The 72,089-nt window shown below is 48.8% G+C and overlaps 2 protein-coding genes across 3 annotated transcripts; both read left to right on the top strand.

Moving 5' to 3' along the window:
• The first annotated feature begins 16,104 nt into the window (after window positions 1-16,104).
• On the top strand, window positions 16,105-24,569 carry LOC144735932 (uncharacterized). 2 transcript variants are annotated; one of them, XM_078618512.1, is made up of 2 exons: window positions 16,105-16,193; window positions 21,341-24,569. In XM_078618512.1, the coding sequence occupies exon 2, from the start codon at window positions 21,350-21,352 to the stop codon at window positions 22,646-22,648; it is 1,299 nt and encodes a 432-aa protein (XP_078474638.1). In that variant the 5' UTR covers window positions 16,105-16,193; window positions 21,341-21,349; the 3' UTR covers window positions 22,649-24,569. The 2 variants fall into 2 exon arrangements, with proteins under 2 accessions (XP_078474638.1, XP_078474639.1); XM_078618513.1 differs by having other exon boundaries at window positions 16,113-16,234.
• An 8,487-nt stretch (window positions 24,570-33,056) lies between these two features.
• LOC144735920 (uncharacterized) lies at window positions 33,057-63,754 on the top strand (the record flags this gene model as incomplete). The annotated part of the gene is made up of 2 exons (XM_078618496.1): window positions 33,057-37,001; window positions 63,177-63,754. Coding segments are annotated over exons 1-2 (1,063 nt in total), but the record flags the coding sequence as incomplete, so codon positions are not given.
• Window positions 63,755-72,089: the final 8,335 nt, after the last annotated feature.

The raw sequence follows: 72,089 nt of genomic DNA, 5'->3' as shown, positions 1-72,089 counted from the left end.
ACAAAAAACGAGTGGAGACAGAAAAAAAACACTAAATACACAGGCAGAGAGAGAAAACAAAAAACCCAGAGAGAGAGAAAAAGATAAACTTGAAATTTCCCCGTAGAAAACCAAGAATAAGTCTACATTTGCGACTGCCAGTACGCTCACTCAGGTTAAGGACCAGGCTACAGTCTACATTATACACTGCCAGTACACTCAGTTTAATAACCATTGCTACAGTCTACATCATCCACTGCCAATACGCTCACCAGCGTAAAAACCAGGCTACAGTCTACATTGTAGACTGCCAGTATGCTCACCGAGGTTAAGAACCAGGCTACAGTCTACATTATAGACTGCCATTACACTCAATCCGATTAAGAACCAGGCTACAGTCGACATTAGTGTTTTTTCTTGGTTATTATTATTTTTATTCACTTTATGTTTTATTATTTTTCTTTCAATGTGACTTTACAGAAAGAACCAAAGAATAAAAAACCATCCAAGTGTAATTTTGTACAGCGCTCAGTTACATATTTGAGACGTGGTCAGCGGTAAAGGGGTAGTAACTGACCCTGCCGTAACAAATTGGCCAACACCCACTTCTGTACAGGAGGTGCCGCGATTCCTAGGATTTGTTTCCTACTATCAGCGATTTGTATCCCGGTTCGCTACAGTAGTGAAACCCTTGCACGCCCTCACACCAAAAGGGGTGCGATTCTGGTGGGCGGAGGAAGAGGAAGCTGCAATTAAAGCGCTTTTTTCAAGGTTAACTGATGTTCCACCACTAACATATCCAAATTTCTTGCCACCATTCATCCTTAATACAGATGCTAGTGATGTCGGTATAGGTGTGGTCCTGTCACAAATACAGGGGAAAACAACAGAAGTTGTAATTGTGTGGTGGTGGTGGTGGTGGTATTGATGCACACACACGCCAAATCGGCCGACTTGCAATACTTACCGGTGTGGGTGATCGTGTCTCTGGCCAGGTTTCCTGAGGGGAGGGGGCTGTGGGACGCGTGTGATCCCACAGAGCCCTATTTCTCTGTGGGAAGCGGTACAAACCTGTTCTGGGCGGTCGTGTGATGTACGCCCAGGGCCTCCTGAGGGGAGGGGGCTGGGAGGCCTGTGTGATCCCACAGAAACCCGCCCCTCGGTGGGAAATCGTATATAAGGTGGGACCCGGAGAGCAGAGAGGCAGTTCGACCCAGCCAAGACGAAGATCCAGTGAAGACTGAAGGCCAGCTAGCTAGACCCTGGGACTCCTCTGACCCGCTGCCTTTTTGAAGGCCGGGCAGAGCAAGCCAGTGGTTGCGACCCCAGAGCCGCGAGGGCCAATGTCCTTCTAAGGGCCGGACTCGTGTGGCTGGTGGTCGGAACCTGTGCCGAAGCTGGGCCAGGTTAGCTAGCTTCCTCAGGAGGGAGGTCTAGAGTAGCGGAAGTAGGTTGTTAACGTGAGGCATTAGCTGGGGAACACTTCCCCCAATAAAACGGGTGAAGAGGCCGTTCCCTCTTCGAGTGTCAGGGTCGCTAATCTGCTGTAATTGAAGTTACCTGTAATAAATACGTGTTGCCTCCATCAACCTTCTCCGTCGTCTTATTAGGCCACTACAATTGCATTCGGGAGTTGCATCCTTTCCTCTGCTGAACAATGCTATTGCATCACTCGTAGAAAACTCTTGGCAGTAGTTAATTTTGTCAGATTATTTCGGCCCTACATATATGGTTGCTGGTTTACCATGCGGATCGATCATATGGCATACAATTCTCACTTAAAATGGATAAACCCTGGGGACAAATGGCGAAAAACTCCAGGAGTACTCTTACGATGTGACACATAGGAAGGATACTCGTCATTGTAATGCTGACGCCTTGTCAAGATTGCCATGCAAAGACCCAAGTGCATGTGCTACGGGAGCAGCACGGTGTAAAGCGACTCTCCCTGACTCGCCAAGACAGGTGACGTCGATAAATGCAGCAAAAATAGAAAAGCATCTACTGTACGCATATCATGACCTCGGGCTGATAAGGACTGAATGGATCCGATTGCAAAAAGAAGATGAAACTACAGTCCTTCGCTGCACAAGCAGCTGAATGTGCTCAAATGATGAAAAGGGGGCTCCATTTATCACATGGGGAGGACTTCTGATGAGGTGGAACGCGAAGATGCAGCATCATTGCCTAGTGATGTCGAAACCCTTGCGGCAACAGTTGCTACGTGAAGTGCAAGCGGAACAACTAATGCACTTGGGACACCGAAAAACATTGCTCACGCTGCAGGCTCGATATTATCAGCCAGGGATGTCGAAGGATGTACGCGAGTGGGTAAATTGTTGTCAGGAGTGTGCGAAAAGGAAACCTCCCCAACCCATACAGCCTCTACGGCAGTCGATCGCAGTGTAGAGTTTAAACGAGCTAGTAGCATTGGATATCCTGGATCCATTTCCGAAAACAGCAATGGGAAATAAATGTTTGCACGTGGGGACGGAGTATTGCATACGCTGGCCCGTAGCATGGCCGATACCAGACCAAACGGCTGCGACCATAGCAGAAACCTTTCTCCATTAGCTATGTATTGAACAAGGGCCCCCCAGGGGTCTGAATTGTTTGGCTAAACTGTTGCGAAATGTCTGTGATATCATGGGCATTAAGAAAATTCGAATGTCACCATACCACCCGCAGTGTGATGGACAAGTCCAGAGGCTTAACCGCACGCTGTCCGCAATGTTGTGCCATTTTGTAAATGATGATCAGACGGACTGGGACTTGCACATCCCGGGGTTCCTAGGGGCATATCGCTAGGCACCACATGCATCGACCGGGCTGTCCCCCTTCTTTGTGATGTACGCGAGAGACCCTGAGCCACTTATTGAGGACCAAGTGGTGGCTCTCCTTGCTAAAGCTGTTTCGTGCTCGGCCTCCCTCAGGCTTGCACTAGAAAGGCTTCGTGAAGCTCGCGAAGCCGCGATAGCAGAGTCGGGCTATTATTCCCCACAAACTTTGCTTTTGTGACCAGGACAGTGATATTTTGAAATGTACCTATTTTCCAGAACATTCCAGATATGTTCAGTGCTGAGTAAATTTGGAGTAACTTCTAGAACATTCTATAACTTTCCAGTATAATATAAATAGTAGTATAAATACAGGGGCCTTACACCCACCAGTTCAGTTTAGTTCCAGCTGCCTAAGTGGATACATATCGATATTTTTTTGAGATGGCATCCGGCAGATGCATTTTGCTATGTCTGCGGCCAATTTATCAAGACAAGAACGAAAAAGGACTCTGTGGAAGCATCTGATAAGATGTGTGAGGCCTACAAGGAATATTTCGGCATGCCTGTCGGGGATCAAGACAAACCCTGAGCACCTAATTTCAGCTGCGAGCAATGCAAAACAACTTTGGAAGGTAAGATGGACAATTGTTACTCGGAATTTTATGTTATAAAATTTGTTCAATTTTTTTAAGTTGTAAAAGTTTTTAATTTTCAAATGTTTTACAATTTTCAATGTTATTAAAAAATATATATCATATATGAAAAATGTTGCGAGAATTTCTTACACATTAGTCATAGGTGAAATAAATGTATTTTTGTAGGATGGTACAGAGGGGAAAAGAAAGCCATGAAGTTCGCTATCTCAAGAATTTGGCGGGAACCCACTGACCACTCCATCAACTACTACTTCTGCATGGTGGACCCTTCCAAACGTCGGACTGGCAAAAATGCACCTTCTATCACGTATCCGGACCTTCCTTCATCCATTGCCCGGATGCCACACTGCCATGAGCTACCCATACCCACTCCTCCGGAGAGAGAGCAGCCGTCTTTAGAAGAGAGCGATGAAGACGTATATGCAGATGACAATTTCAGAGGTACAGCTGAGGAGAGAAACCCATACTACCCCAACCAAAAATACCTCAACGACTTTATCAGAGATCTTGGTCTCACCAAGTCTAATGCCAAGCTTTTGACGTCCAGGCTCAAGCAGTGGAACTTGTTGGATGAAAGTGTGCAAGTCGCAAATCAGAGGAAGCGTCACCAACCTTTTTGCAGCTTCTTGACCCGTCAAGATGGGCTCTGCTTCTGCCACAATGTGACCAGTCTGTTCGAGGCAATCGGAATCGTCTGTAACCAGAATGAGTGGCGCCTCTTAATTGACAGTTCATCCAGGAGCATCAAAGCCATGCTGCTCCATAATGGTAACAAGTACCCGTCTCTTCCCCTGCCTCACTCGGTGCACCTCAAAGAGGATTACAACAGGATCAAGACCTTGCTGGACGCCTTAAAGTATGATGAGTACGGCTGGGAGGTCATCGGAGACTTCAAAATGGTGGCATTCCTAATGGGTTTCCAAGGCGGTTTTACCAAGTTTCCCTGCTATCTTTGCCTTTGGGACAGCAGGGACACCAAGGTGCACTACCACAGGCAGGACTGACTACAATAGACTGAGTTCTCTGTGGGGAGGAACAACATCAAGTGGAAGCCACTGGTGGACCCCCAGAAGGTGCTGATGCCACCACTGCAATTTGTCAGAGCTGTAGAGAAGGAGTCGGCAGCCTTCAAATACCTTCAAGACTTCTTTTCTAAGCTGTCTGAGGCAAAGGTCAAAGCCGGTGTCTTCGTCGGACCTCAGATAAAGAAGATCCTGGAGTGCAGTTAATTCCCCAAGAAGCTCATTAGTCAGGAGAAAGCGGCTTGGAACAGCTTTGTCGCAGTGGTTCGTGGCTTCCTGGGCAATCACAAGGTCGAAAACTATGTGGAGCTCGTTGAGACTCTGGTGTAGAACTATGGCACAATGGGCTGTAGGATCTTGATTTAAAGCTTTCGGGACTGCAGAAATTTATATTTTTGGGTCTTTCGGTAAAGTCACGTAGATTGGTTCAAATAAAATAACAAAAAATAACAAAACCTATGACGTTTTGATCGCAACACAAGCATTCATCATCAGGAAGAACAAAGAGGGGGGCAGCTGCTGAGGCAGTATTTTTTCTTCCTGATGACGAACGCTTGTGTTGTGATTGAAACGTCGTAGTTTTTGTTATTTTTGTTATTTTCTTTGAACCTATCTACGTGACTTTACCGAAAGACCCAAGGGCTGTAGGATGTCCCTCAAAGTCCATATCCTTGATGCTCATGTTGATAAATTCAAGGAGAACATGGAAGCGGACTCGGAGGAGCAAGGCGAGCGCTTCCACCAGGATATACTGGACTTTGAATGCTGCTACCAAGGACAGTATAACGAGAACATGATGGGAGACTACATTTGGGGGCTGATTCGTGAAAGTGATTTACAGTATAATCGTAAATTTCGAAAAAGTACTCGCTTCTCAAATTTTTGTCGTAATTTTATATTACTTTAGTATAAACTAGCGGTAAGTACCGCTCGCCCGGGCGAAAAAGGCAGACACACACGTGGACTTACACATAGACATCGACCCACAAACATAGAAACACATCGACTTAGATGCACACACACACATATGGTTAAACCCAGGATGGATCGTTAGCAGGCCAGCCTAAATGTTTCTAACCGGCGAAGATGTTCCATTAGGGGGGTGCACGTTTGCAAGCGTAGAGAAGGGAGGAAATTACCGTGGCCGAGAAGACCTGGAGCTTCATGTGGAGCGAGAGACCAGGTAGCTTCCCCACAGCATAACGCAGCCGATGAATAATGGTGCTCGACTGATTTGGAGTGAGACCTCTGCTGTTAAACCAGAACCGGTCATGAGCACACTGGCCAAGTATTGGAATCTCTCCAATCTCTCCACAACTGCCGCATCACCAATTGTGATTTGTGGGGGTGCATTGTCCGATAGGGCAAAATACTCAGGCAGGTGCTTAGTTTTTATGGGGCTGATGGTAAGGCCCCACCTCTTAGTGGCACGCTCGAGGTTCAGCAGCAGTGCCTCTAACTCCTCCTCTGAGTGAGCAGAAATCACCAGAGCATCGGCATACATAACATGGTTGAGCAATAGGGAGCCATCCCTTGACCGCACCCTGGCATCGATCAGCCTCCCATTTTATCTGTACCATATGGTAATTCCTCCGGTACAGCCATTGAATGCTTCACGAACTACGTGGTCAAAAGATATGTTAAATAATGTGGTAGCCAAAGGACATCCCTGTCGCAACCCAAGGGGTCAAGGGAATGGCTCTGACTGACGGCCACGTAGTTTGACATGGGGCCGCTCACCATCATATGAAGGTCCTTAAGGATCATGAGCAAAGGGTGAGGGACTCCGAAAACATGAAGAGTGTGCTCCTAATCTCAGCTCGTTACCTGTATAAAAGACACCTGGGAGCCAGACATTTTTCTGATTGAGAGGGGGTCAAATATTTATTTCCCTCGTTAAAATGCAAATCAATTTATAACATTTTTGACATGCGTTTTTCTGGATTTTGTTGTTGTTATTCTCTCTCACTGTTCAAATAAACCTACCATTAAAATTATAGACTGATCATTTCTTTGTCAGTGGGCAAACGTACAAAATCAGCAGGGGATCAAATACTTTTTTCCCTCACTGTATGTACTTACACACACATCTTCTTCTTCTTGTTCGTCCATCAAAGTTGATGATGACCATGGCACGTTTGTCATTTTGTTGGGTTTTGATGAGTGCGCAGATGGCTGAAGAGGCCAATCCGAGCCCGGAATTCTCTGTGGCACACTAGACAGGTCAGGGAGGATGTAGAGCTCTGAGGTGCAGCCACACGTCCTTCCTTGGTAGATTTGCGCTGCTGCCTCTTCAAGATAGCACAGGAGCTTCTCCTACTCTCACAGAGGACTGCACCGTCCTGTACTTTTCTTCTCCAGGCAGGTTGGCCCTGTGCTAGGGATTCCCAGCTTTTCAGGTCGAATCCAAAGCTCTTCAAAGAAGCTTTAAGGGTGTCCTTGTAGCGCTTTTTGGGGCCACCTTGTGCTCGCTTGCCATTCTTCAGCTCACCAAAGAAGACTTGTTTTGGAAGTCTCGCGTAGGGCATTCTGGTCACGTGGCCAGTCCATCTAAGCTGTTCCTTCGCAAGCAAGGTGTAGATGCTGGGGATATTTGCCTTGCTGAGGACTTCCGTGTCAGGGATTCTGTCTTGCCACTTGATCCTCAGCAGTTTCCTCAGATAGCTCAAGTGGAGATGATTCAATTTCTTGGCATGGCGCTGGTAAACTGTCCAGGCTTCGCACCCATACAGAAGAGTTGGTAAGACAACAGCCCGGTAGACCTTCAGTTTTGTCTCCTGCTTGATGCCAGTCCTTTCCCATACCGAGTCACGTAGACGTCCAAAGGCTGCACTGGCCTTGACAATCCTGATGTTAACTTCATCATCTATGTGCACAGCGCGAGACAGTGTACTACCAAGGTAAATAAACTTGTCAACGGCTGACAGCTTTTGCCCATTCACAAGGATGGTTGGCTCAGTGTAGGGTTTCCCAGGAGCAGGTTGGTATAGGACTTCAGTCTTCTTTGTGCTGATTGTTAGGCCGAAGTTGTTGCAAGCTGAGGAGAGGTGGTCCATACTGTCCCGTAGATCTTTATTTGAGCCATCAGCCAGAGCACAGTCATCAGCAAACAAAAGTTCTCGAACAGTGACTTCCTCCACTCTAGTTTTGGCTTGCATCCTCCGCAGTTTGAATAGCCCACCGTCAAAACGGTAGATGAAGTTAATCCCAGTGTTGTGGTTCTGGAATGAGTCTTGCAGCATGGCAGAAAACACCATGCTGAAGAGCGTTGGCGCTAAAACGCAGCCTTGCTTCACCCGTTTGTGATTGGGAACGGATCAGAGAGTTATTGCTGGTCTCTGACGCTGGCCATCATGCCATCATGGAGATTGCGCACGATGCCAATGAACTTGTCTGGACACCCATACTTGGCCATGATTTTCCATAGGCCCTCCCGGCTGACTGTGTCGAATGCTTTTGTTAGATCAACGAAAGCCATATATAGATCAACATTTTGTTCTTGGCATTTCTCCTGTAACTGCCGGGCAGTAAATACCATGTCAGTGGTTCCGCGATCTTTTCTGAAACCACACTGACTCTCAGGTAGCAGACCCTGGTCTAAGTGGACAATTAGGCGGTTCAGAAGGATTCGTGCCAAGATTTTGCCAGCGACTGATAGTATGAAGATGCCTCTATGGTTGTCACAGTCCTGCCGATTGCCTTTCCTTTTATATAGATTGATTATAGTAGTATCCTTGAACTCCTTGGGAACGGCTTCTAATTTCCACAGAGACTGGAAGAGGTCGGTCAGTTTCTCGACTAAGCGAGGCCCTCCAGCCTTGTAGATTTCTGCTGGAATGGCATCGGACCCTGGAGCTTTGCCTGATGAGAGGAGTGTTATGGCTTTGCTGGTTTCCTCAATGGATGGTAGAACCGCCAGGGACTGGTTTATTTCAACTTGAGGCAGTCTCGCAATTGCCTCCTCATTTTTGCATGATGGCCGGTTGAGGACCGTGCTGTAGTGTTCGACCCACCTTGCAAGTATTTTGTCCTTCTCCGTGAGGAGTGTTGTTCCATCTGAATTCAGGAGAGGTGAAGTTCCTGAGTGTTGCGGACCATGGACCTGCTTGAGTGCATAATAGAGGCACTTGGTGTTGTTACTGTCAGCGTAGGATTGAATCTCCTCAGCTTTTGCGCACAGCCAGGCGTCTGCTGGACAATCCTGCGAATGTTGAGGAAGGCAGTTTTCTTTAAACTTGAGCTGCTGTCATTCAGATATGCTTTATGCAGGCGGTGTTTTTCGTCAAGGAGTGCTCGGATTTCTGCATCGTTCTCATCAAACCAATCTTGATGTGTACGTAATGGAACACCAAGTGATTCAAGGGCTGTAGAATGCAGCACGGTCTTGAGAGCAGTCCAGTCTGCCTCAGCGTCTGTATGCTCGAAGCTTAGAGACTCCAGGTGATGGTCTAGAGCCTCAACAAAGGTTAGTCTGGTGTGTTCCTGTTGTAGGCGAGTGATGTTAAGACGCTTGACATGTCTTTTTCCTTGTGGGCGTCTGGGAGGCTTAATCCGGATGTTAAGTTTGGAGATGATGAGACGATGGTCAGTCCAACATTCAGCACCACACATTGCCTTGGTCACCCTGACATCGTGCCGGTCGCTCCTCCTCATGATGACGTAGTCAATCAAGTGCCAGTGGTGTGAACGAGGATGCTTCCATGAAGTTTTCTTGCGCTTTGGTAGTTGGAATATCGTGTTGGTGATGAGCAGGTCAAATTCAGAGCATGTTTTCAGCAGTAGGAGACCGTTGCTGTTACATTTTCCAATGCCATGTGCACCTATGACTCCATTCCATGATTGATGGTCACTTCCAACTCTGGCGTTGAAATCACCCAGTATCAGGAGTTTGTCCGAGCTGGCTGTGGCAGCAATAATGACTTCCAGGTCATTATAAAACTTGGTTTTGATCTCGTCAGAGTTGGTCATGGTAGGGGCATAGGCACTGATGATGGTGGCCGCCTTTTTACCCAATAGGTGGAGCTGTAAGGTCATTAAATGGTCGTTTATCCCCTTGGGTTGGCTTGCCAGTTGGTTGACCAGGTGGTTTTTTACTGCAAAACCAACACCAGCATCACGTCTCTCCTCCTGGCCTCGTCCGCTCCAGAAGAATGTGTAACCTGCACCCACTTCAGTCACTTGTCCAGTATCGGCCAGTCGGGTCTCACTAAGGACAGCAACATCCACATTGTATCTGGCTAGCTCTCTGCCCACGAGGGCAGTGCGTCTCTCAGGTATTTTTGATCCAGATGTGTCCATCAAAGTGCGCACATTCCAGGCGCCAACAGTGAGTGGTATCACTTTGGTCTTTTTCATTTTATTTGTTTTTCTTTTTGTTTTTCGACCGCAAGTATGGGATCCCGCCAGCTGCGGTAGGCTGGCCAGGATATTTTGAAGCAGACTGTTTAGGGTACCTTTTCTAACCCTTTCCTCACTACGGAGGTGAGCAGTGCGATCCTGAATAGGGCTGCTCAGTCACTCAGGGTGCTGCCGGACTTCACTTCTGCTTCGGTCCAGTGAGGGAACGACCAATATCCTGAGCCGCCTGCGTGCAGGTTTGCGGCTACAGCTTCCAGCATATCCGTGCCTGCTTCGTCGCTCACCCATCGCTACAGGACTTGGATAATGACGATGGTAAAAAAGTGCCATGAGTTGCGCAGAGAACTTGGATTTAAGTGAGGGTGATTTGCGCAGCATTCAACCTCACTCTCTCGACCAGCCGCATCTGTACCCAGTGGCAAGACGTAGTCAAGACGACTGGAGATGGTCCTGGTTGCAGTGGAAGGTCCAAAGACCCGTTTTGGTGGAATTTCCTCCACCAGGGGTTCCACACGCCCAGGCTCAGACAAGCTGAGTTTTCCGGGTTAGTTAACTGCCGCCCGGGGTTCGGTGTTGGCAACCTGCTGACTGTACCGACTCACCAGGGATGTTGAGCCTGGTGTGCGCCTACGGTAGCAGCTAGAGGGCCGGGCTAGATGGAGCAAGCCTGAGGCACAACTAGCTGGTCACGCATATCGCCTAAGACACACACACATGGACTTACACACACATATATAGACTGACACACACATTGGCCTACACACACATACACATATGGACTGTGACACACAGACATCTACTTTAGATACACACACATCGATTAACACGCACATATCGACTCACACACACGCATTGATTTACACACACACATCGAGTGACACACATGTATTGACTTACACACACAAGTTAAATAAACCACTGCGACGACGATCTGGGCTTGTGTCTTCATCTTTATTATTTCTTTCCCACAGCTGGACAGCTCTGCTCTCTCTCTCTGACACGGCTGCACTCCGTTCCGCGCGGCTGGGTGGTTACTCGCGCCTGCTCTCTCTCAACCTCTCCCGCTCCCGCGCGCCGCTGACAGGCGGTGCGGTGGGAGGAAGCCCCCAGCCCGCCACGTGGCCGCTGGCGTCCCGGAGGCGAGCAACGTGGTCCCGCTCTCTGACTCCACACACTGACCCCGAGTTATCTTCCGCTTCCCCTTATATCCCCTGGCCTCCGTCACTAATCTCCACCTACAGCCACGCCCCCTCACGAACCTTCGAGATGGTTACTTCCCCAGAGCCTTTTGAGCTCCGCCCCTAACCTCGGCCCATCCCTCTGATTGGGTGATGGCCCAAGCGTTGGTGCCTATCCACTGATCGGCGCTCGTCGGTGAACTCTCATCTTACACATGTGTTGAGGAGTGGAGTGCTGACGTCAGGTCACACTCGCCTCGGTGGAATGCCGTCAGGGTAAAGTGACGTCATTCCCCCCGGGGTATTTGAGGGAAGACCCGTGATGTGGACGGGGGCTTCGCTATGGGTCAGAGGAGTGAGTGTTAGGGAAGTCGGGGGCTCCGGGATAGAGGGTAGAGAGCCAGGCTAAAGGGCTGCTTTACCCGGCTGGCCGAGTTGGCTGAACCCTCGGTCAGTGCTGTGGGAAGAGCCTGATAGCCTGGTAGGGTGTAGGGAACTCTCAGTACCTTTCCCCTGGGGAGATTAGTTAATAACCCTTGTGTTAACCCCTTCCCCCGAATTAGGCGTAAGCCCTGAATAAACAGTTTGGCGTCAGCCTCTACACGACCGGCTTCAGCGTCCTTTTCTACCACACAACACATGTATGGACTGACACACACACATATATGGACTGACACACACATACACATCGACGTACACACACACATCGACTGGCACACATAGACACAAACGCACATTGACTTACACACTCAGATGAAGGCATGCACACACATCGACTAACACACACACATGGATTAACACACACACAGCGACTGATATGCACAAAAATGGACTGACACGCACACTTGTACTGACACACACACAAACACTTCGACGTACACACACACATCGGGCGTTGTCCAATCCAAAAAGACAGACACACACATGGACCTACACGCACATCACTTGGCAGGGTCCGCCCCCCCCACGCAAAAATTGTCGTCAGTTGGTACGGTCGAGCTCGCCCAATAAGTAAATAATTAAAATAATAATGACACTAAATCGCTAATGTAACTAATTTAAAGTTTACGGATGGTGAAACGGAATAGCCTATTCCCACCGCGGGCCTTAGGGCGTGCTGCCCGTCAAACATTTTTCGACTTATAGGCCACCGTTTGAGAGCCAAATCCCTCGCAAGTGCACGCACGCAGAGACTTTAATATATAAGACATGTTAACTTTTATTCATGTTGTTTATATCTGATTTTATGTGAACGAAAAGACACAAATTCGCCAGTTTTCTCATTGAAAATAGGTCAATTTCAAAATATCACTGTCCTGGTCATAAAAGCAAAGTTTGTGGGGAATAATAGCCATTTTCTATACTTTTTAGGCATAATCAATTACTAAATAACACTGACTACCCAGACACTAAAATTGTGTTACATAGTGTTACCATTAGTACTATGAGCCAAGAATGTTTGTGTGAAACGCGCGTGACGTCACTCCACATGCCGCACCCCCCCATCATTAATATTCATGAACGGGTGGATTTTCACACTCACGCAGAAAGTAGAGCGGAAATAATATTTTTTCGAAAATTCGCTTTAAGTTTGATGTTTCTTTATTGAAAGTGAGACAAGCTAAGTCTAATTTATGCTTCTATATTATTACTACTATAATGAGCCATCAATGTCTGTTTGTGTGCAACGCGTGTAACGTCACTCCACATGCCCCCCCCCCCTCTTCTGCGTGAGTGTAAAAATCCACCCGCTCATGAATATTTATGTCAGGGGGGGGGGGGTGCAGCATGTGGAGTGACGTTATGCGCGGTTACAAAATACATTCTTGGCCGATTAGAGTATGGTAAAATAGACATTTCTCGGTGATTTTCCAGATATTGTATCGAATTCCAATGTATTTAAATCCCAGCGACCGAAAGCAGAAAAGAATAAAGTATCAAAGCAGTGAATTTGAACAAATTGAAGGTCAGTTATATACAGTGCTACAGTGACATGAAGTGAGGTGATAATTGTTTTTTTACCCTCTTATCTGGCAACAAAACTAACACCTTTTTTTACGAGGAGTCATGTTTGCATGGACCACAATACTTGCAGTCATAATGCAAACAAAAAACATAACTCTGATAATGTATGCACTGTCCTTGAAGTTGATTGGTCCACACCCGAGACAGCTTTCCTTAGAGCCTAGTCTCACATGGGTTGGACCAGATGACGCTAAAAAGCGCACCACTCAAAGACAATGCATCATCAGAGTATGAAAGCTCGGGGTAAGCGTTTACACTATTGGTACCTCATTTGCCAGTAAAAAATATGAGAATTGTTTTTTTACCCTCTTATCTGGCAACAAAACTGACACCTTTTTTACGAGGAGTCATGTTTGCATAGACCACAATACCTTCAGTGCCATGACCCCCCCTCCCCCAACCCCCATACCGATTACACACTCGCAGGGTGTGTATTCACCAGTCGAGCGTTATTCCGGATTAACAAGGGTGAGTAATTAATTCATTAGTACGGACGGACAATGGGTCGTAGAAGCACCAGCTGTGACGCTCCATGTGTAGAGGTGTTACATAACGGGGAGAAACGGGCAGTTACACTGGGGTGTCTACATCCACGTCCGCAAACGGTTACCACCCTGGAGGGCTGTGTGGAGGAGAGGCTGGGATCCCACACAGCCCCGCCCCTCGAGGGCATGTTGGTATATAAGGCGAGAGAGCTCGTGGCAGTCGTTGGGTACAGATCAAGATGAAGAGCCAGTGAAGACTGAAAGCCAGCTAGCTAGACCTGGAACTACCCTGACTCTGTTGTTCTTGTAAGAGCCGAGCAGGGCAAGCCAGTGGCGACCTCAGAGCAGCGAGGTCTGATGTCCTTGTAAGGGCCACACTCGTGTGGCTGAAGGTCGGAACCTGCGCTGAAGCTGGGCCAGGTTAGCTAGCCTACATATGGGGAAGGTCTGGGATAGAGGGAAGTAGGGAGTTCACGGGGAGCGTTAGCTGGAGAACACTTCCTCTAATAGACTGGGTGAAGAGGCCGATACCTCTTCAAGTGTTAGTCGTTACTCTGCTGTACTGCATTTAATTGTAATAAATACGTGTTGCCTCCATTAACTTCTCCTGCGTCACAGACGCCCGTTATACATGTAAGGGCAAAAAGGGGGGAAAACGGGTTGTAATCACAGGTAGGCGCACGATTGGCCGCGCAGTACAACACGACCCCGGGCTTTTGAAGTCAGGGGGATAAAAGGGGAGCCTGAGGCCATTCGAACGAGATATTCAACATCTTGGCTGCCAAGACTCCCGCTCCCCCCCCCCCCCCCCCACTGCTGTCCTGCCTTCTCGAGCCGTCCGCAGCGTCCGTGCGACGCTACGAGGTACGTGGTAGGGCGTTTGAGTGACTGGGGACTTAGGCAGCAGTAGGCTAGGCTCTTCTCGCAAAATATTTCCCCCGGGTATTGCGTGATTTGCGCCGAGAATAAAAGTTATCACAGAGCATAGGTGTGGTGTCAGTGATTTCTGTGTAGAGCGACTGCGTGGGGGAACGCGCGGCGAGAGTGAACGTGAGGCCGCGGCGTGCGCGTGCGTTAAGAGGTAATCGCTCGCAGGTGTGAGAGCGTTCGTGCCCCCCTGTGTTAGCGATAGCTGGGTGTGCACGGGGCGTGTGGTCTAACTCCGTGTGGCTCCAAAGCCAGGAGCACGAGTATGTCCCTCAGAGTGGGCGTGAGTGCGGGGGACTGGCGGGAGCCAACCGACGCGGTGGAGGAGGGAGCGGAACGGCCAGACGTCGCGCCGCACCTGCCTAGCGAGGGCGGTGGGGTGGACGTCGTGCCCTACAGTAGCATGGTTGAAAATACAGATAGTAAATCGGATGTAAATTACAATTCCATTACAGTTTATTGGAAACTAGTCGGTATCGACCTCGTGAAGAAAATAATTTAATATCAGAGCATAATTCTTTTCAGATATTTAGAAGGAAAATTTGGACAAATAAACTTTTGACTATGGTATATTTAGTAAATCACGAGATTATTTATTTAGGGAGCACCAATTTAGCCAAGCATCATATCTCAACAGGTGTGTCACTGCTCTTTAAGGCAGAATGTTTTCCCTACAAGTGTACCCGATTAAACCAAAATCCAACAATGTGTAAATGATATGTTGAAGGCCGATGTGATTTCACCATCATCCAACCCTTGGGGTCCATTAGTAGTGTTCGATAAAAAGAAAGATGGCAGCACTCGATTTTGCGTAGATTATATGAAGGTTGAATAAAATTTAATTTACCTACCCTATCCCCAGAATTGACGAATATATAAATGCACGCTTTGGAGCTTCATATTTCAGCACATTGGATATTTTTTTCGGATGACTGCCAGGTCCAATAGGACGATGAATCAAAACCAAAATCAGCATGTGACACACACAAGACAAAGATCCCCCATATAGCCTGTAAAAGACTGTTGGGCAAGTGCTGTCTGTGAGCACCTATGAAGGGTGGCACCGCACACGAGGTGGCCACGCCCGGACGCCTTTGTCTCCCTCGTAGCGATGTTTACACATCGCACCAGGTACGTATTTAAGGCTCAATCGACCAAGTAGAGTACCAGGACCTGGTTAGATAATCGCCACTGGTGATGGCCGTGAGCTAGAATCGAACTCAGGTGGCTGGGTTCGTAGCGCATCACACTAAATGCTACACTACCGCTCCCACACAGATACACTTACACACAGGCGCACACATTCCACACACAGTTTAGGCAGTGTACACACAGACCACACACAACACTCAGCTGTGCAATATCCCTTAAGGACCTTGCATTGTGCTTGTTTATTACAATATTCATGTTTTTGTTGCTGCTGAGCTCACGCACCCAACGGAACTCTGTAAAATAAAAGGAGAAATGCGAAAGAAATCGAAATAAACTTCGACTCGAAAAACACAACACAGCATCTTTCTCCTCGCTCTCTGACGTCCCCACTCAGCGTGACGCCATCGGTGCGTGACGTCATGTCAGCTTGCTCACTGCCGATTCCGATTACTGGCAAATTCCTGTGAGCAAAGCCACGCCCATACATGGCGTAAAAATCATTAAAATAATTTATGCGGTAAGAGGGTGTCCTTCACCAGTGACGTCATGTAATCGTTGGCACGCGTTTTCGCGTGACGTCACGAGACTCCAGGAGCCGCAGCGCTTTTCTCGTTACTCGGTTTGATCCGAGGTGAGATGTTGACATCGTGGTTGTTATAGTTGTTTACCCAGGTAAAACTTGGTTTGTTCTTTCTCTCGTAGGGGCATCAATTGAGTAGCAGCTATGGATCGATGTCCAGGTTGTGACATTGCAACAATACGATATGGGGCCTAACCATGCAGGGCTTGCCTCCTGGCGTTGCCTGGTTGATTTGCTTGAATTGTTTAAATTGTCTTAACCTGGCTGACTACCTCACCGAGTCTCGATACTCGAGTTGTGTCTTCTGACAAGTCTTTTTTTTGCAGTCGTGGGTGCGATGTTTTTGCGCGTATTCCCGATTGAGTCACTTTCGGCTAGTTTTTTAGCATTGGAACGTGTGGACAATATACTTTCAGAATAAGATTCAAACGTTTATTTCCCGAGTTTAGTCCATTGAGCTAAGAAGCATTTTTTCAAGGACAGACAACACCAAAGCATCCCATACAATTACAGGTTTTCTAAAAGCAAATGTCAACGTTGTACGGCAAAGGGGGCGAAGACCGTCAAATATAAATTTCAAAGCGATCTTTAACATCCACTTTAAAGCATATGATACATGTTGGTGTGATTAATAAAGCTGCAATATTAATAATACAATAATGTACGTTTGTGAAGTGGCACATTTTATCCGTAGATCCCTCCACTGCGTTTGCAATTTGAACATGTGTTTATTAAAGAGGCGCCACGTTGGCGTGATGTTATCTTCCTCGTCTGGTATGGAGGAGGTCGTGGGTTCGCGCCCGAGCTTGATGTATGCTGTATATTTGGAGTTTCCATGTTCTCGTAGTTGCCTGGATTTTTTGTACGGGTTTTCCCCACCACATTTAGAAACGTGTGTTCAGAGAATAGGTTTTCGTCTTTTTTCTGGCAACAAAACAGGTGTTAAATGAAAACACCAAACTGAAACCTTTTACAAGGAATCATGTTTGCATTAACCACAATACTTGTGGTCAGAATGCAAACAAAATTAGGGGGAAAACCTATTGTCATATATTGGTATTGGCAAAGGAGGTCCCATGATGTAGATGCTCGCCCCGAGCTCCCATTACTCTGATATTGCATTGTCTTTGTGCTGTACGCATTTTGGTGTCGTTTGAGACGAGGCTCAAAAGAAAGCTGTCTCTGGTGTGGACCAATCCGTTTCAAAGACAATGCATATATTATCAGAATATGTATGTTTTTTTGTATTCTGACTACAAGTATTGTGGTTAATGCAGACATGATTCCTTGTAAAAGGTTTCAGTTTGGTGTTTTAACAACTCTTAACACCTGTTTTGTTGCCAGAAATAAAGGGGAAAACCCTATTATCATATTTTGGTACTGGCAAAGGAGGTCCCATGATGCGTTCAGATTATTTTGGCTGCTATCGATTTACACAGGATAGGCCCCTTTATTGAGCTATCAGTTGTCGCCCGATTGCTTCTGAGAAAAAAGCTAATAGCACTCGTATCGTGTTTCTGTATTGTTGTAACTTTCTGACCCATCCCGACTGGGCATCTGTGAAAAAGAACCTTATAGCTCATCGGGTTCTTCCAGTATGAATAATATTCTGATTGCTTGTCGTGTATGCAAAGCACGAAATGCACAGATCCTGCAGGCTAAACGGCCGCAACTAGATGGTGGGGGGAGGTCAAGTTATCCACTCCCCCACCCACTCGCTGACCCACTCACTTTTTCACCCACTCAACCACCTACCTGCTCACCCACTCAACCACTCGCTTACCCACTCGGTCACCCACTCTCTCACCCACTCACCCACCCACTCTCACCCACCTACTTGCTCACCAACCCACTCAACCACTCACCCACTCAATCACTCAACCACCCACTTGCTCACCCACTCACTCACCTACTAGCTCAGAAATAGTCTAAACAGCAAATTTACCTACTGACTCACGCACCAACCCACCCACTCACCCACACACTTGCCAACTCATCTACTCACCCACCCACTCATTTGCTCACACACTCACCCACTCGCTCACCCACTCTCTCACTGACCCACTTTCTCAGAACCAGGCTAAACGGCCAGATCTAGGCGACTCTTATCGTCTTAAAAATTTGAGTGGCTGCAACATTTGATGAGAGTGTACCCTAAATGCTGTGATTAGTGATTTGTACAGCCTTGGGTTCAACCTGCTAAACAGCACGTGGGCAGAACCTGCCCTTGCACTGGGAAAGGAGGCAGATTGACCGATAACTTTCAGAATCAGAATTTTTATTTAGACTTGAAGAATCCTATGATCCGTCTGTACAGATTTCCAGTAGGGGCAGGGCAGAAATTACAACAACAAACACCGATAGGAGTGCAACGTATATGAAAGATAAGTAAGTACATTTCAACAAATCTAAGTACAGCTTGCATAAGTACATCAATTTGTGGCGATTTTTCAACACCAAATGCAGTGTTGGGCAAGCTAGTAAAAGAAAAAGTCCCAGACCAAACCAAGACAACACAGCCCCTCAATGAAAGTGCACATTACAATTGAACTATCAATACATGTGTAGGGGTGTTAGAGAGAGAGCCCGTTATGCATGGCAGCTTATGGCAAACAAACACAGTGGGCGGGGCTACGTGAGTGCACGGGGAGGTGCTCTCTACGACGTCCGCGCCAGGTACCCCGGGGGGGCTGATTCGGAGTTATGATCCCCCGGGGGCCCCACCCCTCAGCGGGGGGTTGGGTATAAAAGGGGATGTAGCGGAGGGCTCGGGGTTCTTGTTAAGCTAACCAGTGAAGACTGAAGACGTCTTAGCTAGAGCCCTGGACTCCCCTGGTTCGCCGTCCTTATCAGGGCTGAACAGGACCGAGCCAGCGGCGTGGTCCCGAGATCCAGAGCCGGTGCTCTTGTCAGCGCTGGTCTGGGACTCAGGGTACCGGGCCCGACTTACCAGTGTCGGGCCAGATAGCCTCCCCTAGCCCGTTAGAGGAGGACTAGGAGGCAGGCTAGGAAGTAGCTAGCGCGTGTATCCCCAGCTAGCCGGGTGAGGGGGCCGACACCCCCCTCTAGTGTTGTATGCCACAACCGTGCTGTGTGAATAAACCCGTGTGCCTCCAACTCCGGCGTCCAAGAGTCGTGAACTCTATTACACATGGGTAAGGATAAAAGTTACAAATCACATTTTCCAATGTTCTTGTATCCAGCACCAATCTTCTGCTTTTTGAAGGAAGATTTATGATGTTAATGACGAAATAAGGTTATTGCAAAACGTTGCTGCTGCAACTGCAAAGGCTTTGTCACCTATTCCAATTCTTGTTATAGGGACAGTTAAAAGGCAATTTGATGGACTTATTGGGTATGACAATAGGGTCACACCGCAAGTTGACTCTACTGTCATTACACATCCATTGCAAATAGAAGAGCAGAATGATGAAGCGGGTTTAGTCTGTTTGGCGTTTCATTATTAGCTGATCTGTAAGCAGCATCACAGTACTCAAAAAGTGTTAGAATTATAGCTTCAATAATTTGCAGGTGCAATCGAATGGGAAAATATGTTTGTTTCTATATAAAAATCCTGTTGCGATAGAAACGTCGTGATTTGTTTTATTTTATTTCTACCTACGTGACTTTACCGAAAGAACCAATGAGTATAAAAATCCTATTTTAGATTTTCTTTCAGATGTGATCAATATGGGGTTGTAATGTAAGTTTTGAATCAATAAATAGACCCAAGTCTTTGAAGCACTTCTTTTATTCAATGATGTTGTTTCTGATATCCGTAATAGGTGAACATAATTAAACTTGCCTGTTTGAAGAAAGAGCATGAATTTAATTATTTTCCGATTTATTAGCAATGTTGTAGATTCTGTTTGACTTCGTTTGGAGATTTACCTGATGCAAGCATGATACTGTCATCAACAAAGAGATTTAATTCCGAGGGATTCAAGTTTAGTTCAAGATTGTTTAAATATCAGAACATAATTTTACCCAGCACGGAATCTTGTGGAACACCCTTTGTTATTTGAATATTTGTGTCAGATATATTATCACTATGTAATTTTTGAGAAAAGTCCGTCTGAAAATTTGATTTGACAAAGTCTTGTGAATAGAATATCATAGTCAACAGTATCAAAGGCTTTTGATAGGTTGAGAAATATCACGCAGCAGTATCGGCCTTTATAGAGGTTACTGCAGTGGTGATGGAGTAAGCCTTTTGAAAACCAGACTTTACCGTCTGCTTTTCTCCTGTCTACAGTACATTTTCACTTTTTGGATAGTAGTTTGTCATTTTAATATTTTTTAATATTTTAGTAACCGATTAAAGAATAGAGATTTTACTCTGATGTGTTTTTTCAAAGATATACTCTGTTAATCCAAAATGAGATTTAAATCCTTTTAACAATGTCTTGTTTTGTGAACAAGTTCTTTGCCATCCAGCGATAGCTTTTTGTAGGAACATTTCACTTTCCTTTGTTTTCAATTGGATTGAATGCTTGCTTGAAGAATCTTGTTTTTTTGTGAATTTAGAATGGTTTGATGACTGTATGAAAATGTTGAGTGTTACTTGTCGAGTACATATATTTATTAGTGTTCCATATGTAATCCAATCTGGGAGTTTATTTGATGTTTTTGCATTATTCCAGGCTATGTCTCGGGTTGTTATTAATTCAGAAATATGCTGATCAAACCATGGTGGACGATCAGGGCACATGTTTGTAAATTATATTTAGGGATTGGTGCCCAAAGTATGTCCAAGCACTTTCAAAAACGTGGATTATGCTCACCATATCCCAGTCAAAATGGAGAGTGTCATGTATAAATGGTTGAAGGTCAACATTTTTAAACGACCGTTTTATAATCATTATGAGGTGTTCTAGTTATTTTAGCATGACGATTGCCTGTAATAATATGAAATGTAATCATGACCACGAATTGTGATGATCAAATGACGGGGAGGTGGGGTCTATCTGGTTGGCTCAGAGCGTGCGTCCCTCTTGTTGGCTGAGTGAATGATGGGGGCGAGAACGTTTTCTCAGCCAGCGCTTCTGCGTGTTCATACTTGTAAGTGCTTTCTAAATTTTCTTTGTGCCAAAAATCTTTAGGGCAAAGAGTGTTTATAAGGAATCGGCACTCTATGGGGTCACGCTAAGTGAGGTCAGCCTATATATTGTGTGTAATACGTATGTATATATCTGCAGATCAATCACATGGAGCTGGGAGACTCGGCACAGGCTGCAATTAAAAGGCACAAATGCTTCCAGTGTCCATACAGCACGGATCAGATGAGCAACTTGAAGAACCATCACAGAACTCACACTGGAGAGAAGCCCTTCAAGTGCACTGTGTGTGGGAAGGCATTTGCGCAATCGCCATATCTTAAAATACACCAGAGAACACACACAGGCGAGAAGCCTTTCATTTGCACTGTGTGCGGGAAGACGTTTACATGGTTATCGAATCTTGACAGCCATCGGAAAACACACACAGGCGAGAAGCCCTTCAAGTGCACTGTGTGTGGGAAGACATTTACATGGTTATCGAATCTTGACATCCATCAGAAAACACACACTGGTGAGAAGCCCTTCAAATGCAGTGTGTGTGGGAAGACATTTACACAGTCATCACACCTTGACGGCCATTACAAAACACATACTGGTGAGAAGCCCTTCAGGTGCACTGTGTGTGGGAAGGCATTTACACGGTCATCACATCTTGACAGCCATCAGAAAACCCACAGTGAGGAAAAACCCTTCAAATGCACTGTATGTGAGAAGGCATTCAAAGAATCGGGATCTCTTCATATTCACCAGAGAACACACACAGGTGAGAAGCCTTTTAAGTGCACTGTGTGTGGGAAGACATTTTCACGGTCATCATATCTAAACAGCCATCAGAAAACACATACTGGTGAGAAGCCCTTCAAGTGCACTGTTTGTGAGAAGTCATTTACACGGTCAGGAACTCTTCAGGATCATCAGAGAACACACACAGGCGAGAAACCTTTTGTGTGCACTGTATGTGAGAAGACATTTAAAGATTCAAGATCTCTTCGTATTCATCATAGAATACACACAGGAGAGAAGCCCTTCAAGTGCACTGTGTGTGGAAAGACATTTTCATGGTTATCGAATCTTGATAGACATCAGAAAACACATACTGGTGAAAAACCCTTCAAATGCACCATATGTGAGAAAGCATTTAAAGATTCAGGATTGCTTCGTATTCATCACAGAACACACATGGATGAGAAGCCCTTTCAGTGCACTGTGTGTGATAAAGCATTTGCAGACTCCGAAGGCCGAAAGAGGCATGAGAAGATCCATGAGGAGAAGGAGGTGGAATCGAGAAGTGAAAGTCAAAGCCCATCTCGCATGGAACAAGAACCAGAAGACGACCCCAGTTTTAAAACATGGCCAGGAGTGAAGGTGGAATGTGAAGATTTTACTCCAAGACCCAACCTCCAGGTGGATGGAAGCAGGGTGAAGCAGGAGGAGCATTCGGACTGAGGGAGAGCGAGGTAACCTCCAGGAGTTTGTGGAGGAATCATGAGTGAAGATTTTGGACAGAGCAGAGTAGGAGGGTGTTGCCCATTTGAAGTGAAGTTTGAGAATATCTGTAACCAGGAAAGTGACACAAAATCTCCTTAGCGTTTACCTTATTCACAGGCTTCTCTCATTACAAGAATGCAAGCAACTGTAGACATCATCCAGCCAGAGTTGAGCTTTCATTGAATCTAGCTGCCCCAAAGTTTTGGAACCACCGAAGAATGTTCACCTCCATAGCATCGCCATTCTACCACCTATGTTCTCATTGACTCTAGGACCCGACCCTTTAGGTGGACAGAAGCAGCGTATCATTCCGCGTTACTCAGCCACATAGCTCAAGGAAGTAGTTGTCAACCGGTCAAATACTGTGTTATAACGGTGCATGTTCCGCGTTGTGTTAAAAGCGAAAACACGTGTGCACACCATGTGTTATGTGAGGAGTTACTGTACCTTTCGGTTTTCTCTCATTCAAATAGATTTTTCAACTGCATTTACTTAAATTTTATTTTCATTTACGTTTTCAGCTTTTTCTAACATTTTATTGTATGTCGTGTTTCAAATGCACCAAAACGCTTGCCTATCACGGGTTATCCCACTGAGGATTTGACTTTGCGCAAAAGTTATTGAGGTACAGTTTACCAATTGCATCTTCCTGTGGCTCGACCATTCATGGTTGACATTTACAGTTTGCCTTTGTTGTTGCAACTTGCTCCTCTGGCCTTACTGGACATCTGTGAAAAAGAGCTTCATAGCTCATCGGTTTCCTGCAGGATAAATACATATTATGATTCTTATCATAAAGAAGCCCTGTACAGATACTCTAACTATACTGTTCGCGATTATGATGCTGCTGCCGCAAAAGACCATATATGTAGTGAGTTCAAGGAGACGTAGACGACGTAGTCGGAGGCACACTTATTTATTCAACCAAAGAGCAGAACACAATACTTGAAGGGGTAACGGCCTCTTCACCCGTCTAATAGGGAGACACCCTTAGCGCTAGCCCGGCTAGTCTGCTCCCAGGTCCTCCACTAGAGAGCTAGGGGAGGCTAGCTGATCCCGCTCTGGCCAAGCTAGGATCTAGGCACCCTTAGCCAACCAGACCGGCTCTTACAAGAGCATCGGCTCTTACAAGAGCATCGGCTCTTACAAGAGCATCGGCTCTTACAAGAGCATCGGCTCTTACAAGAGCATCGGCTCTGGGCTCTCAGAGCCGCGCCGCTGGCTTGCCCTGGTCGGTCCTTAGAAGGACAGCGAGCCAGGGGAGTCCTAGGGCCTATCCTGCTGGTCTTCACTCTTCGCTGGTTAAGCTGTAATACTCGACCCCGAGCTCACCGGCTCCCCGCCTTATATAGCAACTCCCCCCCGAGGGGTGGGATCACAGCACCGTTACAGCCCCCTAGGGCTAACCGTTGCGGACGTGGATGTAGGCACCCTTACGCGTGCAGGCGCAAACACCCCTTGTGTGTTTGTTTGCCCTCCCGTAACACCCCTACATATGCAACGCCGTCTTGTACCAGGTCACATGGTTTATCCCAGCCCCCAGTGGGGAGGCAGAGGGCTTGAGCCGCCCGCCATTTTTATCTCGCTACATAATGTTTTTCCCCATTCTATACATTTAACGTACAAGTTGTATTTAACATGGTAGAACATTCTTGATTTGAAGCTTTCGTGACTGCAGGAATCCATATTCTTTGGTTCTTTCAATAAAGTCACGTAGGTAGAAAAATAAAACGAAATTAAAATAATATATCACGCCGTTTCGATCGCAACAAGCGGTTGTCCTCGGGCGGAAAAAATTATCCAGCAGTGGAACTGCTGAACCAGCGAGAGAGCTGTTACATCAAGGTTATATATGTGTAATAAATGACTCTTCCACGTTGTCTGTCTCCGTTGTCCTTTATTTGGGTTCTTACAACTTTGCCCCACACGGCCCTCGCTCAGAGCCCTCCGCTTGGCAGCTTAGCAGCTGCTGTCGCTCACGTAGCCTTTTCCCCGCTCCCGATGCAGCTCCGCTGCAGGCGTCGCTCACGTAGCCTTTCCCCCCCTTGTGCAGTCTCTCAGCTGCCCTCGCTGCAGCCCCACAGCTGCTCTCCGTTGCACCCGTGCCCGGACACCGCTGGCCGACGGTGCCGAGTTCCACCGCGTGGCGATCGCGCCACTCTCCACCCTCTGCCTTGCGTGGCCTCCTGTCTTTATTCTCCCACTGTCTTCCCGTCTCTTCCGGTTACCGCCCTTAAGGGCTTACCCCTCTCCCCCACGTGACCTAACCCCTCCCCCCGTAACGTCATATCCGCGAGGCCGTTTACGCCCGCATTACACCACCCTCCCCCATGGAGAAAATTCCAGCCGTCCTCGGCTGAACAACAACAACAAGTAATGCGAGCGACCAACAACCATCAGAAATGCAAGGACAACGAAGCATACAATAAATATAACAATAACAACAGGAACAAGAACAGTATCAATCAACGAAAAGTAAGGGACTTCGACCACGCGCGGGTCGCCAGCCCGTCCCGGACGGGCGGCGGCCCCCCTGCAGACCGAAGACGCGACGGGGTTTTAAGAGCGACAGGATCAAGACTTCCTGTCGCTATTGGAGGCCCGCCAACGCCACGGTCCCGTTTCCCCGAAGGGCCAGAGTCCGGGGTGTCCCGCAATCGTATCCGCGGCTGGGTCGGAAGGGCGGCGGGGCTCGGCGTCCCTGCAGCCGTGGTAGGCCCACCCCGACAGGCGCTCTTGCAGGGTCAACAGGCACAGGAAAGGGTGCGTCGGCAGCAACAGACACCGGCAAGGCAACATCAGGAGATGACGCATCTGTTTGAGGGGCCACATATGGTTTCAAGCGAGACGTGTGAACGTACCAACGCCGAGATCCGAACCGAACGCGTTCAGACTGTAGGTTGGGAACCTCGATGAGCCGAACAGGCCCTTGCCATGGTTTATGTAATTTAGGGGAGGTCCCTGGCCGCACCTGTGGGCAATGCAGCTAGGCCATGTCCCCCACCTTCCAGGGGCACTTCCCCTTAGAGCGTTGAGCGCACCGTTCGTTCCGGGCTTGGGCTTTGGCCGTAGCCATGCGGGCCCTTTCCCGCGCCTCAGTGACGCGGCGAACGGTGTCTTGAATGTAATCAGGAAGAGGCTTAGTAGGTCCCCTCACTCCTGTTCCCAGCTGCACATCCATCGGCGGCACGTTTTCGCGACCGTACATAAGGAAAAACGGCGAATATCCTGTAGACGCATGCGGCGTCATGCGGTATGCCGAGAGCACCCCAGGGATATGCAAATCCCAATCCGCTTGTTTTTCATTCACCGTGTGACAGCATGGCGGACAAAGTCCGATTCAGCCGTTCGACCATACCATCCGTCTGCGGGTGGTAGGGAGATGTCCGGATCTTTTTAGTTCCCAGAGCCGCGCACACTTCCCCCAACAATTTGGAAGAAAAATTTTGGTCTTGGTCCGTGAGGAGCCTCTCCGGCGCCCCCTTGCCCATAACGTACCCGAATAGAAAGGCGTCCGTAATGGACGCCGCCGACTGGTCGGGCAAGGGCCAGGCCATCGGCCAGCGGGAGAGGTACTCCACCCCAACCAGCAAGTATTTATTTCCTTTAGCGGATGGCGGGAAGGGTCCCAAAATATCTAACGCCACCAGCTCATTAACTCGAGACACCTGAATAGACTGTATTGGTGGTACATATGGGTGTTTAGGCGGCTTCCGCCGGGCACACTCGGGACACGCGCGAACGTGCCCGACGACATCTGTCGTCATGCCGTGCCAAAAGTAATCTCGCTGCAACGTCAATAGGGTCTTCTGCACCCCCAGATGTAATAGCGTGTCACAATGCAGAGTCCTAATCAATTCGTACCGCAAAGATGCCGGTACAACAAGACGCCAGCGTTCCTGTAACCCTTCCCTCCACATCAGCAGTCCATCGCGGAGAGCTGTTCCCGGCGTTCCCCCAGAACCCGGTCCCCCGCTTTCCTTCGCAGCCCGACTCCGCAGGGTCCCCAATGAATCGTCCAGCATTTGTTCACGAATCCATACAGCCCTTGGAAGGTTCAAAACCCCATCAGCCGGTCCCGGCCCCACTGGAGCCTCAGGCACCTCCACCACCAACGTAACAGGCTGAGGGGGCTGCTGGATCGGCGCACATCTATGCGTCCCCGACGCGCACGCGCAAGGGGATCGCTGCGGCAACCTAGAGAGCGTGTCCGCATTCGCGTGACGCACCCCCTTCCGATGATGAATTTGGAAGGAAAATTCCTGCAGCGTGTCCAACCACCGCGCCAGCTGGCCGGATGGTTGGTCCACCTTCAGGGCATACTGCAAGGCCGCATGATCCGTGCGCACAATAAACGAACGGCCGTAGAGATACGGTCGAAATTGGCGGAGAAAGTAAACAATAGCCAAAAGTTCCCGGCGAGTGACGCAGTAGCGGGCTTCTGCGAGAGACAAAACCCGGCTACCGTACGCCACCACGCGCTCCACACCGCCTTTGGACTGCGACAACACGGCCCCAATGCCCGTGTCACTCGCGTCCGTATCCAGAATGAAGGGGTGATCAAAATCTGGATAATTCAACGTCGGCGCCGTAGCCAACCGATCGCGCAGGCCTTGAAACGCCGCCTCCTCCGGCGGTCCCCAATCAAATGTTCGTCCTTTACCCGTAAGGAGGTGCAGAGGCCTCGCGATCGTTGCAAAATTGGGAACAAACCTACGATAATATGAGGCAAACCCCAAAAACCGACGCACATCCCCCACCGTGGCCGGGGTTGGCCAATCACGGACGCACGCCGTCTTGTTCGGATCCGTGGCAACCCCGTCCGCACTAGCGATATGTCCCAAATAGCGCACGGACCGCTGCAGTAGGTGACATTTCCTAGGTTTAAATTTCAATTTTGCGGAACGCATCCTGGCGAACACCGCCTCCAACCTCAGTAAATGTTCGTCAAATGTGCGGCTGAAGACGATAACATCATCTAAATATATCAGACATGTCTCCCACTGCAACCCCGTTAATTCCAGTTCCATCAACCTCTGAAATGTGGCGGGGGCAGCATTCAACCCCATCGGAAGACAATTAAATTTAAATAACCCCTGCGGCGTACGGAAAGCATTCTTTTCCCACGAGGACTCATCGAGGGGAAGCTGCCAGAATCCCGAAGAGAGATCCAGCGTCGAAAAGAACTTCGCCCCCGACAAGGCATCGAGGGAATTGTCCATACGCGGCAGGGGGTACGCATCTGCCACGGACACTTTATTCAATTTCCGAAAATCCACACAAAATCGCAACTTCCCGTCTTTCTTCTTGACCAAAACAACAGGCGCACCCCATGGGCTATTAGATGGAGAGATTATGTCCGCAGCCAACATGTCGTCCACTGCCCCTCGAACATGATCTCTCTCCGCCGGACTCATCCGATGCGAGTTCAACCGAATAGGAGCAGCGTCCCCCGTGTCAATATGATGAGAAAGCAGGGAGGTGCGTCCCAAGTCCAGATCGTCGGAGATAAACACATCCTAATAATTCAACAATAGCGCGCGAAGCGCGAACCGTTGTTCCCCGGAAAGGGAAGAATTGTCTCCGCACAATTCGGCTATCCAGCGATTATCAGGGGCCGCATAGGCCGAAACACCGGCAACCATCTCCCGGCGGCCCAGATAGTCCTGGGCCGTAAACGCTGTGGTGGCGTGTGCCACAACCGTTCCAGCCGGCACACACACATTTTCCGTACTCCCTTTAAGCACTTGCAAAAATGGCTGCTGGTCCGGCCGGATAATAGTCTGTGCCCCTACGAGCGCCGATCCGCCCGTTATAGTAGCGGACGGCGATAATAAAACTCCAGTGGCTCCCTCTCGACCAGGTACAGGTTTCCGATACCGCAAAGGGATAAGCATCTGTGAGTCCGGTGGAATGTCAACAGATACCTCGGACAGCGCCTGCACCTGGCCGACCGGAACAGGTCGCCCCCAGGGCGACGGCAGAAATGTAACTTTACGACCCCCCGGTAATTCGATACAGTTCTCATTAATTCTAATTAGAATGGGCATTTTGGCCAGAAAATCAGTTCCCAACAAACACGGAACCGCAAGGGACCTCGAAATTAACACAATTCCCGAGGCCGACACTCCCCCGATAGATATATTGGCGTCCACCTGGCCCACAATGCCCATACTACCCCCGTTCGCCGCAACGCAGGAATCGTAAACCGGACGCACGGCCTCTGGTGAGATGCCCAACAGATGGAAAATTACATCCGATATAATGGTCGCGGACGCCCCGGAGTCCACTAAAATGCGCACGTCCACCCCCTGTATAGAACCCGGTACAGTGGACGAACCAGTAGCAGCCGCGACGACCCGCCGTGCCAATTTACGCCACTGCGTTACTGAGCGACATGGCCCAATCGATGGCCTCCCGTTATTAACAACACCCGGATCGCGCGACAATGGTGATGAATGAGGTGTCAAGCCTTGCCGGGTGTCTGGTGCGCACCGACTTGCCTGTCCTGGAGGATCCTTCCGCGGCACGTCTGCTGTCGAGGCCTCCTGCTGGGGCGGACCTAGGGGCCCCCCCCGTCAGGAACGTACACCGCCTTCTTGGGATCCCAACCCACGGCACCTCCCTCGATGATGGGCCCCCCCGTCCACGCCGTGACTTGCTTCCAGCGGCGTAGGTTAAACTGGGCATCAAGACACTTTGCGGCCGCCCGGGATGTCAGCTTTTCGTGGCCACACACCGGCATAGGGATCCCCAAATCCCGGGACAGCTCGAGCATTTTGCCCAAAATGAGGGGTTCGAGTAGGTCAGGCTCCATCTCCGGGTATGCGGCCATGGCTAACTCCAAGACAGCACCCCTGTATGCCACCGGCGACTCCTCGGGTGCTCGCTGGCGTTGAACAAACCGGCGGTGAGCATCATCCGGCGGCTCGTATGCATCCGCCATCTCGTCGAAAACTCCTCTCAACGTTTTCTTTTTCTCGTCCTTTATAGAACGGAAGAATCGCACCGACTCATCGTCGAGAAGAGTTGGTAGAACCTCCAGGGTCTCTGCGTCAGTCCACCTGGCGGAGCGCACCGCCGCCAAAAATCTGCAGGCGAAAGCACTCCAATCACCACCGATGGAGAATTCCTTAACAGTTGTCAGATGACGGCTGCGACTCCTTGCTGCGCCGTCCTCAGCAGGTGACTCATCACGCGGCATATTCAAAATGGCGTCACATCGCAACGTGTCCAAGATGGCGGCTCCCCGCCGCGGAGAGCGCAAGATGGCGGCTTCCCGCCGTTCTTCCCCTGCCACGCCCAAGATAGCGTCTTCGTGCCGCGTGGCAGATGGCGCTGGCAGCGCAGGCAAGGCCGAGGCCTGCGGATCCCCACCGGGCCTCACCGACGCCATCGCCGGCATGACGAGGTCGCACAATTGCGCCAGCACGGTTTTCAAGGTCTCCAGCTACGCCGCCATCCGCCTCCATCGTAAGTCCATGTCCTCCGGCGCGGACGGGTCCACCGACACGGCGACATCTTGTACTCCCGGACCCGTACTCGTTCCCGCTCGGTTCTCCTCCGGCAGGTCCACCTCCTGAGGAAAGTCGTCGTCGTCGGATGATGTAGCAGACGATGGTGCAGGAATATTCTTTCTTCTGAGCTGTTTTGACATGCCGTTTCACTTTTGACACCAGTGTAATAAAGGACTCTTCCACGTTGTCTGTCTCCGTTGTCCTTTATTTGGGTTCTTACAACTTTGCCCCACACGGCCCTCGCTCAGAGCCCTCCGCTTGGCAGCTTGACAGCTGCCGTCGCTCACGTAGGCTTTTCCCCGCTCCCGATGCAGCTCCGCTGCAGGCGTCGCTCACGTAGCCTTTTCCCCCCTTGTGCAGTCTCTCAGCTGCCCTCGCTGCAGCCCCACAGCTGCTCTCCGTTGCACCCGTGCCCGGACACCGCTGGCCGACGGTGCCGAGTTCCACCGCGTGGCGATCGCGCCACTCTCCACCCTCTGCCCTGCGTGGCCTCCTGTCTTTATTCTCCCACTCTTCCCGTCTCTTCCGGTTACCGCCCTTAAGAGCTTACCCCTCTCCCCCACGTGACCTAACCCCTCCCCCCGTAACGTCATATCCACGAGGCCGTTTACGCCCGCATTACATATGTGGCGATGGGCAAGCAAGCAGGGTCTGAGCTGGAAAGGAATTCCATCCACGGACACATGCACGACAGTTGTTTTAATTAGGGAGATTAGGGAGAAAGAGATTAGGGAGGGAAATTAGCACGATGAGCTTCCATCGCCGCATAAGAGTATCATCCCTGCACAACAGCAGTGTTAATTAGAGAATAGCACGATGAGAGTGCAATCCAAAGGGCATGTGAGCACGAGAAGTGCAATCCAAAGGATATGTGAGCATGAGAGTGCAATCAAAAGGGCATGTGAGTGTATATATAGGCCTTTTTCCAAAATTGATATTAAGAATAATTCTGCCAATATATTTTTAATAATCTATCGGGGTGTAGCATGAGGCACAACATTTTTTAACAACCACCCTCACCCCTCACAGCAGCTGCCTTCCACAAGCCACACCAGGCAAGGAAGTAGCCATAAAAGGTAATTCTAAAAAAACGGTGCAGAAAGGGGAGAGGGGGGTTGTTCATGAGATTCTGGGGAAATCTCTACACAGCTTCAAAGACCGCCTCAAAAGCATGTACAAACAACAGGCGCCACGAGAACCGAACAGACAACATGACCAAGATAATGCGTTCCATAGAGAGAGCTTCCCAACCGCCTTTGTCTTCCAGAAGCACGTGGTAGCAATACGTCACATGCAGGGAGAGCGCCTCCACTTGAGATATCAAACACCATGAAGGAATTCCAAACCACAATGGAAGTACTGTTAACACTGATCCAAACATACTTTGAGTCACTTACAGAGTCAACACTGCAAAAAGTGGTACAGACATACAGTATCAAGCTATAAGAGGATTTTTTTTATTTTTTAACTTCCAACCGGTACGAGAGAACACGACTTCAAAGGCCACAGCGCCCCTCTTTGAGAGAGACAAAATGTAACACCCCGACCATGAAGGAAGAGGGAGAACGCAACCGGACAGGGGGAACCCCCCCCCCTCTTTCCAAATTAATTACTACAGAGGGTTGGAGGACTGGAAGAACGCACTTGGGGGCAATTTGGAACATCTGTTTAATAAAACACACACGGACACCGGATAAACAACTGCACCCCACAAGCAAAGAGCGAAATCAAAGGAATTCTGGTCTTTTGTGAGAAGGCGGACAGAGGGGAGAGAATTTCACCTATACGCAAGGATACAGATCATGCAAATCAGTTCTGCACGCGGCAGACTCCGGGAATCTGCCCCCGTGACAGGCACATCGATAGGGAGCTGCATCAGCAGAAGCCACAAGTTGCCGAGTTCATCTTTTGTTTTGCTCACACAGAGAGCCTCACACAGACTCACACAGATAGTCTCACACACACACAGACTCACACAGAGAGGCTCACACAAACACAGACTTACACAGAGAAACTCACACAGAGAGACTCACACACAGACTCACACATAGAGTATCACACATAGACTCACACAGAGAGAGACACAGACTCACACAGTCTCACACACAGACTCACACAGACTCACAAAAAGAGTCTCACGCACACACAGACTCACACAGAGAGCCACACACAGACTCACATAGATTGTCTCACACACACAGACTCATACAGAGAGACACACACAGACTCGCACAGAGAGTCTCACACAGACTCACACATAGAGTCTCACACACACACAGACTCACAGAGGGACTCACACACAGATTCACACAGAGAGACTCACACATAAACTCACACAGAGAGTCTCATACACAGACTCACACAGACTCGCACAGAGAGACTAACACACAGACTCACACAGAGAGACTCACACACAGATTCACACAGACTCACAAAGAGAGTCTCACGCACACACAGACTCACACAGAGACTCACACACAGTCTCACACAGACTCACACAGAGAGACTCACACACACTCACAGAGAGACTCACACACAGACTGACACAGAGAGACTAACACACAGACTCACACAGAGAGTCTCATATACACAGACTCACACAGAAAGTGTAACACTCACACAGAGAGTCTCACACAGAGGTTCACACAAACAGACTCACACAGAGAGTCTCACACAGAGAGGCTCACACACACACAGACTCACACAAAGAGACTCACACACAGACCCACACAGAGAGTCTCACACACAGACCCACACAGAGAGTCACACACACACAGACTCACGCAGCGAGACTCACACAGAGAGACTCACACACACTCATACAGAGAGTCACACACAAGAGACTCACACACACACACTCAAACAGAGAGCCTCACACACACACAGAGACACACACGCAGACTCACACAGAGGCTCACACACACACAGAGAGTCTCACACACACACTCACGAAGTCTGACACACAGAGACTCACACAGACTCACACAGAGAGTCTCACACACACACACAGACTCACAGAATCTCACACACAGACAGTCTCACACACACAGACTCACACAGAGGGACTCACACGCAGATTCATACAGACTCACACAGAGAGACACAAACACAGACTCGCACAGAGAGACTAACACACAGACTCACACAGAGGGACTCACACACAGATTCATACAGACTCACACAGAGAGGCACAAACACAAACTCACACAGAGAGTCTCACATACACACAAACTCACACAGAGAGACTCACACACACACAGACTCACACAGAGAGTCTCACATACACACAAACTCACACAGAGAGTCTCACACACACAGACTCACACAGTCTCACAACAACAACCGCCATTCGCCACTAAGTGGCGGTGACGTCACCACGACGCTTGTGCCAGGCCATGTGCACCCTGAGGCCATGTGAAGTGTCGAACGCCCGCTGGCAGGAGGTCACGGGGCAGACCCAGGTGCCACGGGTCGACTGACCGAGATGACCGAGATGACTGGCTGATGCACCACCTGTGCCCCCTACTGTGCCAACTTGCTGTGCTTTAGCCACCCGGCGCTCCGCTCGTTGTTGTGAGCGTCGCTCCTCCGCCCTCCGTTGTTGTTGGAGGGCGACTGCCTCCAACTGCCCAGTAGCGTCCTTCACGAGCCTCCTCCACTGAGGCCGATCTTGACACCGCTGGTACCAGTCATCGGCAAGTCCACTCAGCTCCACATCCTCCTGTACCACATCACTCCATCTCTTCTCTAGCCCGTACCGCGCCCGTTTAGCCCCCTCGATCCGGCCGAACAAAAGCTGTTTAGGCATGCGGTGGCTGGGCATGCGGGCTACATGACCCAGCCAACGCAGCCTTGCCTGCCGGAGGAGCTCACTGATGGGACTTTGCCCAGATCTTTCAAGGACTTGTGAGCTCCTCACACAATCCAGCCTGGTTAAACCCAGGATGGATCGTAGGCAGGCCAGCCTAAATGTTTCCAACCGGCGAAGATGCTCCACTAGGGGGGTCCACGTTTCGCAAGCGTAGAGAAGGGAGGGAATGACCGTGGCCTAGAAGACCTGAAGCTTCGTGCGGAGCGACAGACCAGGTAGCTTCCACACAGCGTTACGCAACCGATGAAAAGATATTGCCGCTCGACTGATTCGGAGTGAGACCTCTGCTGATAAACTGGAGCCGGTCATAAGCACACTGCCCAGGTATGGGAAACTCTCCACTCTCTCCACAACTGCCCCATCACCGATTGGGAGTTGTGGGGGTGGAGTGGCCGATGGTACAAAATACCCAGGCAGGTGCTTAGTTTTGGTGGGGCTGATGGTAAGGCCCCACCTCTTAGTGGCACACTCCAGTCTCAGCAGCAGCGTCTCCAACTCCTCTTCTGAATGAGCAGCTATTACCAAATCATCGGCATACATAACGTGGTTGACCAATAGGGAGCCATCCCTTGATCGCACCCGGGCGTCGATCAGCCTCCCATTATATCTGTACCAAATGGTAATTCCCCCGGTACAGCTATTGAAGGCTTCACGAACTACGCAGTCGAAATAGATGTTAAATAATGTGGGAGCCAGAGGACATCCCTGTCGCACCCCAAGGTGTACAGGGAAAGGCTCCGACTCCCGGCCACGTAGTTTTACCCGGGCCCGCTCACCATCATGAAGGTCCTTAATTATCGTGAGCAGAGGGTCAGGGACTCCGAAAGCACGAAGAACAACCCAGAGCCCAGTCCTACTGATGGTATCATAGGCCTTGACCAGGTCAATAAAGCAGAGATGTAGGTCTTTTTGGAATTCCCTACACCTCTGCTGTAGCAGACGGACAGAAAATATGGCATCTGTGCAGGACCGCCCTTTCCTGAAACCGCATTGGGGCTCCGCAAGCCTCTCCTCAGCGTGCCTAGCAAGGCGATGTTGAATAATCCTTGCCAGGACCTTACCCGGCACACTGAGGAGTGAGATGCCCCTGTAGTTGTTACAGTCGGTACGGTCCCCCTTCTTAAAGAGGGGGACCACCAGGGCATCCTTCCAGTCCTGCGGAACCCGTCCAGTGGTCCAGACTGTTGTTATGATGTCATATAGGGCAGTCTGTGCACAAACGCCACCCTCCCTCAGCATTTCGCTTGGGAGATCATCTCTGCCCGGTGCCTTCCCTGGTCTCAGACTCCGGATCGCCCTCAGTACTTCCTCAACAGCTGGTACCTCAGCCAGCCACTCACAGGGGGTGACCTCTTCCAATATTTGAGGCACCGCAGCCTCAGCAGGTTTATCCCCACTTTGTGCCATGATGTTTTCCTGGCTGAGAGATTTTCCCTCCCCCAGGACCTCACAGAAATGCTCAGCAAATCTGCAAACCTGTTCCTGGGGTCGGAGATTGGATCACCGTTTTTTCCTCTAATGATGGTAATAGGTGTGGCGCTGCAGGTTACTTTTTTGATGGAGTTAAATAGTGATTTGTGATCGCGGGCCACTGAGGCAGACTCCATCTCCTCAGCAACCCGCGACCACCACCCATCCTTACAGCGCCTTACGGCTCTCCGAACCTCCGAGCGAAGGCTGCGGTAAACCTCCTCATTCTCTGACGTGGGATGCTGTAGGCGATGAGAGTGGGCCTGTCGCTTTTTCTAAATTAACCTGAACACCTCCTCCGTCAGCCAGGGTTTCTGGGGAGGTCTGGACCGCGTACCCAAAGCAGCCATTGCAGCTGCATGAGTCACAGTCTTAAACCTCGACCATTTACCCTCGACATCAGGTGGAGTGGGGGACGATGCCAACCCCAGCTGCAAGCAATGATGAAATTCTCGCTTGCAACTTTCATCAGCTAGCTGAGACCAGGCCACTTTTGGTTGGAATGGGGTCCTGGGTGTACACCCACCACCGGAGTGGAAAAAAGGCAGGCGCATCTTACAGATGACTAGTCGATGGTCAGAGGGCAGATCAGCTCCACGGTAGGTCCTGGTGTCAAGGACATGGGCTCGCATCCGCTGGTCCGTCACTATGTAGTCCAGCAGATGTTCTTGCTTGGACCCGGCATGCATCCATGATGTTGTGTGGATGCGCCGATGCCGGAAGAGCGTGTTGGTAATTACAAGCCCATGGGCTGCACAAAAATCTAGCAGCCTCCTACCGTTGTTATTGAGCTGATCTGGCCCATGCCTTCCAATCACTCCAGACCAGGTGCCAGCATCATGACCAACTCGGGCATTGAAGTCACCCAACAAGATGACTCTTTCCCGAGTGGCCACTTTAGCCAGCACCTGTGACAGGAGGTCATAGAAAGCGTCTGACTCATCGGCTTTGCCTGCATCCCTCCACGGATGTTCGTCTTCGGTGGGGGCATAAGTAACCACGACCACCACTCCTCGCCTCTGGTTGATGGGAAGGCGAGCCCAAAGTATCCTGGGGCTTACAGCTTCCCACACCTCACCGCCACGCTCCCACGCCCCCTTCATTCTTTTGTTCAGAAGAAGAGCCACACCCTGTTGTTTGGCAGTCTCCTGCCCCGAGTAGAGGACTGTCCACCCCTCATGGTGGCAGGAGCCAGAACCGGTCCACCGGACCTCCTGAATGCCACAGAGATCCAGGCGGTACCGGTCCAGCTCCCGACAGAGGAGTGGCAGCCTCTCCTCCGCAGTGAGCGTTCGAACATTCCACGTGGCCATCCGCAATGGTTTTTCGTTGTTTCTGGAGGAGCCCCGAGGGTGAAAATTCAATCTCCTGGCTCCGCCAAATGGGGTTTGGCCAGGAGACGTCATAAAAGCCTGACCCCCCGGGGCCTCCGGCACAAGCTTATTAATTACAGGTTTATGTTTAATTCGTAGTTTAGTGGTGGTTAATTGAAGGTGGAGGGGTTACCAGCCCCTCGCACCCGTCCAGAGCCCCCGTTTAGCCACTGTGGTGGTCACAGACGCCATGAGGGGAGAGGCCAATGGGCATTGGGCCCTCCCCCCACAGCACTGCCCACGACAGTGTTGCCCGTCCGGCACCACGAGGAGGTAGGAGGTTGTTTTGCCGGACAGTCTCACACACACACACAGACTCACACAGAGAGACTCACACAGAGAGTCTCACACACATACAGACTCATACAGAGAGTCTCACACACACACAGACCCAAACACGGACTCACACAGAGTATCATACACAGACTCACACAGAAAGATTAACACAGATACTCACACAGAGACTCTCACACACACACAGAGACTCACACAGAGAGACTCACAGACTCACACAGAGAGACTCACACACAGACTTACACAGAGAGAGACACACAGACTCATACAGAGAGTCTCACACACACACAGAGAATCACATACACACAGACTCACACAAGCGACTCACACCCACACACAGACTCACACAGAAACTCACACATAGACTCACAGAAAGTCTCATACACAGACTCACATACACACAGACTCACATACACACAGACTCACACAGAGACTTACACACACAAAGACTCACACAGAGAGACTCACATACACACAGACTCACACATAGACTCACACTCACAGACTCACACAGAGAGACTTTTATACAGACTCACACAGACGCGCACAGAGAGACTAACACAGACTCATACAGAGAGACTCACACAGACACACTCACACAGAGAGACTCACACATAAACTCACACAGAGAGACTCGCACATAAACTCACACAGACTCACACACAGACTCACAAAGAAAGTTTCACGCACACACAGACTCACACAGACAGACTCACACAGAGTCTCACATACACACACAGACTCACACACAGAGGCTTACACACACAGACTCACACAGAGACTCACACACAGACTCACACAGGGAGACTAACACACAGACTCATACCGAGAGACTTACACAGAGAGGCTCACACACACACAAACTCACACAGAGTCTCACGCACACACAGACTCACACAGAGAGTCTCACACACACACAGACTCACACAGAGAGTCTCATACACAGACTCACACAGACTCGGACAGAGAGACTAACACACAGACACAGACTCATACAGAGAGACTCACACACACAGACTGACAAAAAGAGACTCACACACACACAGACTCACACAGAGAGGCTCACACATAAACTCACACAGAGAGACTCACACACAGACTCACACAGACTCACAAAGAGAGTCTCACACACACACAGACTCACACAGAGAGGCTCACACACACAGAGACTCACCCAGAGAGGCTTACACACACAGACTCACATAGAGAGACTCACACACAGACTCACACAGGGAGACTAACACACATACTCATACCGAGAGACTCACACATACACAGACTCACAGAGAGAGGCTCAAACACACACAGACTCACACAGAGAGCCTCACACACACACAGACTCACACAGAGAGTCTCATACACAGACTCACACAGACTCGGACAGAGAGACTAACACACAGACACAGACCCATACAGAGAGACTCACACACAGACTCACACAGACTAACAAAGAGAGTCTCACGCACACACAGACTCACACAGAGAGACTCACACAGAGAGTCTCACACATACAGACTCACACAGAGAGTCTCTCACACACACACACTGACTCACACAGAGTCACACACAGGTTCACACAGAGAGACTCACACACTGACTCACACAGAGAGACTCACACAGAGAGTCTCACACACATACAGACTCATACAGAGAGTCTCACACACACACAGACCCAAACACGGACTCACACAGAGAGGCTTACACACACAGACTCACACAGAGACTCACACACAGACTCACACAGGGAGACTAACAAACAGACTCATACCGAGAGACTTACACAGAGAGGCTCACACACACACAGACTCACACAGAGAGTCTCATACACAGACTCACACAGACTCGGACAGAGAGACTAACACACAGACACAGACTCATACAGAGAGACTCACACACAGACTCACACAGACTAACAAAGAGAGTCTCACGCACACACAGACTCACACAGAGAGACTCACACAGAGAGTCTCACACACACATACAGACTCACACAGAGAGTCTCACACACACACACAGACTCACACAGAGTCACACACACAGGTTCACACAGAGAGACTCACACACAGACTCACACAGAGAGACTCACACAGAGAGTCTCACACACACACAGAGACTCACACAGAGAGACTCACACATAAACTCAAACAGACTCACACACGGACTCACAAAGAAAGTTTCACGCACACACAGACTCACACAGACAGACTCACACAGAGTCTCACACACACACACAGACTCACACAGAGAGGCTTACACACACAGACTCACACAGAGAGGCTTACACACACAGACTCACACAGAGACTCACACACAGACTCACACAGGGAGACTAACACACAGACTCATACCGAGAGACTTACACAGAGAGGCTCACACACACACAAACTCACACAGAGTCTCACGCACACACAGACTCACACAGAGAGTCTCACACACACACAGACTCACACAGAGAGTCTCATACACAGACTCACACAGACTCGGACAGAGAGACTAACACACAGACACATACTCATACAGAGAGACTCACACACACACACAGACTGACAAAGAGAGACTCACACACACACAGACTCACACAGAGAGGCTCACACATAAACTCACACAGAGAGACTCACACACAGACTCACACAGACTCACAAAGAGAGTCTCACACACACACAGACTCACACAGAGAGGCTCACACACACAGAGACTCACCCAGAGAGGCTTACACACACAGACTCACATAGAGAGACTCACACACAGACTCACACAGGGAGACTAACACACATACTCATACCGAGAGACTCACACATACACAGACTCACAGAGAGAGGCTCACACACACACACAGACTCACACAGAGAGCCTCACACACACACAGACTCACACAGAGAGTCTCATACACAGACTCACACAGACTCGGACAGAGAGACTAACACACAGACACAGACCCATACAGAGAGACTCACACACAGACTCACACAGACTAACAAAGAGAGTCTCACGCACACACAGACTCACACAGAGAGACTCACACAGAGAGTCTCACACATACAGACTCACACAGAGAGTCTCTCACACACACACACTGACTCACACAGAGTCACACACAGGTTCACACAGAGAGACTCACACACTGACTCACACAGAGAGACTCACACAGAGAGTCTCACACACATACAGACTCATACAGAGAGTCTCACACACACACAGACCCAAACACGGACTCACACAGAGTATCATACACAGACTCACACAGAAAGATTAACACAGATACTCACACAGAGACTCTCACACACACACAGAGACTCACACAGAGAGACTCACAGACTCACACACAGAGACTCACACACAGACTCACACAGAGAGAGACACACAGACTCATACAGAGAGTCTCACACACACACAGAGAATCACATACACACAGACTCACACAAGCGACTCACACCCACACACAGACTCACACAGAAACTCACACATAGACTCACAGAAAGTCTCATACACAGACTCACATACACACAGACTCACATACACACAGACTCACACAGAGACTTACACACACAAAGACTCACACAGAGAGACTCACATACACACAGACTCACACAGAGACTCACACTCACAGACTCACACAGAGAGACTTTTATACAGACTCACACAGACGCGCACAGAGAGACTAACACAGACTCATACAGAGAGACTCACACAGACACACTCACACAGAGAGACTCACACATAAACTCACACAGAGAGACTCGCACATAAACTCACACAGACTCACACACAGACTCACAAAGAAAGTTTCACGCACACACAGACTCACACAGACAGACTCACACAGAGTCTCACATACACACACAGACTCACACAGAGAGGCTTACACACACAGACTCACACAGAGACTCACACACAGACTCACACAGGGAGACTAACACACAGACTCATACCGAGAGACTTACACAGAGAGGCTCACACACACACAAACTCACACAGAGTCTCACGCACACACAGACTCACACAGAGAGTCTCACACACACACAGACTCACGCAGAGAGTCTCATACACAGACTCACACAGACTCGGACAGAGAGACTAACACACAGACACAGACTCATACAGAGAGACTCACACACACACACACACAGACTGACAAAGAGAGACTCACACACACACAGACTCACACAGAGAGGCTCACACATAAACTCACACAGAGAGACTCACACACAGACTCACACAGACTCACAAAGAGAGTCTCACACACACACAGACTCACACAGAGAGGCTCACACACACAGAGACTCACCCAGAGAGGCTTACACACACAGACTCACATAGAGAGACTCACACACAGACTCACACAGGGAGTCTAACACACATACTCATACCGAGAGACTCACACATACACAGACTCACAGAGAGAGGCTCAAACACACACAGACTCACACAGAGAGCCTCACACACACACAGACTCACACAGAGAGTCTCATACACAGACTCACACAGACTCGGACAGAGAGACTAACACACAGACACAGACCCATACAGAGAGACTCACACACAGACTCACACAGACTAACAAAGAGAGTCTCACGCACACACAGACTCACACAGAGAGACTCACACAGAGAGTCTCACACATACAGACTCACACAGAGAGTCTCTCACACACACACACTGACTCACACAGAGTCACACACAGGTTCACACAGAGAGACTCACACACTGACTCACACAGAGAGACTCACACAGAGAGTCTCACACACATACAGACTCATACAGAGAGTCTCACACACACACAGACCCAAACACGGACTCACACAGAGAGGCTTACACACACAGACTCACACAGAGACTCACACACAGACTCACACAGGGAGACTAACAAACAGACTCATACCGAGAGACTTACACAGAGAGGCTCACACACACACAGACTCACACAGAGAGTCTCATACACAGACTCACACAGACTCGGACAGAGAGACTAACACACAGACACAGACTCATACAGAGAGACTCACACACAGACTCACACAGACTAACAAAGAGAGTCTCACGCACACACAGACTCACACAGAGAGACTCACACAGAGAGTCTCACACACACATACAGACTCACACAGAGAGTCTCACACACACACACAGACTCACACAGAGTCACACACACAGGTTCACACAGAGAGACTCACACACAGACTCACACAGAGAGACTCACACAGAGAGTCTCACACACACACAGAGACTCACACAGAGAGACTCACACATAAACTCAAACAGACTCACACACGGACTCACAAAGAAAGTTTCACGCACACACAGACTCACACAGACAGACTCACACAGAGTCTCACACACACACACAGACTCACACAGAGAGGCTTACACACACAGACTCACACAGAGAGGCTTACACACACAGACTCACACAGAGACTCACACACAGACTCACACAGGGAGACTAACACACAGACTCATACCGAGAGACTTACACAGAGAGGCTCACACACACACAAACTCACACAGAGTCTCACGCACACACAGACTCACACAGAGAGTCTCACACACACACAGACTCACACAGAGAGTCTCATACACAGACTCACACAGACTCGGACAGAGAGACTAACACACAGACACATACTCATACAGAGAGACTCACACACACACACACAGACTGACAAAGAGAGACTCACACACACACAGACTCACACAGAGAGGCTCACACATAAACTCACACAGAGAGACTCACACACAGACTCACACAGACTCACAAAGAGAGTCTCACACACACACAGACTCACACAGAGAGGCTCACACACACAGAGACTCACCCAGAGAGGCTTACACACACAGACTCACATAGAGAGACTCACACACAGACTCACACAGGGAGACTAACACACATACTCATACCGAGAGACTCACACATACACAGACTCACAGAGAGAGGCTCACACACACACACAGACTCACACAGAGAGCCTCACACACACACAGACTCACACAGAGAGTCTCATACACAGACTCACACAGACTCGGACAGAGAGACTAACACACAGACACAGACCCATACAGAGAGACTCACACACAGACTCACACAGACTAACAAAGAGAGTCTCACGCACACACAGACTCACACAGAGAGACTCACACAGAGAGTCTCACACATACAGACTCACACAGAGAGTCTCTCACACACACACACTGACTCACACAGAGTCACACACAGGTTCACACAGAGAGACTCACACACTGACTCACACAGAGAGACTCACACAGAGAGTCTCACACACATACAGACTCATACAGAGAGTCTCACACACACACAGACCCAAACACGGACTCACACAGAGTATCATACACAGACTCACACAGAAAGATTAACACAGATACTCACACAGAGACTCTCACACACACACAGAGACTCACACAGAGAGACTCACAGACTCACACACAGAGACTCACACACAGACTCACACAGAGAGAGACACACAGACTCATACAGAGAGTCTCACACACACACAGAGAATCACATACACACAGACTCACACAAGCGACTCACACCCACACACAGACTCACACAGAAACTCACACATAGACTCACAGAAAGTCTCATACACAGACTCACATACACACAGACTCACATACACACAGACTCACACAGAGACTTACACACACAAAGACTCACACAGAGAGACTCACATACACACAGACTCACACAGAGACTCACACTCACAGACTCACACAGAGAGACTTTTATACAGACTCACACAGACGCGCACAGAGAGACTAACACAGACTCATACAGAGAGACTCACACAGACACACTCACACAGAGAGACTCACACATAAACTCACACAGAGAGACTCGCACATAAACTCACACAGACTCACACACAGACTCACAAAGAAAGTTTCACGCACACACAGACTCACACAGACAGACTCACACAGAGTCTCACATACACACACAGACTCACACAGAGAGGCTTACACACACAGACTCACACAGAGACTCACACACAGACTCACACAGGGAGACTAACACACAGACTCATACCGAGAGACTTACACAGAGAGGCTCACACACACACAAACTCACACAGAGTCTCACGCACACACAGACTCACACAGAGAGTCTCACACACACACAGACTCACGCAGAGAGTCTCATACACAGACTCACACAGACTCGGACAGAGAGACTAACACACAGACACAGACTCATACAGAGAGACTCACACACACACACACACAGACTGACAAAGAGAGACTCACACACACACAGACTCACACAGAGAGGCTCACACATAAACTCACACAGAGAGACTCACACACAGACTCACACAGACTCACAAAGAGAGTCTCACACACACACAGACTCACACAGAGAGGCTCACACACACAGAGACTCACCCAGAGAGGCTTACACACACAGACTCACATAGAGAGACTCACACACAGACTCACACAGGGAGACTAACACACATACTCATACCGAGAGACTCACACATACACAGACTCACAGAGAGAGGCTCACACACACACACAGACTCACACAGAGAGCCTCACACACACACAGACTCACACAGAGAGTCTCATACACAGACTCACACAGACTCGGACAGAGAGACTAACACACAGACACAGACCCATACAGAGAGACTCACACACAGACTCACACAGACTAACAAAGAGAGTCTCACGCACACACAGACTCACACAGAGAGACTCACACAGAGAGTCTCACACATACAGACTCACACAGAGAGTCTCTCACACACACACACTGACTCACACAGAGTCACACACAGGTTCACACAGAGAGACTCACACACTGACTCACACAGAGAGACTCACACAGAGAGTCTCACACACATACAGACTCATACAGAGAGTCTCACACACACACAGACCCAAACACGGACTCACACAGAGAGGCTTACACACACAGACTCACACAGAGACTCACACACAGACTCACACAGGGAGACTAACAAACAGACTCATACCGAGAGACTTACACAGAGAGGCTCACACACACACAGACTTACACAGAGAGTCTCATACACAGACTCACACAGACTCGGACAGAGAGACTAACACACAGACACAGACTCATACAGAGAGACTCACACACAGACTCACACAGACTAACAAAGAGAGTCTCACGCACACACAGACTCACACAGAGAGACTCACACAGAGAGTCTCACACACACATACAGACTCACACAGAGAGTCTCACACACACACACAGACTCACACAGAGTCACACACACAGGTTCACACAGAGAGACTCACACACAGACTCACACAGAGAGACTCACACAGAGAGTCTCACACACACACAGAGACTCGCACAGAGAGACTCACAGACGCACACAGAGAGACTCACACACAGACTCACACAGAGAGAGCCACACACAGACTCATACAGAGAGTCTCACATACACACAGACCCATACACGGACTCACACAGAGTATCATACACAGACTCACACAGAAAGATTAACACAGATACTCACACAGAGAGTCTCACACACACACAGAGACTCACACAGGGAGACTCACAAACGCACACAGAGAGACTCACACACAGACTCACACAGAGAGAGACACACACAGACTCATACAGAGAGTCTCACACACACACAGAGAATCACACATACACACAGACTCACACAAGAGACTCACACCCACACACAGACTCACACAGAAACTCACACATAGACTCACAGAAAGTCTCATACACAGACTCACATACACACAGACTCACATACACACAGACTCACACAGAGACTTACACACACAAAGACTCACACAGAGAGACTCACATACACACAGACTCACACAGAGACTCACACTCACAGACTCACACAGAGAGACTCATATACAGACTCACACAGACGCGCACAGAGAGACTAACACAGACTCATACAGAGAGACTCACACAGACACACTTATACAGAGAGACTCACACATAAACTCACACAGAGAGACTCACACATAAACTCAAACAGACTCACACACAGACTCACAAAGAAAGTTTCACGCACACACAGACTCACACAGACAGACTCACACAGAGTCTCACACACACACACAGACTCAAACAGAGAGGCTTACACACACAGACTCACACAGAGAGGCTTACACACACAGACTCACACAGAGACTCACACACAGACTCACACAGGGAGACTAACACACAGACTCATACCGAGAGACTTACACAGAGAGGCTCACACACACACAAACTCACACAGAGTCTCACGCACACACAGACTCACACAGAGAGTCTCACACACACACAGACTCACACAGAGAGTCTCATACACAGACTCACACAGACTCGGACAGAGAGACTAACACACAGACACAGACTCATACAGAGAGACTCACACACACAGACTGACAAAGAGAGACTCACACACACACAGACTCACACAGAGAGACTCACACAGAAACTCACACAGAGAGACTCACACATAAACTCAAACAGACTCACACACAGACTCACAAAGAAAGTTTCACGCACACACAGACTCACACAGACAGACTCACACAGAGTCTCACACACACACACAGACTCACACAGAGAGGCTTACACACACAGACTCACACAGAGAGGCTTACACACACAGACTCACACAGAGACTCACACACAGACTCACACAGGGAGACTAACACACAGACTCATACCGAGAGACTTACACAGAGAGGGTCACACACACACAAACTCACACAGAGTCTCACGCACACACAGACTCACACAGAGAGTCTCACACACACACAGACTCACACAGAGAGTCTCATACACAGACTCACACAGACTCGGACAGAGAGACTAACACACAGACACATACTCATACAGAGAGACTCAAACACACACACAGACTGACAAAGAGAGACTCACACACACACAGACTCACACAGAGAGGCTCACACATAAACTCACACAGAGAGACTCACACACAGACTCACACAGACTCACAAAGAGAGTCTCACACACACACAGACTCACACAGAGAGGTTCACACACACAGAGACTCACCCAGAGAGGCTTACACACACAGACTCACATAGAGAGACTCACACACAGACTCACACAGGGAGACTAACACACATACTCATACCGAGAGACTCACACATACACAGACTCACAGAGAGAGGCTCACACACACACACAGACTCACACAGAGAGCCTCACACACACACAGACTCACACAGAGAGTCTCATACACAGACTCACACAGACTCGGACAGAGAGACTAACACACAGACACAGACCCATACAGAGAGACTCACACACAGACTCACACAGACTAACAAAGAGAGTCTCACGCACACACAGACTCACACAGAGAGACTCACACAGAGAGTCTCACACATACAGACTCACACAGAGAGTCTCTCACACACACACACTGACTCACACAGAGTCACACACAGGTTCACACAGAGAGACTCACACACTGACTCACACAGAGAGACTCACACAGAGAGTCTCACACACATACAGACTCATACAGAGAGTCTCACACACACACAGACCCAAACACGGACTCACACAGAGAGGCTTACACACACAGACTCACACAGAGACTCACACACAGACTCACACAGGGAGACTAACAAACAGACTCATACCGAGAGACTTACACAGAGAGGCTCACACACACACAGACTCACACAGAGAGTCTCATACACAGACTCACACAGACTCGGACAGAGAGACTAACACACAGACACAGACTCATACAGAGAGACTCACACACAGACTCACACAGACTAACAAAGAGAGTCTCACGCACACACAGACTCACACAGAGAGACTCACACAGAGAGTCTCACACACACATACAGACTCACACAGAGAGTCTCACACACACACAGACTCACACAGAGTCACACACACAGGTTCACACAGAGAGACTCACACACAGACTCACACAGAGAGACTCACACAGAGAGACTCACACACACACAGAGACTCACACAGAGAGACTCACAGACGCACACAGAGAGACTCACACACAGACTCACACAGAGAGAGACACACACAGACTCATACAGAGAGTCTCACATACACACAGACCCATACACGGACTCACACAGAGTATCATACACAGACTCACACAGAAAGATTAACACAGATACTCACACAGAGAGTCTCACACACACACAGAGACTCACACAGGGAGACTCACAGACACACACAGAGAGACTCACACACAGACTCACACAGAGAGAGACACACACAGACTCATACAGAGAGTCTCACACACACACAGAGAATCACACATACACACAGACTCACACAAGAGACTCACACCCACACACAGACTCACACAGAAACTCACACATAGACTCACAGAAAGTCTCATACACAGACTCACATACACACAGACTCACATACACACAGACTCACACAGAGCCTTACACACACAAAGACTCACACAGAGAGACTCACATACACACAGACTCACACAGAGACTCACATTCACAGACTCACACAGAGAGACTCATATACAGACTCACACAGACGCGCACAGAGAGACTAACACAGACTCATACAGAGAGACTCACACAGACACACTCATACAGAGAGACTCACACATAAACTCACACAGAGAGACTCACACATAAACTCAAACAGACTCACACACAGACTCACAAAGAAAGTTTCACGCACACACAGACTCACACAGACAGACTCACACAGAGTCTCACACACACACACAGACTCACACAGAGAGGCTTACACACACAGACTCACACAGAGACTCACACACAGACTCACACAGGGAGACTAACATACAGACTCATACCGAGAGACTTACACAGAGAGGCTCACACACACACAAACTCACACAGAGTCTCACGCACACACAGACTCACACAGAGAGTCTCACACACACACAGACTCACACACAGACTCACACAGAGAGTCTCACACACACACAGACTCATACAGAGAGTCTCATACACAGACTCACACACAGACACAGACTCATACAGAGAGACTCACACACACACACACAGACTCACACAGAGAGGCTCACATATAAACTCACACAGAGAGACTCACACACAGACTCACACAGACTCACAAAGAGAGCCTCACATACACACAGACTCACACAGAGAGGCTCACACACACAGAGACTCACACAGAGAGGCTTACACACACAGACTCACATAGAGAGACTCACACACAGACTCACACAGGGAGACTAACACACATACTCATACCGAGAGTCTCACGCACACACAGACTCACACAGAGAGACTGACACACACACAGACTCGCACAGAGAGTCTCATACCCAGACTCACACAGAGAGACTAACACACAGACACAGACTCATACAGAGAGACTCTCACACACACACACACAGACTCACAAAGAGAGACTCACACACACAGACTCACACAGACTAACAAACAGAATCTCACTCACACACAGACTCACACAGAGAGGCTCTCACACACACAGACTCACACAGAGAGGCTTACACACACAGACTCATACAGAGAGACTCACACACACACAGACTCACACAGAGAGTCTCACACACACAGACTCACACAGAGAGTCTCATACACAGACTCACACAGACTCGGACAGAGAGACTAACACACAGACACAGACTCATACAGAGAGACTCACACACAGACTCACACAGACTCACAAAGAGAGTCTCACTCACACACAGACTCACACAGAGAGGCTCACACACACACAGACTCACACAGAGAGGCTTACACACACAGACTCATACAGAGAGACTCACACACACACAGACTCACACAGAGAGTCTCTCACACACACACACAGACTCACACAGAGAGACACTCACACAGACTCACAGAGACACACACACACAGACTCACACAGAGAGACTCACACACAGACTCACACAGACTCACAAAGAGAGCTTCACGCACACACAGACTCACACAGAGAGACTCACACACAGACTCACACAGACTCACAAAGAGAGTCTCACTCACACACAGACTCACACAGAGAGGCTCACACACACACAGACTCACACAGAGAGGCTTACACACACAGACTCATACAGAGAGTCTCACACACACACAGACTCACACAGAGAGGCTCACACACACAGAGACTCACCCAGAGAGGCTTACACACACAGACTCACATAGAGAGACTCACACACAGACTCACACAGGGAGACTAACACACATACTCATACCGAGAGACTCACACATACACAGACTCACAGAGAGAGGCTCACACACACACACAGACTCACACAGAGAGCCTCACACACACACAGACTCACACAGAGAGTCTCATACACAGACTCACACAGACTCGGACAGAGAGACTAACACACAGACACAGACCCATACAGAGAGACTCACACACAGACTCACACAGACTAACAAAGAGAGTCTCACGCACACACAGACTCACACAGAGAGACTCACACAGAGAGTCTCACACATACAGACTCACACAGAGAGTCTCTCACACACACACACTGACTCACACAGAGTCACACACAGGTTCACACAGAGAGACTCACACACTGACTCACACAGAGAGACTCACACAGAGAGTCTCACACACATACAGACTCATACAGAGAGTCTCACACACACACAGACCCAAACACGGACTCACACAGAGAGGCTTACACACACAGACTCACACAGAGACTCACACACAGACTCACACAGGGAGACTAACAAACAGACTCATACCGAGAGACTTACACAGAGAGGCTCACACACACACAGACTCACACAGAGAGTCTCATACACAGACTCACACAGACTCGGACAGAGAGACTAACACACAGACACAGACTCATACAGAGAGACTCACACACAGACTCACACAGACTAACAAAGAGAGTCTCACGCACACACAGACTCACACAGAGAGACTCACACAGAGAGTCTCACACACACATACAGACTCACACAGAGAGTCTCACACACACACAGACTCACACAGAGTCACACACACAGGTTCACACAGAGAGACTCACACACAGACTCACACAGAGAGACTCACACAGAGAGACTCACACACACACAGAGACTCACACAGAGAGACTCACAGACGCACACAGAGAGACTCACACACAGACTCACACAGAGAGAGACACACACAGACTCATACAGAGAGTCTCACATACACACAGACCCATACACGGACTCACACAGAGTATCATACACAGACTCACACAGAAAGATTAACACAGATACTCACACAGAGAGTCTCACACACACACAGAGACTCACACAGGGAGACTCACAGACACACACAGAGAGACTCACACACAGACTCACACAGAGAGAGACACACACAGACTCATACAGAGAGTCTCACACACACACAGAGAATCACACATACACACAGACTCACACAAGAGACTCACACCCACACACAGACTCACACAGAAACTCACACATAGACTCACAGAAAGTCTCATACACAGACTCACATACACACAGACTCACATACACACAGACTCACACAGAGCCTTACACACACAAAGACTCACACAGAGAGACTCACATACACACAGACTCACACAGAGACTCACATTCACAGACTCACACAGAGAGACTCATATACAGACTCACACAGACGCGCACAGAGAGACTAACACAGACTCATACAGAGAGACTCACACAGACACACTCATACAGAGAGACTCACACATAAACTCACACAGAGAGACTCACACATAAACTCAAACAGACTCACACACAGACTCACAAAGAAAGTTTCACGCACACACAGACTCACACAGACAGACTCACACAGAGTCTCACACACACACACAGACTCACACAGAGAGGCTTACACACACAGACTCACACAGAGACTCACACACAGACTCACACAGGGAGACTAACATACAGACTCATACCGAGAGACTTACACAGAGAGGCTCACACACACACAAACTCACACAGAGTCTCACGCACACACAGACTCACACAGAGAGTCTCACACACACACAGACTCACACACAGACTCACACAGAGAGTCTCACACACACACAGACTCATACAGAGAGTCTCATACACAGACTCACACACAGACACAGACTCATACAGAGAGACTCACACACACACACACAGACTCACACAGAGAGGCTCACATATAAACTCACACAGAGAGACTCACACACAGACTCACACAGACTCACAAAGAGAGCCTCACATACACACAGACTCACACAGAGAGGCTCACACACACAGAGACTCACACAGAGAGGCTTACACACACAGACTCACATAGAGAGACTCACACACAGACTCACACAGGGAGACTAACACACATACTCATACCGAGAGTCTCACGCACACACAGACTCACACAGAGAGACTGACACACACACAGACTCGCACAGAGAGTCTCATACCCAGACTCACACAGAGAGACTAACACACAGACACAGACTCATACAGAGAGACTCTCACACACACACACACAGACTCACAAAGAGAGACTCACACACACAGACTCACACAGACTAACAAACAGAATCTCACTCACACACAGACTCACACAGAGAGGCTCTCACACACACAGACTCACACAGAGAGGCTTACACACACAGACTCATACAGAGAGACTCACACACACACAGACTCACACAGAGAGTCTCACACACACAGACTCACACAGAGAGTCTCATACACAGACTCACACAGACTCGGACAGAGAGACTAACACACAGACACAGACTCATACAGAGAGACTCACACACAGACTCACACAGACTCACAAAGAGAGTCTCACTCACACACAGACTCACACAGAGAGGCTCACACACACACAGACTCACACAGAGAGGCTTACACACACAGACTCATACAGAGAGACTCACACACACACAGACTCACACAGAGAGTCTCTCACACACACACACAGACTCACACAGAGAGACACTCACACAGACTCACAGAGACACACACACACAGACTCACACAGAGAGACTCACACACAGACTCACACAGACTCACAAAGAGAGCTTCACGCACACACAGACTCACACAGAGAGACTCACACACAGACTCACACAGACTCACAAAGAGAGTCTCACTCACACACAGACTCACACAGAGAGGCTCACACACACACAGACTCACACAGAGAGGCTTACACACACAGACTCATACAGAGAGACTCACACACACACAGACTCACACAGAGAGTCTCACACACACACACAGACTCACACAGAGCGTCTCATACACAGACTCACACAGACTCGGACAGAGAGACTAACACACAGACACAGACTCACACAGAGAGACTCACACACAGACTCACACAGACTCACAAAGAGAGTCTCACTCACACACAGACTCACACAGAGAGGCTCACACACACACAGACTCACACAGAGAGGCTTACACACACAGACTCATACAGAGAGACTCACACACACAGACTCACACAGAGAGTCTCACACACACACACAGACTCACACAGAGAGACACTCACACAGACTCACAGAGACACACACACAGACTCACACAGAGAGCCTCACACACAGACTCACACAGAGAGACTCACACACACAGACTCACACAGAGTCTCACACCCACACACAGGCTCACACAGAGACTCACACATAGACTCACACAGAAAGTCTCATACACAGACTCACATACACACAGACTCACATACACACAGACTCACACAGAGACTCACACAGATACTCACACACACAAAGACTCACACACAGAGACTCACATACACACAGACTCACACAGAGACTCACACACACAGACTCACACAGAGAGACTCATATACAGACTCACACAGACGCGCACAGAGAGACTAACACACAGACTCATACAGAGAGTCTCCCACAGACACACACAGAGAGACTCACACACACACACACAGACTCACACAGACTCACAAAGAGAGGCTTACACAAACTCACACAGAGAGACTCACACATAAACTCACACAGACTCACATAAAGAGTTTCACGCACACACAGACTCACACAGAGAGACACAGACTCCCACAGAGAGACTCACACACAGACTCACACAGACTCACGACGAGAGTCTCACGCACACACAGACTCACACAGAGAGACACACACAGACTCACACAGATAGTCACACACACAGACTCACACAGAGAGTCTATCACACACACAGACTCACACAGAGAGATTCACACACAGACTCACACAGATAATCTCACACACACAGATTCACACAGAGACTCACACACACAGACTCACACAGAGAGACTCATACGCAGACTCACACATCCGCGCACAGAGAGACTAACACAGACTCATACAGAGAGACTCACACAGACACACTCACACAGAGAGACTCGCACACACAGACTCACACAGAGAGGCTCACACAAACTCACACAGAGAGACTCACATAAACTCACACAGACTCACAGAGAGTTTCACGCACACACAGACTCACACAGAGAGTCTCACACACACACACACAGACTCACACACAGACTCACACAGATAAACTCACACACACAGACTCACACAGAGAGTCTCACACACAGACTCACACAGAGAGTTTCACACACACACAGACTCACACAGAGAGACTCACACACAAACACAGACTCACACAGAGAATCTCACACACACAGACTCAAACAGAGAGACTCGCACACACAGTCTCATACAGACTCACACACACAGACTCACACAGCGAGACTAACACAGATAGTCTCACACACAGACTCACACGTAGAGACTCACACAGAGAGGCTCAAACACACACAGACTCATACAGAGAGTCTCATACACAGACTCACAGACTCGCACAGAGAGACTAACACTGACTAATACAGAGAGACTCACACACACAGGACTCACACAGAGAGACTCACACAGGGAGACTAACACACAGACTTACACAGAGAGGCTCACACACACACATACTCACACAGAGAGTCTCACGCACACACAGACTCACACAAAGAGTCTCACACACACACAGACTCACACAGAGAGTCTCATACACAGACTCACACAGAGAGACTCACATAAACTCACACAGACTCACACACAGACTCACACAGAGAGGCTCACATACACACACTCACACAGTCTGACACACAGAGACTCACACAGACTCACACAGAGAGTCTCTCACACACACAGACTCACACAGAGAGTCTCACACACACACAGACTCACACAGAGAATCTCACACACAGACAGTCTCACACACACAGACTCACACAGAGAGTCTCACACACACAGACTCACACAGAGAGTCTCACACACACAGACTCACACAGAGGGACTCACACACAGATTCATACAGACTCCCACAGAGAGACACAAACACAGACTCACACAGAGAGACTAACACACAGACTCACACAGAGGGACTCACACACAGATTCATACAGACTCACACAGAGAGACACAAACACAGACTCGCACAGAGAGTCTCTCACACACACACACAGAGGCTCACACACACAAAGACTCACACAGAGATACTCACATACACACAGACTCACACAGAGACTCACACACACAGACTCACACAGAGAGACTCATATACAGACTCACACAGACGCGCACAGAGAGACTAACACAGACTCATACAGAGAGACTCACACAGACACACTCACACAGAGAGACTCACACAGACAGACTCACACAGAGTCTCTCACACACACAGACTCACACAGAGAGGCTTACACACACAGACTCACACAGAGACTCACACACAGACTCACACAGGGAGACTAACACACAGACTCATACCGAGAGACTTACACACACAGACTTACACAGAGAGGCTCACACACACACAGACTCACACAGAGGGTCTCATACACAGACTCGGACAGAGAGACTAACACACAGACACAGACTCATACAGAGAGACTCTCACACACACACACAAACTCACAAAGAGAGACTCACAGACTCACACAGAGAGGCTCACACATAAACTCACACAGAGAGACTCACACATAAACTCACACAGACTCACACACAGACTCACAAAGAGAGTTTCACGCACACACAGACTCAGACAGACTCACACACAGACTCACACAGACTCACACAGAGAGGCTTACACACAGACTCACACAGAGAGACTCACACACAGACTCACACAGGGAGACTAACACACAGACTCATACCGAGAGACTCTCACACACACAGACTCACACAGAGAGGCTCACACACACACACAGACTCACACAGAGAGTCTCACACACACACAGACTCACACAGAGAGTCTCATACACAGACTCCCACAGACTCGGACAGACAGACTAACACACAGACACAGACTCATACAGAGAGACTCACACACAGACTCACACAGACTCACAAAGAGATCTTCACGCACACACAGACTCACACAGAGAGACTCACACACAGACTCACACACACTCACAAAGAGAGTCTCACTCACACACAGACTCACACAGAGAGGCTCACACACACAGACTCACACAGAGAGGCTTACACACACAGACTCACACAGAGAGGCTCACACACACACAGACTCACACAGAGAGTCTCACACACACACACAGACTCACACAGAGAGACACTCACACAGACTCACAGAGACACACACACACAGACTCACACAGAGAGCCTCACACACAGACTCACACAGAGAGACTCACACACAGACTCACACAGATAACCTCACACACACAGACTCACACAGAGGTTCTCACACACACAGACTCACACAGAGTCTCACACCCACACACAGGCTCACACAGAGACTCACACATAGACTCACACAGAAAGTCTCATACACAGACTCACATACACACAGACTCACATACACACAGACTCACACAGAGACTCACACAGAGACTCACACACACAAAGACTCACACAGAGAGACTCACATACACACAGACTCACACAGAGACTCACACACACAGACTCACACAGAGAGACTCATATACAGACTCACGTAGACGCGCACAGAGATACTAACATACAGACTCATACAGAGAGTCACGCACAGACACACACAGAGAGACTCACACACACACACACACAGACTCACACAGACTCACACAGAGAGGCTTACACAAACTCACACAGAGAGACTCACACATAAACTCACACAGACTCACATAGAGAGTTTCACGCACACACAGACTCACACAGAGAGACACAGACTCCCATAGAGAGACTCACACACAGACTCACACAGACTCACGAAGAGAGTCTCACGCACACACAGACTCACACAGAGAGACACACACAGACTCACACAGATAGTCACACACACAGACTCACACAGAGAGTCTCACACACACACAGACTCACACAGATAGATTCACACACAGACTCACACAGATAATCTCACACACACAGATTCACACAGAGACTCACACACACAGACTCACACAGAGAGACTCATACGCAGACTCACACAGACGCGCACAGAGAGACTAACACAGACTCATACAGAGAGACTCACACAGACACACTCACACAGAGAGACTCATACACACAGACTCACACAGAGAGGCTCACACAAACTCACACAGAGAGACTCACATAAACTCACACAGACTCACAGAGAGTTTCACGCACACACAGACTCACACAGAGAGACTCACACACACACACATACTCTCACAGAGAATCTCACACACACAGACTCAAACAGAGAGACTCGCACACACAGTCTCATACAGACTCACACACACACAGACTCACACAGAGAGACTAACACAGATAGTCTCACACACACAGACTCAAACGTAGAGACTCACACAGAGAGGCTCAAACACACACAGTCTCATACAGAGAGTCTCATACACAGACTCACAGACTCGCACAGAGAGACTAACACTGACTAATACAGAGAGACTCACACACACAGGACTCACACAGAGAGGCTCACACAAACTCACACAGAGAGACTCACACATAAACTCACACAGACTCACATAGAGAGTTTCACGCACACACAGACTCACACAGAGAGACACAGACTCCCACAGAGAGACTCACACACAGACTCACACAGACTCACGAAGAGAGTCTCACGCACACACAGACTCACACAGAGAGACACACACAGACTCACACAGATAGTCACACACACAGACTCACACAGAGAGTCTCACACACACACATACTCACACAGAGAGTCTCACACACACACAGACTCACACAGAGTCTCACGCACACACAGACTCACACAGAGAGTCTCACACACACACAGACTCACACAGAGAGTCTCATACACAGACTCACACAGAGAGACTCAGACATAAAAACACACAGACTCACACACAGACTCACACAGAGAGTCTCACACACACACAGACTCACACAGAGAATCTCACACACAGACAGTCTCACACACACAGACTCACACAGAGAGTCTCACACACACAGACTCACACAGAGAGTCTCACACACACAGACTCACACAGAGGGACTCACACACAGATTCATACAGACTCACACAGAGAGACACAAACACAGACTCACACAGAGAGACTAACACACAGACTCACACAGAGGGACTCACACACAGATTCATACAGACTCACACAGAGAGACACAGACACAGACTCGCACAGAGAGTCTCACACACACACACACACAGAGAGACTCACACAGAGAGACTCACACACACACAGACTCACACAGAGAGACTCACAAACACACACATACTCACACAGAGAATCTCACACACACAGACTCAAACAGAGAGACTCGCACACACAGTCTCATACAGACTCACACACACACAGACTCACACAGAGAGACTAACACAGATAGTCTTACACACACAGACTCACACGTAGAGACTCACACAGAGAGGCTCAAACACACACAGACTCATACAGAGAGTCTCATACACAGACTCACAGACTCGCACAGAGAGACTAACACTGACTAATACAGAGAGACTCACACACACAGGACTCACACAGAGAGGCTCAACACAAACTCACACAGAGAGACTCACACATAAACTCACACAGACTCACATAGAGAGTTTCACGCACACACAGACTCACACAGAGAGTCTCACACACACACACAGACTCACACAGAGAGACTCACACATGGGAGACTAACACACAGACTCATACCGAGAGACTTACACACACAGACTTACACAGAGAGGCTCACACACACACATACTCACACAGAGAGTCTCACGCACACACAGACTCACACAGAGAGTCTCACACACACACAGACTCACACAGAGAGTCTCATACACAGACTCACACAGAGAGACTCACACATAAACTCACACAGACTCACACACAGACTCACACAGAGAGTCTCACACACACACAGACTCACACAGAGAATCTCACACACAGACAGTCTCACACACACAGACTCACACAGAGAGTCTCACACACACAGACTCACACAGAGAGACACAGACACAGACTCGCACAGAGAGTCTCACACACACACACAGACTCACACAGAGAGACTCACAGACTCACACAGAGAGACTCACACACAGACTCACACAGAGAGTCTCACACACACACACAGACTCACACAGAGAGACACACAGACTCATACAGAGAGTCTCACACACACTCACACAGAGGCTCACACACACAACGACTCACACAGAGAGACTCACATACACACAGACTCACACAGAGACTCACACACACAGACTCACACAGAGAGACTCATATACAGACTCACACAGACGCGCACAGAGTGACTAACACAGACTCATACAGAGAGACTCACACAGACACACTCACACAGAGAGACTCACACAGACAGACTCACACAGACTCACACAGAGAGGCTCACACATAAACTCACACAGAGAGAGACACACACAGACTCATACAGAGAGTCTCACACACACACACAGAATCACACATACACACAGACTCACACAAGAGACTCACACCCACACACAGACTCACACAGAAACTCACACATAGACTCACAGAAAGTCTCATACACAGACTTACATACACACAGACTCACATACACACAGACTCACACAGAGAATCACACACACAGACTCACACAGAGAGACTCATATACAGACTCACACAGACGCGCACAGAGAGACTAACACAGATTCATACAGAGAGACTCACACAGACACACTCACACAAAGAGACTCACACATAAACTCACACAGAGAGACTCACACATAAACTCAAACAGACTCACACACAGACTCACAAAGAAAGTTTCACGCACACACAGACTCACACAGACAGACTCACACAGAGTCTCACACACACACACAGACTCACACAGAGAGGCTTACACACACAGACTCACACAGAGACTCACACACAGATTCACACAAGGAGACTAACACACAGACTCATGCCGAGAGACTTACACAGAGAGGCCCACACACACACAAACTCGCACAGAGTCTCACGCACACACAGACTCACACAGAGAGTCTCACACACACACAGACTCACACAGAGAGTCTCATACATAGACTCACACAGATTCGGACAGAGAGACTAACACACAGACACAGACTCATACAGAGAGACTCACACACACACACACAGACTCACAAAGAGAGACTCAAACACACACAGACTCACACAGAGAAGCTCACACATAAACTCACACAGAGAGACTCACACACAGACTCACACAGACTCACAAAGAGAGTCTCACACACACACAGACTCACACAGAGATGCTCACACACACAGACTCACACAGAGAGTCTCACACACACAGACTCACACAGAGGGACTCACACACAGATTCATACAGACTCACACAGATAGACACAAACACAGACTCACACAGAGATACTAACACATAGACTCACACAGAGGGACTCACACACAGATTCATACAGACTCACACAGAGAGACACACAGACTCATACAGAGAGTCTCACACACACTCACACAGAGGCTCACACGCACAAAGACTCACACAGAGAGACTCACATACACACAGACTCACACAGAGACTCACACACACAGACTCACACAGAGAGACTCATATACAGACTCACACAGACGCGCACAGAGAGACTAACACAGACTCATACAGAGAGACTCACACAGACACACTCACACAGAGAGACTCACACAGACAGACTCACACAGAGTCTCTCACACACACAGACTCAGACAGAGAGGCTTACACACAGACTCACACAGGGAGACTAACACACAGACTCATACCGAGAGACTTGCACACACAGACTTACACAGAGAGGCTCACACACACACAGACTCACACAGAGGATCTCATACACAGACTCGGACAGAGAGACTAACACACAGACACAGACTCATACAGAGAGACTCACACACACACACAGACTCACAAAGAGAGACTCACACACACAGACTCACACAGAGAGGCTCACACATAAACTCACACATAGAGAGACACACACAGACTCATACAGAGAGTCTCACACACACACAGAGAATCACACATACACACAGACTCACACAAGAGACTCACACCCACACACAGTCTCACACAGAAACTCACACATAGACTCACAGAAAGTCTCATACACAGACTCACATACACACAGACTCACACAGAGACTTACACACACAAAGACTCACACAGAGAGACTCGCATACACACAGACTCACACAGAGACTCACACTCACAGACTCACACAGAGAGACTCATATACAGACTCACACAGACGCGCACAGAGAGACTAACACAGACTCATACAGAGAGACTCACACAGACACACTCACACAGAGAGACTCACACATAAATTCACACAGAGAGACTCACACATAAACTCAAACAGACTCACACACAGACTCACAAAGAAAGTTTCACGCACACACAGACTCACACAGACAGACTCACACAGAGTCTCACACACACACAGACTCACACAGAGAGGCTTACACACACAGACTCACACAGAGACTCACACACAGACTCATACCGAGAGACTTACACAGAGAGGCTCACACACACACAAACTCACACAGAGTCTTACGCACACACAGACTCACACACAGACTCACACAGAGAGTCTCACACACACATAGACTCACACAGAGAGTCTCATACACATACTCACACAGATTCGGACAGAGAGACTAACACACAGACACAGACTCATACAGAGAGACTCACACACACACACACACAGACTCACAAAGAGAGACTCAAACACACACAGACTCACACAGAGAGGCTCACACGTAAACTCACACAGAGAGACTCACACACAGACTCACACATACTCACAAAGAGAGTCTCACACACACACAGACTCACATAGAGAGACTCACACACAGACTCCACATGGAGACTAACACACATACTCATACCGAGAGTCTCACGCACACACAGACTCACACAGAGAGACTCACACACACACAGACTCGCAGAGAGAGTGTCATACACAGACTCACACAGAGAGACTAACACACAGACACAGACTCATACAGAGAGACTCACACACACACACAGACTCACAAAGAGAGACTCACACACACACAGAATCACACAGACTAACAAAGAGAGTCTCACGCACACACAGACTCACACAGAGAGACTCACACACAGACTCACACAGACTCACAAACAGAATCTCACTCACACACAGACTCACACAGAGAGGCTCTCACACACACAGACTCACACAGAGAGGCTTACACACACAGACTCATACAGAGAGACTCACACACACACAGACTCACACAGAGAGTCTCACACACACACAGACTCACACAGAGAGTCTCATACACAGACTCACACAGACTCGGACAGAGAGACTAACACACAGACACAGACTCATACAGAGAGACTCACACACAGATTCACACAGACTCGCAAAGAGAGCTTCACGCACACACAGACTCACACAGAGAGACTCACACACAGACTCACACAGACTCACAAAGAGAGTCTCACTCACACACAGACTCACACAGAGAGGCTCACACACACACAGACTCACACAGAGAGGTTTACACACACAGACTCATACAGAGAGACTCACACACACACAGACTCACACAGAGAGTCTCACACACACACACAGACTCACACAGAGAGACACTCACACAGACTCACAGAGACACACACACACAGACTCACACAGAGAGCCTCACACACAGACTCACACAGAGAGACTCACACACAGACTCACACAGATAACCTCACACACACAGACTCACACAGAGAGTCTCACACACACAGACTCACACAGAGTCTCACACCCACACACAGGCTCACACAGAGACTCACACATAGACTCACACAGAAAGTCTCATACACAGACTCACATACACACAGACTCACATACACACAGAGACTCACACAGAGAATCACACACAAAGACTCACACAGAGAGACTCACATACACACAGACTCACACAGAGACTCACACACACAGACTCACACAGAGAGACTCATATACAGACTCACACAGACGCGCACAGAGAGACTAACACACAGATTCATACAGAGAGTCTCGCACAGACACACACAGAGAGACTCACACACACACACACACATAGACTCAAACAGACTCACACAGAGAGGCTTACACAAACTCACACTGAGAGACTCACACATAAACTCACACAGACTCACATAGAGAGTTTCACGCACACAAAGACTCACACAGAGAGACACAGACTCCCACAGAGAGACTCACACACAGACTCACACAGACTCACGAAGAGAGTCTCACGCACACACAGACTCACACAGAGAGACACACACAGACTCACACAGATAGTCACACACACAGACTCACACAGAGAGTCTCACACACACAGACTCACACAGAGAGATTCACACACAGACTCACACAGAGAGACTCATACGCAGACTCACACATACGCGCACAGAGAGACTAACACAGACTCATACAGAGAGACTCACACAGACACACTCACACAGAGAGACTCGCACACACAGACTCACACAGAGAGGCTCACACAAACTCACACAGAGAGACTCACATAAACTCACACAGACTAACAGAGAGTTTCACGCACACACAGACTCACACAGAGAGTCTCACACACAGACTCACACAGAGAGTCTCACACACACACAGACTCACACAGAGAGACTCACACACACACACACACAGACTCACACAGAGAATCTCACACACACAGACTCAAACAGAGAGACTCGCACACACAGTCTCATACAGACTCACACACACACAGACTCACACAGCGAGACTAACACAGATAGTCACACACACACAGACTCACACGTAGAGACTCACATACACACAGATTCACACAGAGACTCACACACACAGACTCACACAGAGAGACTCATACGCAGACTCACACAGACGCGCACAGAGAGACTAACACAGACTCATACAGAGAGACTCACACAGACACACTCACACAGAGAGACTCATACACACAGACTCACACAGAGAGGCTCACACAAACTCACACAGAGAGACTCACATAAACTCACACAGACTCACAGAGAGTTTCACGCACACACAGACTCACACAGAGAGTCTCACACACACACACACAGAGACTCACACAGAGCGACTCACACACACACAGACTCACACAGAGAGACTCACACATACAGACTCAAACAGAGAGACTCGCACACACAGTCTCATACAGACTCACACACACACAGACTCACACAGAGAATCTCACACACAGACTCAAACAGAGAGACTCGCACACACAGTCTCATACAGACTCACACACACACAGACTCACACAGAGAGACTAACACAGATAGTCTCACACACACAGACTCACACGTAGAGACTCACACAGAGAGGCTCAAACACACACAGACTCATACAGAGAGTCTCATACACAGACTCACAGACTCGCACAGAGAGACTAACACTGACTAATACAGAGAGACTCACACACACAGGACTCACACAGAGAGGCTCAACACAAACTCACACAGAGAGACTCACACATAAACTCACACAGACTCACATAGAGAGTTTCACGCACACACAGACTCACACAGAGAGTCTCACACACACACACAGACTCACACAGAGAGACTCACACATGGGAGACTAACACACAGACTCATACCGAGAGACTTACACACACAGACTTACACAGAGAGGCTCACACACACACATACTCACACAGAGAGACTCACACACACAGGACTCACACAGAGAGGCTCAACACAAACTCACACAGAGAGACTCACACATAAACTCACACAGACTCACATAGAGAGTTTCACGCACACACAGACTCACACAGAGAGTCTCACACACACACACAGACTCACACAGAGAGACTCACACATGGGAGACTAACACACAGACTCATACCGAGAGACTTACACACACAGACTTACACAGAGAGGCTCACACACACACATACTCACACAGAGAGAGACCACGCACACACAGACTCACACAGAGAGTCTCACACACACACAGACTCACACAGAGAGTCTCATACACAGACTCACACAGAGAGTCTCACACACACACAGACTCACACAGAGAATCTCACACACAGACAGTCTCACACACACAGACTAACACAGAGAGTTTCACACACACAGACTCACACAGAGAGTCTCACACACACAGACTCACACAGAGGGACTCACACACAGATTCATACAGACTCACACAGAGAGACACAAACACAGACTCACACAGAGAGACTAACACACAGACTCACACAGAGGGACTCACACACAGATTCATACAGACTTACACAGAGAGACACAGACACAGACTCGCACAGAGAGTCTCACAAACACACACAGACTCACACAGAGAGACTCACAGACTCACACAGAGAGACTCACACACAGACTCACACAGAGAGTCTCACACACACACACAGACTCACACAGAGAGACACACAGACTCATACAGAGAGTCTCACACACACTCACACAGAGGCTCACACACACAAAGACTCACACAGAGAGGCTCACATACACACAGACTCACACAGAGACTCACACACACAGACTCACACAGAGAGACTCATATACAGACTCACACAGACGCGCACAGAGAGACTAACACAGACTCATACAGAGAGACTCACACAGACACACTCACACAGAGAGACTCACACAGACAGACTCACACAGAGTCTCTCACACACACAGACTCACACAGAGAGGCTTACACACACAGACTCACACAGAGACTCACACACAGACTCACACAGGGAGACTAACACACAGACTCATACCGAGAGACTTACACACACAGACTTACACAGAGAGGCTCACACACACACACACAGACTCACACAGAGGGTCTCATACACAGACTCGGACAGAGAGACTAACACACAGACACAGACTCATACAGAGAGACTCACACACACACACAGACTCACAAAGAGAGACTCACACACACACACAGACTCACACAGAGAGGCTCACACATAAACTCACCCAGAGAGAGACACACACAGACTCATACAGAGAGTCTCACACACACACAGAGAATCACACATACACACAGACTCACACAAGAGACTCACACCCACACACAGACTCACACAGAAACTCACACATAGACTCACAGAAAGTCTCATACACAGACTTACATACACACAGACTCACATACACACAGACTCACACAGAGACTCACACACACAGACTCACACAGAGAGACTCATATACAGACTCACACAGACGCGCACAGAGAGACTAACACAGACTCATACAGAGAGACTCACACAGACACACTCACACAGAGAGACTCACACATAAACTCACACAGAGAGACTCACACATAAACTCAAACAGACTCACACACAGACTCACAAAGAAAGTTTCACGTACACACAGACTCACACAGACAGACTCACACAGAGTCTCACACACACACACAGACTCACACAGAGAGGCTTACACACACAGACTCACACAGAGACTCACACACAGACTCACACAAGGAGACTAACACACAGACTCATACCGAGAGACTTACACAGAGAGGCTCACACACACACAAACTCACACAGAGTCTCACGCACACACAGACTCACACAGAGAGTCTCACACACACAGACTCACACAGAGAGTCTCATACATAGACTCACACAGATTCGGACAGAGAGACTAACACACACACACAGACTCACAAAGAGAGACTCAAACACACACAGACTCACACAGAGAGGCTCACACATAAACTCACACAGAGAGACTCACACACAGACTCACACAGACTCACAAAGAGAGTCTCACAAACACACAGACTCACACAGAGATGCTCACACACACAGACTCACACAGAGAGTCTCACACACACAGACTCACACAGAGGGACTCACACACAGATTCATACAGACTCATACAGATATACACAAACACAGACTCACACAGAGAGACTAACACACAGACTCACACAGAGGGACTCACACACAGATTCATACAGACTCACACAGAGAGACACAGACACAGACTCGCACAGAGAGTCTCACACACACACACAGACTCACACAGAGAGACTCACAGACTCACACAGAGAGACTCACACACAGACTCACACAGAGAGTCTCACACACACACACACACAGACTCACACAGAGAGACACACAGACTCATACAGAGAGTCTCACACACACTCACACAGAGGCTCACACGCACAAAGACTCACACAGAGAGACTCACATACACACAGACTCACACAGAGACTCACACACACAGACTCACACAGAGAGACTCATATACAGACTCACACAGACGCGCACAGAGAGACTAACACAGACTCATACAGAGAGACTCACACAGACACACTCACACAGAGAGACTCACACAGACAGACTCACACAGAGTCTCTCACACACACAGACTCAGACAGAGAGGCTTACACACAGACTCACACAGGGAGACTAACACACAGACTCATACCGAGAGACTTACACACACAGACTTACACAGAGAGGCTCACACACACACAGACTCACACAGAGGGTCTCATACACAGACTCGGACAGAGAGACTAACACACAGACACAGACTCATACAGAGAGACTCACACACACACAGACTCACAAAGAGAGACTCACACACACAGACTCACACAGAGAGGCTCACACATAAACTCACACAGAGAGAGACACACACAGACTCATACAGAGAGTCTCACACACACACAGAGAATCACACATACACACAGACTCACACAAGAGACTCACACCCACACACAGACTTACACAGAAACTCACACATAGACTCACAGAAAGTCTCATACACAGACTCACATACACACAGACTCACATACACACAGACTCACACAGAAACTTACACACACAAAGACTCACACAGAGAGACTCGCATACACACAGACTCACACAGAGACTCACACTCACAGGCTCACACAGAGAGACTCATATACAGACTCACACAGACGCGCACAGAGAGACTAACACAGACTCATACAGAGAGACTCACACAGACACACTCACACAGAGAGACTCACACATAAACTCACACAGAGAGACTCACACATAAACTCAAACAGACTCACACACAGACTCACAAAGAAAGTTTCACGCACACACAGACTCACACAGACAGACTCACACAGAGTCTCACACACACACACAGACTCACACAGAGAGGCTTACACACACAGACTCACACAGAGACTCACACACAGACTCATACCTAGAGACTTACACAGAGAGGCTCACACACACACAAACTCACACAGAGTCTCACGCACACACAGACTCACACACAGACTCACACAGAGAGTCTCACACACACACAGACTCACACAGAGAGTCTCATACACAGACTCACACAGATTCGGACAGAGAGACTAACACACAGACACAGACTCATACAGAGAGACTCACACACACACACACACAGACTCACAAAGAGAGACTCAAACACACACAGACTCACACAGAGAGGCTCACACATAAACTCACACAGAGAGACTCACACACAGACTCACACAGACTCACAAAGAGAGTCTCACACACACACAGACTCACATAGAGAGACTCACACACAGACTCCACATGGAGACTAACACACATACTCACACCGAGAGTCTCACGCACACACAGACTCACACAGAGAGACTCACACACACACAGACTCGCAGAGAGAGTCTCATACACAGACTCACACAGAGAGACTAACACACAGACACAGACTCATACAGAGAGACTCACACACACACACACAGACTCACACAGAGAGTCTCACACACACACAGACTCACACAGAGAGTCTCATACACAGACTCACACAGACTCGGACAGAGAGACTAACACACAGACACAGACTCATACAGAGAGACTCACACACAGATTCACACAGACTCACAAAGAGAGCTTCACGCACACACAGATTCACACAGAGAGACTCACACACAGACTCACACAGACTCACAAAGAGAGTCTCACTCACACACAGACTCACACAGAGAGGCTCACACACACAGACTCACACAGAGAGGCTTACACACACAGACTCATACAGAGAGTCTCACACACACACACAGACTCACACAGAGAGACACTCACACAGACTCACAGAGACACACACACACAGACTCACACAGAGAGCCTCACACACAGACTCACACAGAGAGACTCACACACAGACTCACACAGATAACCTCACACACACAGACTCACACAGAGAGGCTCACACACACACAGACTCACACAGAGAGGCTTACACACACAGACTCATACAGAGAGTCTCACACACACACAGAGAATCACACATACACACAGACTCACACAAGAGACTCACACCCACACACAGACTCACACAGAAACTCACACATAGACTCACAGAAAGTCTCATACACAGACTCACATACACACAGACTCACATACACACAGACTCACACAGAAACTTACACACACAAAGACTCACACAGAGAGACTCGCATACACACAGACTCACACAGAGACTCACACTCACAGGCTCACACAGAGAGACTCATATACAGACTCACACAGAGGCGCACAGAGAGACTAACACAGACTCATACAGAGAGACTCACACAGACACACTCACACAGAGAGACTCACACATAAACTCACACAGAGAGACTCACACATAAACTCAAACAGACTCACACACAGACTCACAAAGAAAGTTTCACGCACACACAGACTCACACAGACAGACTCACACAGAGTCTCACACACACACACAGACTCACACAGAGAGGCTTACACACACAGACTCACACAGAGACTCACACACAGACTCATACCGAGAGACTTACACAGAGAGGCTCACACACACACAAACTCACACAGAGTCTCACGCACACACAGACTCACACACAGACTCACACAGAGAGTCTCACACACACACAGACTCACGCAGAGAGTCTCATACACAGACTCACACAGATTCGGACAGAGAGACTAACACACAGACACAGACTCATACAGAGAGACTCACACACACACACACACAGACTCACAAAGAGAGATTCAAACACACACAGACTCACACAGAGAGGCTCACACATAAACTCACACAGAGAGACTCACACACAGACTCACACAGACTCACAAAGAGAGTCTCACACACACACAGACTCACATAGAGAGACTCACACACAGACTCCACATGGAGACTAACACACATACTCATACCGAGAGTCACACGCACACACAGACTCACACAGAGAGACTCACACACACACAGACTCGCAGAGAGAGTCTCATACACAGACTCACACAGAGAGACTAACACACAGACACAGACTCATACAGAGAGACTCACACACACACACAGACTCACAAAGAGAGACTCACACACACACAGACTCACACAGAGAGACTCACACACACACAGACTCGCAGAGAGAGTCTCATACACAGACTCACACAGAGAGTCTCACACACACACAGACTCACACAGAGAGATTCACACACAGACTCACACAGAGAGACTCACACGCAGACTCACACATACGTGCACAGAGAGACTAACACAGACTCATACAGAGAGACTCACACAGACACACTCACACAGAGAGACTCGCACACACAGACTCACACAGAGAGGCTCACACAAACTCACACAGAGAGACTCAGATAAACTCACACAGACTCACAGAGAGTTTCACGCACACACAGACTCACACAGAGAGTCTCACACACAGACTCACACAGAGAGTCTCACACACACACAGACTCACACAGAGAGACTCACACACACACACAGACTCACACAGAGAATCTCACACACACAGACTCAAACAGAGAGACTCGCACACACAGTCTCATACAGACTCACACACACACAGTCTCACACAGCGAGACTAACACAGATAGTCTCACACACACAGACTCACACGTAGAGACTCACACAGAGAGGCTCAAACACACACAGACTCATACAGAGAGTCTCATACACAGACTCACAGACTCGCACAGAGAGACTAACACTGACTAATACAGAGAGACTCACACACACAGGACTCACACAGAGAGGCTCACACAAACTCACACAGAGAGACTCACACATAAACTCACACAGACTCACATAGAGAGTTTCACGCACACACAGACTCACACAGAGAGTCTCACACACACACACAGACTCACACAGAGAGACTCACACAGGGAGACTAACACACAGACTCATACCGAGAGACTTACACACACAGACTTACACAGAGAGGCTCACACACACACATACTCACACAGAGTCTCACGCACACACAGACTCACACAGAGAGTCTCACACACACACAGACTCACACAGAGAGTCTCACACACAGACTCACACAGAGAGGCTCACATACACACACTCACACAGTCTGACACACAGAGACTCACACAGACTCACACAGAGAGTCTCTCTCACACACAGACTCACACAGAGAGTCTCACACACACACAGACTCACACAGAGAATCTC

The sequence above is a fragment of the Lampetra planeri genome, chromosome 58 (assembly GCF_965212315.1).
Source record: "Lampetra planeri chromosome 58, kcLamPlan1.2.h2, whole genome shotgun sequence".
Lineage (NCBI taxonomy): Eukaryota > Metazoa > Chordata > Hyperoartia > Petromyzontiformes > Petromyzontidae > Lampetra > Lampetra planeri.
The sequence above is the reverse complement of the archived record's forward strand: the minus strand, read 5'-3'. Positions and strand labels throughout refer to the sequence as shown.

Coding starts and splice junctions, on each gene's coding strand:
- LOC144735932 (XM_078618512.1), top strand. CDS start 21,350: ATGGAGCTGGGAGACTCGGCACAGGCTGCAATTAAAAGGCACAAATGC.